At 51.3% G+C, this 69,521-nt stretch overlaps 3 protein-coding genes and 1 pseudogene across 4 annotated transcripts in view; 1 reads left to right on the top strand and 3 right to left on the bottom strand.

Moving 5' to 3' along the window:
- Positions 1 to 5,724: 5,724 nt before the first annotated feature.
- SLC27A3 (solute carrier family 27 member 3) lies at positions 5,725 to 10,079 on the bottom strand. Its single transcript, XM_049634998.1, has 10 exons — positions 9,402 to 10,079; positions 8,947 to 9,156; positions 8,480 to 8,638; positions 7,811 to 7,935; positions 7,418 to 7,612; positions 7,224 to 7,314; positions 6,898 to 7,096; positions 6,597 to 6,694; positions 6,341 to 6,471; positions 5,725 to 6,041 (listed from the first exon to the last, which is right to left on the bottom strand). The coding sequence occupies exons 1-10, from the start codon at positions 9,991 to 9,993 to the stop codon at positions 5,865 to 5,867; spliced, it is 1,977 nt and encodes a 658-aa protein (XP_049490955.1). The 5' UTR covers positions 9,994 to 10,079; the 3' UTR covers positions 5,725 to 5,864.
- Positions 10,080 to 11,079: 1,000 nt separating this feature from the next.
- On the bottom strand, positions 11,080 to 48,696 carry INTS3 (integrator complex subunit 3). The gene is given in 31 exon segments (XM_049634997.1): positions 11,080 to 11,934; positions 12,042 to 12,198; positions 12,364 to 12,436; positions 12,595 to 12,695; positions 12,912 to 13,079; positions 13,880 to 13,928; positions 14,249 to 14,362; positions 14,722 to 14,797; positions 15,610 to 15,678; positions 16,669 to 16,822; positions 18,490 to 18,609; positions 18,806 to 18,850; positions 19,673 to 19,776; positions 20,021 to 20,075; positions 20,819 to 20,948; positions 21,229 to 21,348; positions 22,035 to 22,141; positions 22,467 to 22,558; positions 22,941 to 23,020; positions 23,501 to 23,588; positions 24,528 to 24,719; positions 26,248 to 26,345; positions 27,874 to 28,003; positions 28,912 to 29,056; positions 31,423 to 31,489; positions 33,449 to 33,533; positions 33,728 to 33,841; positions 38,958 to 39,029; positions 39,031 to 39,042; positions 40,431 to 40,514; positions 48,549 to 48,696. Coding segments are annotated over 31 exon segments (3,123 nt in total). The 5' UTR covers positions 48,693 to 48,696; the 3' UTR covers positions 11,080 to 11,856.
- Positions 48,697 to 51,639: 2,943 nt separating this feature from the next.
- On the top strand, positions 51,640 to 52,048 carry LOC125926001 (small nuclear ribonucleoprotein G-like; annotated as a pseudogene).
- Positions 52,049 to 68,557: 16,509 nt separating this feature from the next.
- NPR1 (natriuretic peptide receptor 1) overlaps positions 68,558 to 69,521 on the bottom strand; it is an 11,976-nt gene continuing 11,012 nt past the window's right edge. For both annotated transcript variants that reach the window (XM_049635001.1, XM_049635000.1), the window contains exons 21-22: positions 69,259 to 69,350; positions 68,558 to 69,089 (exon numbers count right to left, since the gene is read on the bottom strand). In XM_049635001.1, coding sequence (XP_049490958.1) covers positions 69,027 to 69,089; positions 69,259 to 69,350 — 155 coding nt within the window. In that variant the 3' untranslated portion in view covers positions 68,558 to 69,026. The remainder of the gene's footprint in view (positions 69,090 to 69,258; positions 69,351 to 69,521) is intronic.

Consider the following 69,521-nt stretch of genomic DNA (forward strand, 5'->3'; position numbering starts at 1 on the left):
TTCAAGAGTGCGATGCTCAATCCACTGAGCCACCCCGGTGCCCCCCTTTCTCGTTTATTAACTGGAAATTCTTTGAAAGAAGACCTTTCCCTCACCAACTATGACAATTTGGTAACCCTGTGATACAATTCACACAGGGAAGATTTACGCAGGAAATAGAATTCACACAGGGACAGATGCCTAGTTAGTCGCCAATTTTCAGAGTAAGGAGTTGTATCCAGTGTGTTTCTCTCCCTTTATCCTCGCACCCAGTTGCCTGTCACTCTGAATATTTTGTATATTCAAGGTTTCAAGTGCATTCATGCATCTCTGTGACATTCAGATTGCCCTGTTTTAGGCAGTGGGAGCTCTGTGTTCTTTTGCTGTTGTCCTATGCTCCGACATCTTTGCTTTCCAGAACGAGATGCCCCAAAGCCTGTTCTGGGTATTTCCTGCTCCAGCCTGGAATCAACCTTTTCTCGAGGGAGCTGGGCACCAGATCTCATAGCTGTCAGATTGTCCATTGCTTCTAGGCTCTTTCAGTAATGTTACAAGATTTTTTCTTCACTTATTTTATACTCGCATGTTTCCTCTCTTGCTCTGGAAGCAGGGACTCCTAGTGTGTGTATTATTATACAATACGCCATAAAATAGTTCTAAAGAGTAACACCAAAGCTACTATGAACGAGTACACTACCACATGAAACGTAACCTAACTTTATTTGTCCTTAGGGAAAAATGAACTCTTGCAATATTATTTCTGTACAAAAAATAGATAAATTGTACTTCATCAAAGTTTAAAACCTTTGTGTTTTAAAGGACAGTATCAAGGAAGTGAAAAAACAATCCACAGAATGAGAGAAAATATTTGCAAACTATATATCTGACAGGGAACTTGAGTCCAAAACATATACCAAAACATATCACAACTTAACAATAAAAAGATAAATAGCTCAATTATAAAATAAGGAAAGATTTTGAATAGGCATTTCTTGGAAGAAAATACACAAATCGTACGTGTGTGAAAAGATGCTCGACGACACTGGCCATCGGGAAAGTGCAACCAAAGCCACAATAAGATACCGCATCACACTTATTAGGATTGTTACAGTCAAAAGACAAGTAATAAGTGTTATTGAGAAGGCAGAAAAATTGGAACGCTCGTACACTGCTGGTGGGAATGTAAAACGGTGCAGCTACTGTGGAAAAGTTTGGGGGTTCCTCACAAAGTTAAACATAGAGTTTCTATGAGACCCAGAAATACCATTCAAAATCCACACAGAAGAATTGAAAATGTAAGTGCGCTCAAAAACTTGTACACAAATGCTTATCGTAGTATCATTCAAATAGCTTAAAAGTGGAAGCTGTCTAATTCCATCGACTGATGAATGGATACACAAATTGTGTGTGTGTGTGTGTGTGTGTGTGTATTTTTTAAGTTTATTTATTTTGAGAGACAGAGAGAGCGAGAGAGCATGAGTGGGAGTGGGGGTGGGGGGAGAGAGAGAGAGAGAGAGAGAGAGAGAGAGAGAGAGAGAGAGAGAATCCCAAGTAGGTTCCACGCTGTCAGTGAGCATAGAGCCTGACTCGGGGCTCGATCTCATGAACCAACAGATCATAACCTGAGCTGAAATCAAGAGTCACTTAACTGAGCCACCCAGGTGCTCCTTTTTAAACTGGGAGGTTTTTTTTTTTTTCTTTCCAAGTTTTTATTGAAATTTCAGTTAGTTAACTGTACACTGTAATATTAGTTTCAGCTGTAGAATTTTTTTTCAGTCTATCAATCTATCTGTGACCTCTGCCCCTAACTCGGGGCTCAAGCTCACAATCCCGAGAACAAGAGTAGCATGCTTTATTGAATGAGCCAGTCAGGTGCCCCCCACCCAGGTGTAGGATTTAGTGATGCAGCACACATACAACACCTGGTGCTCATGAAAGTGCCCTTCTTAATACGCATCACCTATTATACATCCGACTGAATGTTAATTGGCCATAAAAAAGGATTAAGTACTGATACCTACCACAATGGCCACGAACCACAAAAACCTTATGCCATCAAAGTCACCGTACACAACAGGTCAAATATTGTATGATTCCATTTCAATGAACTATCCAGACTAGATAAATCTATAGGGACAGAATGCAGATTGGTGGTTGCGGACGGTTGAGGGGCAGGTAGCAATAGAAACCGCTGAATAGGTGAAGGCTTTCCCTTTGGGATGATGGAAGTGTTTTGGAAGCAGGGATAGTGGTGCACGACCCTGTGACTGTACTCAAGGCCACTGAATTGTTTACTTCAAAAGGGTTCATTGTATGTTATATGAGTTTTACCACAATAAATTATTAAATTATTTAAAAAGTGGTCATGAGGGACGCCTGCGTGGCTCAGGTGGTTAAGCGTCTGGCTTTGGCTCAGGTCATCGTTCCTCGGTTCCTGGGTTCGAGCCCCGTGTGGGGCTCACTGCGTCAGCGCGGACCCCCTTCGGATCCTCTGCCTCTCTCTGCCCCTCCCCGCTCCAGCTCTCTCTCTGTCTCTCTCTCTGTCTCTCTTAAAAATAAACATTTTTTTAACAAAGCAATAAAGTATCAATACATGTTACAGCATGGATGAAGCTTGAAAACTTGATGCTAAGGGAAAGAAGCCACATGAAAAAGCCGCATACTGTGTGAGTGCATTAATGTGAGTGTCCAGAAGAGGCCGATCCAGAGACACAGAAAGCAGTTTAGTGGCTGCCAGGGACTGGGGTGAGGGGAATGGAGAGAGGTTGCTAATGGGATTTCTTTTGGGGGTGATGAAAATTTTCTAAAGTATCTAAATTATCAGCTATGGCTGCTCAAATTTATGAATAGAGTAACCCCCCCCTGAACTTTACACTTGAAAAAGGTGAATTTAATGGTATATCCTAACTAAGCTTTTTATATCTTAACGAACTTAACTAAAATTTTTCCCTCATAGAGTGTTAACTGCTCGTTACCAGAGGGGAGAGGAGTAGGGGGATGGGGCAAACAGGTGATGGGGAGGAGGGAGTGCCTGTCTTGAGCACCGGCTGATGCCCGCAAGTGGTGAATCACCGTATTGTACACCTGAAACTAATATTACACTCACTGTATGTTAACTGGAATTAAAGCCAAAATTTTTTTTAAATGCGGCAGATAATAAAGACAATTTATATCTAAAACAAATTTCTCCCCGCTTCTGCCCCCTAGAGGCCGAAAATACAAACCGCAGGCACACTTTCAGCTTCACCGGGAGAGCAGGCCGCCCCTGGTGCGCAGGCGCCTCTCAGCGTCTAAAGGCGCCGAGCGACTCGCCCCGCCCACTCAGAAGCTTCCTCCCACGTGCCGGGCAAGCTCCGTTCGCGCATGCGCCGCGAGGCCGGAGGCTCCCGGGGAACCTGCGGGCCGGCGCCCGGAAATGGTCGCGTCAGCGGAGCTTCCGGCCACGGGGTGGTGGGAGGCGTCCGCGGGCCGGGAGCTCGGCGCCGACCTTCGCGCAGCGGCGCCCCGAAGCCAGCGCCGCTTGGTGGGCCTCCTGCCAGGTGGGCCCCGCGGCGGACGCTGGTGCCAGGGCCCAAGGAGTAGGTACCTTAAGCCGTGCGGGCCTCGCGGTCTGTCACGACGGCTCGCCTCGCCTCCGTGGACCCCGGGATCCCACGTAGTCTTCACACGTCATGAAATATTTAATCTCTTCAATCACATAAATGCAAAATCCACGCTGAGCCCGCTGGTTGTACAACCCCAGGGACCACGGTTTGCCGCCGCCTGGCCAGTGCTGGGCCTGCCTTCGTGGGGCCGCGCAGCCGGAACCCCGAGCGCCTGGGCGCACAGCGCAAGTAAAAACCATTTACTTTAATGTTTTTTTGTTTTTTTTTTTTTAAAGGAAAACCAAATTCTTTTAAGGTTTATTTTTAATTGTGCTAAGTGGGAAACTTAACTCTTTTGGATCTAAAGCATGGCTTTTTGCAGCTGTCAATTTCTGCTATCAGTGATCACCTTTGTACTGAGGCTGCGGCTTGAAGACGAAGACCAGCCCCGTTCACCTGCTCTGAGCCTGGGAACAGAACTCCCTCCTCTTGCTGTCTTTGCTAAAGTGCCTTGGCTCAAGGGCATGCACCTCCCAGATCCCACTGACATGTTACACTTGGTATTTGTGGGATTGCAGAATGAGGCGTGGGGACAGGACTTAGGCCAGGCAGCTACTGTTCGTTGGCAACGCGTGGCTCATACGTAATTTAAAATTTGCTAGTAGCCACATTTACAAAAGTAAAACAAGTGAATTTTTATATAGTTCCTTTACCCAATACATCAAAAAAAATACTATTTCAACGTATAAGTAATATAAAATATAATAAAAATGCGGTTTTTTTAGTGCTAAGTCTTTGAAACCTGGTGTGTATTTTACACCTACGGCACATCTCAGACTCGGGGCATTCAAGCACTCAGTAGACACCTGTGGCTAGTGGCCACCATATTGGACAATGCAGATTTAGGCCAAATGAAACGGATCGTGGGGGGCGGGAAATGTGTGGGGTTCATGGTGGGGGAGACAGCTGCTCAGCTCATCGTCCTGGAAGCGGGCTGGGTTAAGGATCTTAAAGGGAGCAGCTGCAGGACATGGCCCCTGTCAGCCAAGAGACACCTGCCGACTCCCCCCCCGCCCCAACTTGCACTCTTTCTGGGTTGAATTACAGGTGAGCTGAATGAGCTAAATCCCTCACTTATTGGTCAGTTTGAGAAGTCACCTACACCTGAGTGTGCACCTCAGTCTGTTGGTGATGCTGAACTGGGTTTGCTGGTGGAGGGTGGGGGCCAGGTGTATACTTTGGAACAGGAATTAGCTGAGGTTATTGGTGAGGCCCATCCCCTGACCTCTCATGTTGGGGAGAGGAGTTGGAACAGGAAAGATAATCCAAGGGAAAGCAGCAGAAACCTCGAGGACCACAGCTCAAAACAGGGGGCCTTATTTTCTATTTTTTTTTTTTTAAAGTAAACTCCACACACAGTGTGGGGCTTGAACTCACAGCCCCAAGATCAAGAGTTGTACGCTCCACCGACTGAGCGAGCCAGCCGGGGCCCTGACGGGTGGGACTTTAGTTCTAGGAGAAGCGTGAGTTCCATCATTGCAAGCTTTTAGATGATGAGCTTTTCTGATGCTTCATTTGGGGGCCTCTCTCCTTTCGTTTCCCCAATTGCTCTTGCTGCCACAGGCGCACGAGCGCTCTGAGCCCTGCTCCAAGGAAAGGCTTCCAAGGCTCCTCAGAACCCAGGGGGCCCCAACCTGGGCTGCTTCTTCTGGGAGCGTTCGATTAGGATTTAATAAAGTTAGAATCGTCCGAACTAGGGGGCCGAGTGGCCCCACCCTTTCCCCTCGCTAAGAGAAGTGTGTCTAGGGCATCCTTGTCCGCAAAATCAAACCTGTTTTCCCTGGTTGGCTCTGTTCAGCCCAGCCGCACCCGTGTCTGTGGAGACGCGGGGGGGCAGCGTTTCTATCTCTGCCCACCCCTGCTGCGCCACAGCCCCCAGGGAGTGAAGCTGGGAGGGGACACACAGCACAGGGAGACATCATCTGCCAGGGACTCCCCGAGGACAAGGATCACATGGGGTCACCTGAGAGGAAAAGGCCCAGGTCCAGACATGGAGCTCGGGCCTGTGTGAAGTCAGGGCAGAGACGTACGTGGCTCTGTGCCAGGGGAAAACGTCGGAGCGAAAAGCGGTTCCACCGACAGGGAAGACGGACGCCACAGATCAGAGATTGGCCCTGGCCCCATTTATTACAAAATAATGATTACAAATCTGGTATAAAAAAGACCCCGGGGGAACCCTGGCGCACCTGCCACACCCCCACCCCACAAAGCCGCTCCCTGACACCTTGGCGGGGAGGGCTCTCAGATGCGAAGGTCCCCAGCCAGGAGGGCACTGTACCGGGCAGGTGTGAGGGGCAGGTAGGCACCCCCAGCCCGGTCCAGAACGTAGAGGGGGTCAGACAGCGCGCTCGGGTTAAAACCCTCCTTTGTCATCCGAACCTTCTGCTGCTTGAAGGTTTCTGTGGTGGCCAGAGACTCCTGGAAGGGGTGTCAAAAGGGGTTGAAGGAAGGAAGGAAGGAAGGGGTACCTTGCCTGAATTCTGTCAAGGGGCAGGTCCCGGGAAAGGAGGCACGAGGTCAGGGTTTGGGATAGGGGGTCACAGAGAAGGAGCCAAGCCCGGAGGGGGGCGTGAATGACGGACAGAGTGCGCATCCAGGAAGGAGCTGTTCTTTCCCGCCAGGGACGGAGCTGCACAAGGACCCCCGCGTGGGGTTTGGAAGCCGTTGGCCGCCGCGGGTGCAGGAGCTGAGAGGTGGGAGCAGGAGGACTCGATTACCTGGAGCCTTAGGAATCGAGGCCAGGCGTAAGGCGGCAGGTTCTCAGAAACGTGGCTGTAGAGCTGCTCAAGGTCCAGGGAGTGGGGGGGACGCAGAACCAGGGCCGCCATCCCAGCCCTACCTTCGTGCCCTGGTGGTGTCGGGGGAAAGGGCAGCTGTTGTGGTGAGCCGCTCTGAGGCCTCGTGTTCCCTGTGCCCTGTGCCACCAGTCCAGGGTGGCAGGCCGGCTGCCCTCCACCTCCCGTGTCTTGGCACCTGGCACGGTAACTCCGTAGACGTTCACCTCCTGAACAAAATCCAGGGACTCCAAGGCCTCCGCCACTTCGGTCGTGGCCACGTTCTCCCCTTTCCACCTGCAAGAGGGCAGAGATTCGGGGCCTCGTGGGGGTGTGGGGAGGACGCAGTCAGGGCGCCAGACGGTCACAGGGAACAAGGTCTGAGAGGAGAGCTCGGGTGAGTGGCTGGGTTTGGGTGGGAGTTAGGGAGTTAGGTTTAGGGGTTTGGGTCACAGAGGTCAAATGTCCAGGATAGGAATCAGGGTGTCCTGGACAGATACCTGAAGGCGTCTCCAGTACGATCATGGAAGCGAAGAAAGCCTTGGTCATCGCAGACCAGCAGGTCCCCAGTGTTGAAGAAAACATCTCCAGGCCGGAAGACGTCCTTCAGCAGCTTCCCGCGGTCCAGCTCTGGTCCCCCAGCATAGCCGAGGAAGGGGGACTGTTGGCTCACCGGGGCCACCAGCAGCCCAGGCTCACCTGCAGAGCCGCTGGGGTCAGGGGGAGCTGTCCACCTCGCCCAGAGCTTCCTGGCCCCTCACCCCACTCTCCTCCCAGCCCTCTGCCGGCTGCACCCCACCCCCCCACCACCAACCTGAGCACCAACCTGGAGATGTGGCCACACAGTGCCCCTGGGTGTCCCGAACCGGCTCCCCTGTGGTGACATCATAGCGAATCAAAGAGAAGGGGAAGACATGCTGGGGGAAGGGAGACCCCGGCACTGGGTCATTTCAGTTGCGCGAGCCCCTCCCTGCCAGCCCCACCTTCCACGGGGTCTCCAGCTCCTCCCCCACCCCTTACCTTGTAAAGCCAGGAAGCACGCCCCACAGCACCTGGCTGGCCCGTGTAGTTGAAAGTGGCAACATTGCCCTCCGTTAGGCCATACGTCTCCAGCACCTGCAGCGGCCCGAAGCGCCGCACAAAACGCTCCCAGGTGTCCGGGCGCAGCCCGCTGCCCACCACCAGTCGGACCTTATGCCCCCGTTCCGCCTGGCTCTGAGATGAGGGGAGATGGGCAGAAGGTTCAACAGCAAGATGCCAGCTCCCAAAAGGGAAGCCCCGGCATCCCAGGCCCCTCACCCCACCCTGCCTGCCCTTCTCGTCCAGCCCCCAGGCAGGCGTCCCAATGTCTCCTGCCAGCTGCCCATCTCCCTGCCCGGTGGCGGCAGCTCTGCCCAGGATGTGCCCACGCACCGGGGGCTGGTTGACAAGGTATCGGCACAGCTCCCCGATGTACTGGAACACCGTCACCCCGTGCTGCTGGCAGTCGTCCCAGAACTGGCCGGCTGAGAACTTGGACTTGAGCACCACTGTGGCCCCTGCCAGAGGTGGGGAGAGAAGGGAGGAAGGAAGGTGAGACTGAGGGCTGTGGGGGGAGACCTGACCCCCTCCCTCCCGGACACCAGCCTTCACTGCAGTGTCCTTCCGGGAAGGCCCTGCTGGGACGGTCAACAGCAGCCCAAGGTGGCCCTCCTGCTTTCCCTCCGGTGCCCCAGAGAGGTTAATGCCCTTTCCCTGCTTCCTGTCCCCAAACAGTGCATCCTGTATGCCTAGGCCCCCAAGTCCCAACCTTCTTCTCCATTTGCTTCTCCCTGGGCTGACATGCTCGGCCCTTAACCCCCCTTCCCCCACGTGGAGTCTGGAGGCCTCCCTAGTTCCTCAGTGTCTAGGTTGTGCGGGTGATGCTTCTCCATTGTAGCAGGGGCTCTTGGAGAGGAGAGCTCTGCCTCCTCCCTCGTCTGGAAGTGTCCCCAGGTGAGCGTACCACAACAGGTACTTAAATAAACGTTTGCTAGGAAAAAAAAAAGTTTGCTGGACGACTGAAGTTTGGGGAGGGTCGAGGTGGGAGTGGGAGAGACTGACCAATGCCCAGGCAGCCCACGATGCCCAACAGGGAGCCAGACATGTGGTAGAGCGGGAGGGCAAGGTAGATCACATCCTCCTGGTGGGCACCGCACAGCTGGTAGAAACCCTGGCACTGCAAGATCTTCAGGTGGCTGATCCGTGCAGCCTTGGGGAGGCCTGTGGGTGATGGGGGAGATGGGTGGAACGGTCTGAGCTCCAGGCCCCGCCTCCCTCAGCCCCTGCTGGGTAAAGAGGCAAGGCTGAAGCTGATGCCAAGCTGTCGGGGAAATGGCGGGAAGTTCAGGGAGGTGGAGAAATGAGGAAGCGCGGTAGAAGCGAACGCAGTCGTGGTTGGGATCTTGGGATGGGCCCCGGGGAGCGGGGTGGAGGAGTGGCCTGGGAGTTGAGGCCACGGTTCCTGTTCCCAGTGTCTTGCCTTTCTCTGCCTTAGTTTCTGGCAGGGGAGTCTGGTGTCCCGTGCTCACCCGTGGTGCCGGAGGTGAAGATGTACAGGCACGTGTCCATTACGCTCTGGGGGGCAGATAGGTACCCGGGCACCGGCTCATCCGCTTCGGCTGAGGCCTCCGCCAGCACATCGCTGATTCCGGCCAGACGGGTTTCGGGGCCTGCAGCCCAAAGATGGAGCCCCATGGCTCTCAGGGCCGGCAGGTCAGGCTCCAGGGACTCCAGGAGCTCTGGATGGGGTGGGAAGGCAAAGCTCGGCGGCCCAGAATGCCTCCCCACCCCACAGCCCACTTGCGCCGCCCTCGCCCCTCCCCACCACCTCACTCCTCCGGGCGAAGGGTGCGCATCCTCCGTCACCGTTCTGGGAACCGAAGACGCAGCCCCGTCGCTTCGCAAAGCCGAAGCCTCATATCCCCAAGCACCCTTTCCAAGCCCCTGCGAGCCAGCTGGGCCCCTTCTGCAGTCCCGGCCTCACCTGGCGCCAGCACCAGCGCGCGCGCGCCGCAGCTGCGGAGGCAGTGCAGGAGGGGACCCCGGCGCAGGGCGGTGGGCACAAAGGCCGCGCGCAGGCCAGCCTTGGCCAGCCCGAACCAGAGCCACAGGAACTCCGGGCAGGCGGGGAGCAGCAGCGCCACGGTGGCCCCGGGGGCCAGAGGGGCCGCGGCGCCGGCCGCCCCGGCGGCCCGCTCGTTCCCCGCGCCGCCGCCCGGCCCCGCGTCCCAGCCCCGCGCGCGCAAGAAAGCGCGCGCAGCCCGGTTGCTCTGACGCTCGGCCTCCGCGTAGCTAAAGCGTCGCGCGCCGTGAATGAGGAAGACGTGCGCGGGGCGCTGCCGGGCCAGCTGCGCGAGGCGCCAGGCCAGGCTGCAGCCCCCCTCGGGGCCCCTCGGGTCGGCGGCGGCCGCGGCCAGGGCGCGCGCCCGGAGAGCCCGATTGCAGCGCAGGACGCGCACCGCGAAGGCCAAGTCCGCCGCTAGCCAGCGCAGCCGCGGCCAGATGTGCAGCGTCCGCAGCAGCAGCAGCAGCGGCGGCAGCAGCAGCAGCGGCGGCAGCAGCAGGAGCCCGGCCATGACGCCTTCGTCCACCGCTCGGCGCCGCCGCTCCCTCCCGAAAACTGGGGCCGCTCGCTTTGGCGCGGAGACCTCGCCTTCCCGGGAGCGCGCGTGCGCAGGCACACGCCCCTTTCCCACCCGCTCCCGCCCCCCCCCCCCCCGCACCACGGGCGCGGAGCCGAGGCCGGGAGGTGCGTGGGGGGCGGCCCCGCGCTCGCTCCCCGACGGCCGGGAACCCACACCCTCCCGGGGCCGGGTTTTCTCCCACAGAGCGTCCCGGCCCGAGGCCGCCCCAGCGTCTCCCCAGACACACCGAGGAACTCGGGCCTCCGGGCCTGACCCGAGCCCTCCCCCGGCGCCAGCAGCGGCGTCAGGGGATGGCTGGGGGCCCGGACGGCCCGCGCTCTGGAGGGGCGACGGCGGAGGCCCCTCCCTTCGGGCAAGGGCGCCAGTAACTGGGGCCAGTGAATGCTTTCCATCCAGGTTTTAATTGGGGAGGAGGAAACGGGAAGGATGGGGGGCGGGGGTGGAGAGGCCGGAGTAGTTAGCTTTGAGGGAGGGGAGACTGGATTGGTAACAGACCAGTTTGAAGGCGGGATCTGTCCTCCACCCAGACGTCATTCCTCCCTCCTCAGTCTGCCTCCCGGCCAGCCAAGGGGCTCTCTTCTGCGGGGACACACGGATGGGCAAGTGGCCAGACCGTGGAACAAAGAGGGTCCTTTCTCTCTGGGATGTGAGTGCTGTCACTAGGCGCACTTCGGTCCTTCAGAATCCGAGTTGGGGCACCCCTCACCCCCCAGCCGTCCTCCAGTACTTGGTGACCACATAGACCTACTCAACTGGACAAATACTTATGCCGAGGAGAGAGGCGCAGGGAGGGGCGGAGTTCAGCAGGTAGGGAGATGGTACCCCGACAGGTCAGGGCCCGGCTCACAGCCCACGTCAGCAGGGAGAACGGGCAGGTGGGCAGTGTAGAAGCCAGAATTCCTCTTGCTCCAGACAAAGGGGTGGGCAGGAAGGCAAGAGGGGACCTTGCGGGGCCACAAAGGAGAGGGACGCCCTGTAGGTGCGCAGGGTAAGTGGGGGCAGCTACTCCAGCACAAATGAGGTTCTGGCTTGTTTTATTGTCATTTAAAAACTTTTAAAACGCGATTATCTCTGCCAACAAAACAAAACAAAACAAAACAGACAGAGCCAAGGAAATAGGACCATTTGACAGTTCTGTGGACATGGCTCCCTCTAGGGAGTCCCAGGGCTCTGGCCCCACCTGGGGTGCCAACATCAGGTCAACACAAGCTTCTAGGCCGGTGGGGCCGCGGCCTCCCTCTCTGGTCCCTGCCTGAACTCTTGCGGCACCTGCCCCATGTTAAGAACAGGCAGGTGGACCATGTCACTGACGAAATGCCCACTGCACACAGGAGGACAGAGGGCAACTATGAAATGCGTGTTCAGGGCAAACCAGGGCCTGATGGGTAGCGTGGGAAGGGGCACCCACACACCTTTCTTCATTCCCATACCTGGCCTCTCTGGCCAGCAGCCCCATCTGCCATTTCTCTTCTCTTTGGGAGGCTGGGGAGGGGCAGGGGTGGAAGACCCGCACGGGCCAGGTTTCCCGCAGCCTCTGGCTTCAGCGGGATGTGAGTGGGTAGGAGCAGCAGTGTGATGGGACCGGAGGCCCCTGGAGAGGAAGGGGGCAGGGGCTGGGGCTGCACGGCGGCTTCTCAAGGCTGAGCCAGAGGAGGCAGCGCGTCCTTCCCACCAGGTGAACTTTGGGCTGGGGGACAGAGCGTCTCCCCACCATCTCCCCAGCCCTTATTAACCTCTGAATCACCAAGGGGAGGAGGGCAGTCTGACCAGGGGTGGGATGGGGGACACAGGGCCTCAGTCACTGTCAGACCCCACTGCAGAGGACCCTTTCCGTTTCCGCTTGGTGGGCTTCGGTTTTGCGTCTTCTTCCTCCTGAAAGAGATTTCAGGGGTGGGGGGTGTCGTTAGCCTGGGCAGCTGCTGGCCCCAACCGCACCTGCTCCCACTGTGGCTGCTGTGCACGGTGGCGGGGGTGCTCACGGAGGCACTGCTGGAGCCGGACTCTTCCTCGGCGTTGGGCGGCTGGGTGGCGTTCTTGCGGCTGCGGGGGCTGGACAGAGCTGCTTTCCTCCGGCTCTTGGGTGGCTTGGTGGACGAGTCCTCGTATTCCTCAGCCAGGGAGAAGAGATCGCTGAACCTGAGGGAAAGAAGGCGGCGCCCTCAAGCACACTCCTCCCAGCCTCTTTTCCTGCCCCCTGCCCGGGCCTGTTGCCCTTGCTGGTCACTGAATCTTCATCCCCAGCAGGCTTCCTCCCCTGGGCCTCCCACCGCCTCCCGAGGCCAGAAGTGCCAGGAGCCTTACTTCATCTTGTGGGCCTCATCACAGCTTGCCTGCACGTGCTGCAGGGCCTGCAGAATCGGGGTCTGGCTAAAAACTGGAGGGAAGAGGGAGAGCAGGGACGGAGGGGCAGTGAGAGGGCCGGAGCTCATTCGGCTCTCCGGCCCCCACCCCCACCCGTTCGAGGGCCTTCGAGGGCCGGCCCGAGCCAGGGCAGTGCCATGCACGATAGGCTCGGGGGTCTGTGGTGCATACAGTTCTGCTTGGTGTTGGTCAGGTTGAGACGAAGGTTGTCTAAGTGCTCCAGGATCTGCTCCAGGGTCAGCTGGGCCAGCTTGCTGCTGGAGCTCCTCAGGCTGCAGGAAGTGGCGCGGCCAGAGTCTGAGCTCGAGGGGAGTGGGACACCCTCTCCACCCCGCCACCCCGAGGCAGCCCCTAAGGGGCAGGCCGGAGCAGAACAGGGGCCAGCCACAGGGCGTCGGGCCAAGCGGGGAAGGGGCCGTCCTGGACCATGCAGCTCCAGGCCGCCAGGTGTCACCCCTAGCCAGGCGGACGGCAGGCCCAGGCCCTACCTCTGCCTCTTGCGTGGGAGGCTGTTGTTCTTGATGAGCAGGGACTTGATGTGCTCAGCCAGCAGCTCATCATGCTTCATGCACCAGTGCCGCAGGATGCTGGTGGTGAACTGGTCGTCCGGGTGGCACGGCCTACTCAGCACCATCTTCACCATCTCCTCGCTGGGCCTGGGTGCGCGAGAGGGGTGGGTGGGGGGTGCTCAGGAACCCCTGCTCTCTCCTGCCTACTTATTCCCCAAGCCTCAGCCCTCAAACCCCACCCGAGTCTGCAGCTTCCTGCTCCCACGCCCTCTCCCTCTTCTCTCTGGGCCCAGGAATGCTGGTTCCGTGCTTTGCCGAGCCAGGACACAGACGTGATTCTGCGGTTTCTGTGGTGGTAGCTGGCACGTGCTGGGGAAGCGGCTCACCGAGTCCCCCCCCACCTTGCCCAGAACAGTCAGGAAACGGGCCAGGGAAGCCAAAGGACAGAACGGTATTCAGCCCGACAAGGCGCTGGGGAGAGGCTGGCGAGCCACAGCCCCCAACCTGCCCACTTCCTGAAGGACATTCCGTACCACCTCTAATCTCTCAGGACAGAGCAGAGAAGGTGGAAGGTGGGCAAGAGATAGGAGGGAACGGACCCACAGCTGCTGGGAAAGCGCCAGCACTGGAGGGTGGAGGGGCCTCCTCCACGGGGCCTCAGGAGAGGGGGGGATGGGGAGCAGGAAACAGGGATGTCCGGTCCCCACCCCACCCCCTCCTCCCAGGGCAGCTCCTGGTGGGCAGGGGTGCAAAGTCGAGAGGAAGCCCGGATCCCAGGGGAGCTGCTTGGTTGTAAATCATTGTGGGGGAAGGGCAGAACAGCAGATGTCCACAACAGGAAGAAGTGTGGCCGGCTTCCTGAAGGAGCAGGACAGGAGCCCGTTTCAGGGGGGCTATCTTTTGGGACACTGTGACTGGGAGCTAGAGTCCCCGCAAGTAGAACTCACTTCTCTCTTCGGAGCTGAAGCAACAGGCAAGACAGGGCCTCTGGGTGCTCTGTGGGGTGGGGTGGGGGGCAGAGGCTGTTGAGAGGGCGGCAGAATTCCAGGGAGAATCCTAGCACGTCTCCCATCCCCCAATCCACAGCCACTCAAAGAAGCAAGGATGGTCTTCCAGGGTAGAACAACCCGTCCCTGCTCCCGAGCCCCTGGCTCCTGCCTGGCACGGCGTGGGCCGGCTTGCAGGACACCCCTGAAGAGCGGAGGTGACCGACAGGGAGCCTGGCCTTCAGCACTTCGCCTTCTGGAGGGGCAGCGGTGGGGCCCCAGCCTTGCCCCGTCCCTCCCCCAGTTCTCCCTGCCCGCGACCCTACTCACCTTTGTATTTGAGGTGCTGCAGGATGGGGATTATGGTCTCCAGGGGGATGTTGTGGGCCAGGAAGAGCTGCCAGGCACAGTACTGCTCAAAGGTCTCCCAGTCCAGGCTCTGGACTGCAGGGGACAGAGAAAGGAGTGCGTTCTCTCTCTCATTAGCACACACACACAGGGCTAATCCACAGACTACCAGCATCCCAAGGAGGGCTGGTACGCAGGTGAGGACAGTGACCCTGACGCTGCAGTTAAGTCTCCCTTTCCACACAAAGTGTTATTTTCAAAGACTTCATATCGCTTCTGTATTCCCACAGCCTAAGCAAGAAACAGATCCAGAGACACTGCCCAAGACCACACAGCAGGGCACAGTGATGGTCCACCCCATCCACAGCCCCAGAGTCAGCTCCGCTGTTACTAGGAAATACCCAGGGCTGCCACGCCTCTCTCCCCCAGGTGTCTGAAGGGGCCTGCTCACTTACTGAGAATATTGAGGACTGAGTCCTTTCGAAACATAACCAGGTTCCCCATCATCACATGGCAGACCAGCTCCTGGAGCTAAGGACGGGGAGGAAGAAGGCAAAACCCATTGGTTCTAAAAGAGGCCAGGAAGCTAGTACGGAGGGAGAAGCAGGAGGCCTCACACAGGGAAAAACCAGGGGAAATGAAAACCTAGTTTAAAGGGCTGGGGATGAATGATGGATGCTGGGGTATCTGAAGGATAAAGGGGCTGGTAAAGAGCAATAGGCCTGTTTGGAGGCAAAACATTAAAAAACAAACAAACACACAAACAAACAAACCATTAAAGTGGTTTCCACGCCCAGATAACAGAGGGAGAAGGGCAACTTGTCTCCCTGGCTCGAGTCTGGGCCCCGACCCATCCCAGCCTGTGCCTGGGGAGGAGGGAAGGGCTGGGAGGCAGAACTGTGGGACAGAGTGTAGCTAGGAGAAAGGCAAAGAAAGAAGGGCTCTTCTCTCCTGAATGGGGCAAGTGAGTGGCGACGAGAGGCAGAAATGGACCCAAGCTCAGTATGAGAACACATTAGCAAAGCTGCAGTCTCCCGGGGTCTGTGCACAATGGAAGGCCAACGGCCTGATTATTTGCACCCTGCGCCAAGGGGAAGGCCAGCTGAGAGCGAAGAAACAAACAAACAAACAAACAAAAAACACCACCTTCTCACTTTCCTTGTGGAACTGGAGTGTCCAGATAATACAGAGAATGAGCCCAGCCTGTCTCCCAGGGGGTCCCCTTCCCTGCTAGCCGCCCCCCCCCCCCCCCCCCCCCCCCCCCGGCCTGAAGTGCACACAGGTGCAAGCCAAGGCCTTGGCTCCCGTCAGCTGGCTTCCCACGATGAGAGCTTCTTGTGCACCTGCGCAGAGTCAATAACAGCCACGATCATGTTCAGCAGCTCGCCGCTCCGCAAGGTCTCATCTGGAAACTGGACAGAAAAAGACAGAAGCTGGGGCAGGAGTCCAGGGTGCCCCCGTTGGCTTGTACCTCATAATCCACCCCCTTTCTTCCCGCATGCTCAGGGGATGGCAGGGTTAAGCAGGATGGTGGGGTCCTAACACGAGTCCCTAAACAAAGATCCAACAGCTGTGAAGCCAGGACTCTAACCCTTTAAGAACTGAAATTTGTTCTCTTTGTGTCTGTGTGTGTGTGTGTCAGGAAAGGAATGGGGAACCGTCTAGAGATGAAACCAGAACCTGAAAGGAGTGGACGTGACGGTGAGTGCCGAGCTGCAGCGGTGACAAAATAAACGTTCCTGTCTGGCAATAAACACAAACCCGCTCTATGCTAGCCCTCAGGCACAGAAGGGAAGGTGCGGAGTGTGTTTGGGGTGTACGAGGGGCAAGAGGCTTCCCTTCTTGAGAGGGAGCAGAGGAGGAAACTGCCACGTGCTGGTCATGCCCCCTTCTTCCGCCCCTGCAACTTCTGGGGAGATCACAGTTCCTCCTGTTGCGCCCACACCCTGTTTCCTGATGTCCCTGCGCCTGGGAACTTCACCCAGAGGAGGAAGAGAGGGTGTCCCTCTCTTCCGATGTCCCAGTTCCTAGAGGAGACAGTGAGTGAACAAGGAAACGCAAGTCTCCACCACAAAGGCTGTGGTCCTTGGGAGCCACTGGAGAGAAACTGAGGGTGAGCCATCAGATGGCAGGAGGGCCTGTAGTGTGTGAGTGTGGTTGCGGCTGGGGGACCTGTGCTGGGTCCAGAGGGTGTGGCCGGAGCTGGGAAGCCAAGTGTACAGGCCCAGACCACATCTCACACCACAAAGCACAGAAGAGGAGACATTTTGTAACTTTTAACAGAGGGAGGCCCATCGAGCCAGCAGGGGTGGGTGAAGTAGGGTCAGGGTCGTATGCAATGAGGCACATGGTGTCGTGAGCCTGCCCTGCGCAGCCGCGCCCAGAGCCCAGCAGACACTGACCTCTGTGTAGATGGAGGGTGTGAGGTGGCACAGCAGCCGCACGTCGTCCTCCTGACAGGCCTTCATGTCCATCATCAGGCAGGTGTGCAGGTCGCCCAGCTGGGTGGCCTGGGCAAAGGACTCATACAGGTTCATCTTCCCAGCAGCGGCTTTGCTGCAAGACCAGTTGGGCCTGAGCCAGCAGCCCGTCCCCTCAGTCGCACCCCCCACCCCGCCCCGGAACCCCTCTGCTGCCCCTGATGCTCTGGGCAAGTCTGTCTCGTGGCCCTCTCCTGCCTTCCTCAGTGCTCCCGACAGGGCGCTGACCACACACAGTGAAGCTGCCAACTGGTGACCGTCGAACACAGGACAGGGCTCAGATGAGGCCAGAAAGCCGAGCGATGAAGGCAGGAACACAGGCAGGCCCCCACCTCACATCACATACGAGCAATTGAGAAGAGGTTACAGGCCTGAACATAAGAACTGAAAACCACAGTCTTGGAAGAAAACACAGGAGTAAATCTGCAAGATACCACAAGCCCAAGTGACAGAAAAAAAAAAATAAACATGACTCAACAACACGTAAAACTTCTGTGTCTCAAAGGGTGCCATCAAGGGAGTGAAAAAGACAACCTGCAGAATGAGAACATATTTGCAAACCAGATGTTTCATGAGGGACTCGTATCCATAGTATTAAAAAACAAAAACAAAAAAACCCCCCAAAAAACAAAAACTCTTTAAAAAATCAACAATAAACAGATGAATAACTCAATTAAAAAAATAGGAAAGGAAGCGACACCTGGGTGGCTCACTCAGTTAAGCATCCTACTTGGCTCAGGCTCACAGTTTGTGAGTTCAGGCCCCATATCGAGCTCTCTGCTCTCCACACACAGTCTGCTTAGGATCCTCTGTCTCTCTTCCTCTCTCTCTGCCCCTCCCCCACTCATGCTCGCTCGCTCTCTCTCTCTCTCTCTCAAAAATAAACATTAAAAAAAAATGGGAGAGGATCTGAAGAGACATTTCTCCGAAGAAAATATGCAAATGGCTAATAACAAGCACACAAAAAGATGCTCAGCATCATCAACCATCAGGAAAATGCAAATCAGAACCACAACAAGACATCACTTCACACCCATCAGGACGGCTGTGATCGAAAAGCCAGATAACAACAAGTATTGGGGTGCACGTGAAACACTGGAACTCGGTTGCTGTCAGGCAATTCCTCACAAATTTAAAATTAGGGGTGGCGTTTGACCCACAGTTCCACTCTTACACTCCGGGAAACTGAAAACACATGTCTAGGTAAAAACGTGTCCGTGAATGCTCAGAGCGTCTCTATTCACAACAGACAAAAAGGCAGAAACAAACCAACGTCCGCTGACAGGTGAATGGATAGACCGTGGTGTGTCTATGCAGAGGAACAGTATTTGGTCACAAACAGAAATGAAGTACCAATCCGTGCTACGAAGGGGATAACCCTCTAAAACGTTACACTAAGTGAAAAAAGCCAGTCACGAAAAATCACACGTTGTAGGATTCCATTTATAAGAAATACACAGAAAAAGTAAATCTATAAAGACAAAAAGCAGAGCAGTGATAAACAGGGGTGAGGCGAAAGGGACAATGGAAAGGTAACTGCTAAGTGGGACACACATTTGTCTTGGGGGTGACGAAAGTGTTCTAAAGTAACCAATAGCAATAGTAGGACTTTGCAAATATACTTAAACCCACGGAATGATGTACTTTAAAGCTGTTATCAGAGAACACCCAAACACACAGAAGGCCCCGGTGATGACGGCTGCGGCGGGGGAGTCAGCGCACCCAGGGGAGGCCCCTACCCACCTGGCCCTCAGGTAGTACAGCAGGTGGTAGCCAATCTTGGGCTGTTTCTGATACAGCTCGGAGAGGAGGTCCAGAAGCAGAGAGAAGCTGCTGTTGTCCTCCTGCATCTGGCACAGGTTCCTGGATGTGACAGACGGGAGGGAAGGACAGAACTTGACGTGGGCAGACTCTCCTGTGGAACTTCTGGAGAGGCGTGTCTGTGCCCCCTGCAAACCCCTTCCTTCTGGAAAGGGAGACCCATTACCCCAGGACAGAGGCATATGCCTGGTGAAGAGGGATGACAGCACGGCAGTGCCCCCGACGGCTGGGTCCTTACCTAAATATTAGGTAGAGAGGCTTTCCCACAGACTCCTCCAGGGACCTGCAGGAGGGGGGTGACATCTAAGGGTCCACGCGAGTGGAGAAGGTGGGCTGCAGGCAGATGTTATGGAGGCTAGATGCCAGCCCGCTCCTGTCCTGACCAAAGGTTAACTTCCTACTGCTACAGAGAAAACAGGTTCCTAACAAGCACCACAGTCTGCGTTGTGGCTGTCATTGAAAATGTGATTTCTGGGGCACCTGAGTGGCTCAGGCGATTAAACGTCCAACTCTGGCTCAGGTCGTGATCTCACAGTTTGTGGGTTCAAGCCCTGCATTGGGCTCACTGCTGTCCCCCTCTCTCTGCCCCTCCCTGGTTTGTGCTCTCTCTCAGATATAAATGAACATAAGAAAGAAAAAAAAAAAAAAAAAAAAAGAGATTCCTGCCCTTCAGGGAAGACCCAGGCAAGGGTCCAATCCCACCTAAAGCAGCAAGGGCTGGGGCCCCTGGGCTCAGTAGCAGCAGCAGGGCACCCAGGAAAAGGCGCTAGAGGCCACTGTCCCGTGCTCTGCATTCAGCAGGCAAAAAGAAATCCTTAAGTGAACGGGCACACGTTGAGACTACAAATAAGTGAAGAGAGGGACGTCTGGCTGACTTGGTCGGCAGAGCACATGATTCTTGGGCTTGGGGTTTTAAGTTTGAGCCCCACACAGGGGTGTAGAGATTACTTGAAAATAAAATTTAAAAACGAACAAACAAAACAAGTGAAGAGATGGTTTCTCTCAAGTCCACAGCAAGATGCCTCCTGGACTGGGGCTCCAAGAGCACACTTCTGGCTCCCAGAAGCCTGTGGGTGGTGGAGGGGTCAGGAGAGAGATGCCTTACTCCTCAGTGATCTCCTCAGGCAACACCTCCCCTCGGAAGTGGGCTTTGAAGAGTTCCTGCAGGCAGGAAGCAAGGACGGACAGCTGCTCCGAGTCAAAGTCTTCCTGGGTGGGGACAGAGGGGGAAGGTTCTCACCACCTGACCCAAGCCTTACTGCCCCACCACCCAGAGCCACTGCACTCATCTGCTGCTACCTCCAGGACCAACAGGCCCTTGCCCACCAGAGGGGACCCGTGTGGGAGACGGGAAGGAAAGAGTCAGATGCTCGGGTGGGGAGTTCTACTCTGGGCGGGCTGGGCTGCTTCCTCCCTGGCCGGGGGGGGGGGGGGGGGGGTCGGTTCTCCTCACCTCCAGAACCTGGTCCACGATTTCCTGCATGACCTCACACTGGGCCTCGGTGTCACTGCAGTGCGGGATGGAGAGGAAATCGCAGGGACATACATGACAGCAGAGGGCAGGACACACACCCAGCAAAGCACACTCACGCACAGACAAAACAAAGGAGGCCTGTGTGAATCCAGGCGTGGGTGGGGGCAGGCTTTAGGGCAAAATTTACTGCTGTCCAGGCAGAGGCCCTAAGAGAAGGGAAATGCCCACCATCCTGCTTTGGTGCTCAGAGGCTCTTGTCCCTGGAACCTGTGGAGTTGGGGTGCCTGGGGGGGTTCCCCAGAACCTGTGGTGTTGGGGCACCTGGGGGGGCTCCCTAGAACCTGTGGAGTTGGGGCACCAGCGGGGGCTCCCCAGAACCTGTGGAGTTGGGGTGCCTGGGGGGCTCAGTTGGCTAAGGATCCAACTTCGACTCAGGTCATGATCTCACAGTTTGTGGGTTCGAGCCCCGTGTCAGGCTCTGTGCTGACCGCTCGGAGCCTGGAGCCTGCTTCGGATTCTGTCTCCCTCTCCCTCTGCCCCTCCCCCACTTGCACTCTCTCTCCCAAAAATAAACATTAAAAAAATTAAAAAAAAACAAAAACAAAACCATGGAGCGAGAAACAGGTGCTGGGGAACGAGGAACCTCACAACCTAACAGCAGAAGGCACACCCCCGGAGCCCCCACTGCCCCCCACCCCACGCCCAGGCACCCCACTCAGTACCAGGGAGGAGGCTGGGGCTCGGCCTCCCGAGCCTGAGGACAGGACCTGCACCCACCTCCCCTTCTGGAGCTGGAGCACTTTGTCCCTTAAGGACTCATCCAGTTGGTCAAGATACGGGGTGATATCCACTGGCTCCTCCACGACAGTCTCCTTGATAGGATGGAAGCGGAACTCCCTCTTCTTTCCTGGAGGGAGGAATTCACGAAAGCAGTCATTTGCCCAGACACCAGCCACAGGGACAGCCCCACACGCCGGGCGTGCAGGGGCCCCGCAGCGTCGTTCCCTGCATGTGGGCACACCCAGGCTCAGGAGCAAACAAGGGCAGGGCTCCGTGCCCTGGAGTCCCGTCTAGTAACCCTGCTAACACAACTAACTTGGGGGCCGAGTCCACAGAGGCCAGGCCGCTCCTGCCACCTGGTCCCCTCGGGGCCGACACCACCCAAGCCCCTTCGCTGCCGCACGCACCTCTGCTGCTGAGGTCCTCCTCGTCGTCACTGAAGGCTGCCTCCGCGTTGTCGTAGCAACCCTCATCCTTGTCTGACATGTGGTTGTCCATCTCCACGGAAACCGGCTCCTCAAGTTTGACTTGGGAGGAAAGAAACAAGGCATCCCGTGACCTAACATGGCTGACACCCTGGAAAGGGGAGGCTGGGGAGCAGGTGGGCTTACAGGGAGTTCATGACCTGAGGGCATGACAGACCCTGGAAGGACACCCTCTTGTCCCCACGACCTTCCACGATGTGCAGGGGTTTCTGCCAGGAGCAAGAATGGCAAGGGAAGAGACTGCTGTGCTTTGCTCGTGTCGGCAAATAGGTGAGACCAGGGACAGTCCCAAGGGCTCTTTGCTTCAAAACCGAGTTGAGAAGCTCTGCTTGGCTTCAGCCTCACCCCCAAACACAAAAGGGTGTGTGCGTGTGTAACTGGGAGCAAGACCTGAGACCCAACATGACCCCTGTCCTCAGGGGCCGGGGCGCAGAGAGAGGGGAGGCAGACACACATCCCACCAAAGCCTTCCCTGTGGAGGGGGAGGGGAGGCTATTTAGGAAGAGAAGAAACAGGCGCTGAGGAGCAAGAGAGGTCGGCAAGAGTCAGGGAGGATGAGACAGACGGAGAGCCAGAGAAGACAACACATAAACACATCAAAAGAGAAAGTGGGGAAGGAGAACCTGAACCGGACAGTCACAGAGGTGGAGACCCGCACTGGGGAGACACCCTAGACGGCTGAGAGCCCTGGGCGTCTCTAACAGGTGACGGAAGGGAGGGTTCCATACCTTCCACAGGAGGGCTGGGTGAGCTGCAGAACTCAGGGAACTTCTCCCTCAGCATTGCCCGCAGCTCCTTATCCAACTTGGGGTTGTCGAACAGGGGAGCCAGATGCCTGGTGGGGGGGGTGGGGGACACGAATGAAGGTCCACATTGCAGCTCCTCACTTCTAATGCGGCGTGCACTTAGAGAGAGAGGTCTACGACCAACCAGTAAAGCTGGGCCATACTCAGAGCCTTGGGATATGATGGGAAGACAGAAATTTCTCTAAGAGTCAAGAGGACATATTCCTAGCAGTCTGAGGCGGAGTCGGTACGCTCTATAACAGTCAAGAGAAAAGGCTCAGCAGTGGTCTGACACTTTCTGAATGTGCCTGGCTTAGGGACACAAGAGAAAACAACCCTTCCTCCCACCTGCCTATGGGCACATGAAGTTCTTACGCCAAGACCCGTTTCTCCACAATGTGGTTGAGGGAGGAGAAGACACCCTGTCGCACGTGGCCCTCCAAAGGTGGATAGAAGTTGGGAATGATCTGGAAGGGAAGGGAGGGGAGAATGAGCACATGACTTGCCATCCAGAGTGTTCTGCTGAACCAGATCTAAAAAGCTGCTTCAGTTTTGATCAGAAGACACTGGGGAGTATGACTACAGAAAGGTCTGGAATGGTCCTGACCATTCCAAGCTGCTACAATGGTTAATTCTTACTAGACCTGGCCTCAGAGAGACCAGATTCTACCTTAAGTCATTATCCTTGAAGTCGAGAAAGCCCATGGAGACATGGAAAGATCCCACCGGAGATGGCGGGAATAGGGAAGGGGAGTGTTCACTGACTTGGGGGCAGGACCTATGATTACAGCTGCTCCCACAATGAAGGGCACTAGGAAAACCTGTAAGGTGAAGGGGACACACACTTACACGGCACATGAAGTCCAGGAGTGTGGCAGTAATGGCTGGGTGTGGCTTCATGGAGTGGTGCATGACCAGGATGGCTGGTTCTGGAGAAGGGAGAATTAAAGGGTCCCCACTTCAGGTAGTCTATCCTCAATTCCATGAAACAAGGCATCAAAATATAGGAATAGTTCCAGAGAGCTGTATCCCTACCCCCTATTCCCATTGAGCAGACCCAAAAGCAGACAACCCCAAACAGCTCCTAGCCCTCATCTCCCTTGTCCAGCATCCGGCTTAGAAGAGGGAGGTGGTGGGAGAGGAAAAGCAGGGTGCGGCACAGCTCTCTGCCTAGGCCACTCCACCGGAGCCCCAAGCATAAGGCTCTAGGGCAAAAGAGAGGGAGTGAGTGCTTGGCCTCACAAAAGCAATCTTCCTTCTACATCAAGGGCGCACTGGTGAGGAACAATCGAACTGCTCCCAGATAAGCTGTCTCCCCCGACGCTGCCCTGAGGTTTATGACCACCGTCACCGAGACTAGGCAGTGGCCTGGGAGATGGGGGTGGTGTTGCCTGCTCCCAGTCACATACCTATGTTCATAATGCTATCCTTGTCTGGGCTAAAGAACAGCCAGTCGTAAAACAAAGCCAGCTTGGCATTGGAGGCAGCGACATTTGACTGGAAGAGAGAGGTGAGAAAGAAGGGCTGGTTTCATCAAACAGCTCCCTTTCCTGCACAAGCGCAAGGCAGCCTCCAGGGTTCACATGGCTGTGCATCTAAGAAATAAATTCAGTTCCTAGTGAGACAGACAGAAGCCTCCAGGGGTGAGGGGCACCCAAGTCTGCATACGAATGAGACTGGCCATGGTCTCACCGACCAAGGGGCCAGGGATTGGCCTGGGTTCCCGTTCGTTTGTCCAGAAGAACACATCCCTGCTCCTAGAAAAGGAGGACGGGGCCTAGCTGACACAGCACTCAGACCAGGGCCTAGGCTCCCCCTCCTGGGCTCCTGGGGCACATTCCCGGCTGAAGGACCCCTAGGAACAGCCTGTGATTGTGTCTGAATCAGCACATTCCGAGGACCCAGTCAACAGGGGGAGGAGAACTCTGTTGGAAGAGGTCAGAAGGTAGAAGCCAGAGAGCAGACAGTTTGGAGCTTCCCTAGCTAAGGAACAGATAGGAACATGCTGAGAAAGAAATGGCTCCCCTGGTTTGCACAAGTATCCAAAGCTGATGCCAAAAGCCTAGGAAGTGAAGGTCTGAGACAAGCCTTGAATCTGAGGAAGGAGCCATTCAGAGGAGTAACCACACATGGTTCTTGGAGCTAAAAGTAAAGATAGGGAGGCCTCAGAAATCTGGGCTTGGGGACCAGCAGTAAAGACAGAGAACCTATCCAACCACAAACCCAGATGGGAAATACTGAGTGTAGTCAACTTCCAGAGGGACAAACCTAAGCAGGACAAAGGCTGACACTCAGCGGGAAGAAGTGAAGGAAGGGGTACTGCTGGGTAAGGGTCAGGAGGCCAAGAGTCAGGAAGAAGCAAGGAAATATGGGAAACTCAAGGGACGAGGACCCTTCACCACCCAAGAGCCTCCACCCTACAGCCCAGCCCCTCACCGTGCACGTTGTCAGGAGCCAGCCGATGATGGCCCATCGGGGCAAGATATCTGAACTCAGCACTTCGTTAGAAGGGTGGACAACCCCACAGATGTAGCGGATGAGGTCACAGCGCAGAGACTGACTGTCTGGGGTTGACAGGTACTGGCGCTGGAACCAATCCTGGTAGCGCTTCTGTTGCCCGAACCGCACCTGGAGGAAGGGGGCGCTGGAGGAACTTGGAAGGAAGGGCGGGGTCTCGGGCGGAGGAACGGGAGGACCGGGAGGACCGCTCAACACTGGGCGTGACCTACACCTCCATCTTGTGCTTCAACTCATTCGCTAACTCACATTTTCTTCTCAGGAGAGACCTTCCTTCCCAAAGGAAGACTTGCTGATTTAAATCTTCCTCGACTGAAAAAAGTTGCCAAGAACCTTCCTCACTCACATCTCGTGCCAGGGCTGCCTTCGTTCCTGCCACCAACCTAATGTCCCAATTGCCCCCAACTGTGACTGCAGCTGGATTTCGGTTCCTTCCTCCTGTTCCAGTCACTGAGGCTCCAGTTGTAAGCACTTTTCTTATCTTTTCTTATTTTCGCGAGCCCCTTGTGGCCAGCAAGGAGTGTTCCTCGAGAACAAGGACTGAGCCTGACAGAAAGCTGACCAAAAGCTTTCTGATGTCGAGTGACTAAAGGGTCACTATCCCAGGTACACAGACCCTCCAAAGCTTCTTGCAGCAATTCCTTCCCCCAGTCAGACTCTAACGTGGTTACAAATAGCAACACTGAGTAAGAGCCGAAATCTGGTTTTCCTCTTCTATTCCCCAAATTCAACCAAAGCAGAGAGCAGAAAGGCTAAAAAGAAAGATACGTCTAGACCAACACTGTCCAATAGAATTTTCTGCAATGATGATGGCTACTGAACCACAACTGAGGTACGGAATCTTTTATTTTACCTAGCTTTAACTAATTTACTTATTAAATTATTTTTGGCATTTATTTTTAGTAATCCCTACGCTCAACGCTCAACGTGGGGCTTGAATTCAAGACCCTACCTTGAGATCAAGAGTCACATGCTCTACCAACTAAGCCAGCCAGGTGGCCCTAGCTTTAACAAATTTAAACCGCAACCTGAAGGTGGCTACTACATGGGATAGCACAGATCTGCGCGGTTCTCCTGGATGACTCAGGAAACCAAAAGTAGACTAGGCCAGAAGGCTCCCCAACTCCAGACTGGCTGTAGAGGAGCTGCTGCCTGGAAACTCTGTTAAACAAACATAGATTCCTCAATCAGATTATGTGGGAGACTGGGATCCTGGGACGTGTATATTTAACATGCTGCTCACCCGATCCTGCTAGAACTCAGCCATGTTTGGAAACCACCAGGCCAAAGCTCTTCCTGAGAATTCACATGTGGCCATAGGAATGGTGGGTTTTCCAGAATGAACACCTCTCTGTACGCTTTTACACACATTTCACATTTGTGAATTACATAATTTGGGTACAATTTTTGGTTTAGCGATGGTTTTAGATAGACTGAAAGCTTCACAAGAGCTCCAACTATACCTATTTTACTGAACACTGTATCCCCAGCTCATAGCACCTGCCCAATGCCAGGTAGATCGGGTACCCACTTGGCCACCACTCTGCCAGCCAGCACTCAACGGTAATGCATCTGCAGGCTGGAGGAAGAAGCCCAGCTAACCTGCAGCTTCTGCTCCTGCTGCAAAAGATTAGCTTACCCGGGAGGTCATGAAGAGGAGCTTAGTCTCCATATCTGGGGTTAGACGACATGCCAGGAATTTTCGGGATGTTCTGGACTGAAGAAGCTGCAGGATACCTGGACCAAGTATGTAAGGGAAGAGAAAAGAGAGAAGCCTGAGGACCTTCCAGAAGGAGTAGAAGGCAGGTGGGGAAGCTGGGCCAGGTACTTATGGCCAGTGGTCCTGCTCATGGGGAAACTCTAAGACCAGACCAAGAGAGGTCAAGCACAGATACAAGCGGGGGCTCTAATCAGCATCTGCATGTTCTGCTCCAACCAACCACCATCCCCAGGACCCAGATATATTACTTCTTTTCTGTTCCTGGCCGTTCAGAGCCCCCTACTCACAATATCCAGTTGGCACCGTGTGGGAAAGTTAGGGGAAAACATGGGAAACCCTAGCCTCTCTTTCTGCTCCTTATGGTCCCATCCCTGGGTCCTGGGATTAATGTGGTTGTGGTATAGGCACGGGCTCTGGAGTCAGACAGACCTGGATCCAAATCCTGCCTCTGACACTCACTAGCTGTGTGGCCCTGGGCAAATTACTTAATCTCCTTGAGCCTCATTTTCTTTATCTGTAAATATGGAAAGTAAAATATCCATCTTACAGGGTTGTCCTGAGGATTAAATGAATCAACACACGTGTCTAGCACACGTAAGCACTCAAAACAACTCAACACATGTCCGATATAAGAGCAATACAATATAAAGGAGGACCAGGACCTTCCCCTTCTTTCCTGACTCTCCAGGGCTCAGACAACTGTTTCCATGTGCACATGCGTGCGTGCTGGAGGTGGGGAGGGACCCTGAAAAGGGAAAACAGCTTTCAAAAGGACCTTGTCAGGGAGAGGCACACAAGACTCCCTCTCATGAACAGAATTTTGGCTAGGCTGGATCCTTGGAATTCAGAGGCAAGACTGATCCCAGGGAGAAGCACTCTCTAACAGGGCTAATCCCAGCCCCTCTGCTGACTCAGTCTCACGAGCTGACCTCTGACTCCCCTGCTGGACCCAGTGAGCCTGGAAACTGGCCATCAGCTCACCTCCCAAGCCAAAGAGCTGTAGGGGGAGGGGGAGGAGGAGGAGGAGGATCACGGCTCTGCCTCAGTTTTTTCTTGGGACCAATGGCAGCAGCAGTCTGCTAGGCAGGGGCTGTCTGGGAACCCTAAGAATTGCTCTGGACCGGGGGCGCCTGGGTGGCTCAGTCAGTTGAGCGTCCGACTTGGGCTCAGGTCACGATCTCGCAGTCCGTGAGTTCGAGCCCCGCGTGGGGCTCTGGGCTGATGGCTCAGAGCCTGGAGCCTGCTTCCGATTCTGTGTCTCCCTCTCTCTCTGCCCCTCCCCCGTTCATGCTCTTGTCTCTCTCTGTCTCAAAAATAAATAAATGTTAAAAAAAAATTAAAAAAAAAAAAAAAAAAAAAAAGAATTGCTCTGGACCTCTGCCACCCCCACATCCAGCTGTACTTGGCAAAGCCTGCCCTGTCCCAAGCTCCCTATTTCTGGCTGCCAAAGCCTCTCCTACCCTCCAGCCTCTGCCCTCTTGATTCACTCAGCACATACTCCGAACTCCCACCTCTCAAGGGCAGGATGCCCTGGCCCTTCCTTACCTGTGAACTGAGGACTTAAGGCCTGAGGGTTATGGATAATATCTTTCCAAAGCAGTTCAAATTCTGGTATCCTGGCAACATTCTGAAGTAGTCGTACGAGGTCCCGGCCAATCATCAAACATTCCATGAACTTGATGAGGGGAGGGGGGACAGGAGAGAGAATGAAAACACGGATAATTTACCTGCTGCAGGGAGGACCAAGGAGCAGCTCGTTCTAGGGAAGGAAGGAAAGAGGGCCGAAGGGACCAGAGGATTTCTTCTGGCACCAAAGGACTGGCTCCCAGCTGCTTGGGGGAGAGAGCTGGAAGCCGGGGATGGACATAAGGAGGATAGGTTACTGGTAACTACTGAAGCCCTGCTGACTTCCACATGAATCTACTCCTCTCTCCTCCCAGGATGGTTTTGACCCAGATCGAGAGACTACAATTCCAAAAGGACAGGACAGGCAAGCTAAGCCCCAAACACCTTTCCCCAAACTCCCCTTGTCCAACAGAACAATCTATGGTAATGGAAATGATCTCCATCTCTGTGCTGTCCAAAAGGGTCACCATCAGCCACAGGTGGCTAATGAGCACTTGAAATGTGTGTAGATAATTCAACTAAGGAACTCAATTTTAAATTTAATTTTGATTAACTTTAAGTTGCCACATATGGGGAGTGGCTACTGCATTCGAGATCAGAGCTCTGGGACCTCTCTTGGGAGATCTCGGAGTGGACAGTTCATAATCCCGCTTGACCACGGCCATCACCCAGGTGTGGGGGGGTTGCACAATAATGGGCAGCCAGGGTCTGTGGTATACAACAGTGTCCATGAAGAGGGCCTGGAAATCCCTCCTCCAGGGACAGCAGTTCCTGGAGCCAGAGCTGCTCCACGCAGATTCCCACCTTCTCCCTTGCTCTGTTTCGGAATGATGGAAAAACACCAGGCCTTGAACCATCCCCATCTCCCCAAAATGACATCTCTAGCCTAGGTCAGCTCACAAAACTTACACAGGTGTCCCATCCTAGGGTTCACCTGCCCACAGTCTTAGCCCTCACCCGTTCGCGAAGCAGCGACATGCAAAAGTCCACCTCCTTCTGCCGCAGGGCCTGGAGCTGGGCAGTTCCGTGGTGGTCGACGATGAGGCGGAGGTACGTGTAAACAGCCATGGCGATGAGGATGCTGCTCTTCAACACCCATTCCCTGCAGAAGGGGGGTGGGTGGGGGTGGTGGAGGAAACACCTGGCATCTGCGCTCTGTCCAGACTTGTTCCTCCTCCCAGTTCACGCCCACACTTGGTTCTGGGGCCTCAGAAATGTCCAATGATTGACACTGGGAGGAGGATCTTTGATTTCTTGACTATTTGCTCGTGACCCATCTTGGACTACCAACTGGCTCAGGTAGGGACGAGCTCCTACCACTCTACCAGGCGCCCGATGGAGATAAGCGCTGACTGAAAGCAATCTCTCTTTTTCACATAACTATCGAGCTTCCAATCAAATACTTGCTCACTGATGCACTCGTTCAAACATTTACTGAGCACCTGTCATGTATGTGCCGAGCACCACGCGAGGTACTGGGGACAGAGATTAAACTACAGCTTCTATCCAGCCCAGAGAATGGGGAAAGAGGTTCTAGAGGTGTCCCAAAGCCAGCAGTTCTTACAGAGTGGAACGAGGACCTCCAGAAGCTAAGACACCTTGAGAACGCTGGCGGTTTTAGGGTGCACTGTGTCAGCCCTGCCACTGTGCCTGCCATGAGCGGCCCTCCATGCCATACAGGGTTCCCTGGCTCTCTGGCCATTGCTCCCACTCCCAATGAGGTACCTGCCCTAAATCATAATCTGAAAAGAACATGATTTTGGATGGCAAAGCCTATTTCCTCAGGAGTTTTTAAATTTCCCTGGGGGAAGGGGGTAATGTGCTCCCTGCTGCTTTCAAAAGGGTAGAAAGACAGTGGGGAGAGGACAAAAACTCCAATGCTGTCTCAAAGTGCCAAAACTGGGAGCTATCTCTCTCAAGCAAGTACTTATAAGGCCTTTGGCACCCCTGCTGGAAGCCAGGGAACCAGAGAAACAAGTTTAATTAAGCCAACCAGGCAACATCCTGATTCCGGAAAAGTGCTCAAGACACCTAATTAAAAGACTCTGGTCTTTTCCTTTCAGAGAGTGAACGCAGAATCCAAGGACAATGGGGAGGCCCTCCCCCATGTGCTACCTGTTAATTCCATGGCCCTAGAAACACTTGGGGAGGAGGGAGAAGGGGAGATGTGGAAGAAGACTTTGTTTTGTTTTGTTTTGTTTCTGAGAGAGCAAGTGAGCCAGTGCGCATGTGAGTGGGGGAGGGGCAGAGGGAGGAGAGAATCCCAAGCAGGCTCTGCGCTCTCAGCACAGAGCCTGACACTGGGCTCGATCTCAGGACTGTGAGATCATGACTGAGCTGAAATCAAGAGTTGGACACTTGAAACCGACTGGGCCACCCAGGCATCCCAAGAAGATGGTTTTAAACATCTAGGGACTCACTTGCACCAAAAGATTTGAGTTTTTGTGGGGTAGGAGCAAAGGTAGGGCAGTTACGTGACACCTGTACACGGAGACCGCTCCCAACTGCCCAAATGAGGAAAATGCAGCTTTACAGTACCAGAACAGAAACAAAATGAGAACGATCATTTAGGAAGACTGTCAGCAAAGGTGATGAATGTAACTGAGTCCTGGGATGGGTAATAAAGAGAAAAAGAAAGTGAGACCACTGGACCCAGGACACCAGACAGGCACAGACACCCTGCAAGAAAGTGCTAGGATCTCCCAGGCTGTGCATCGGTACCAATGGAAGTGCCCGAGCCGGAGCCGCAGAGGAGAGCCCAGCCCAGGGCACTAGGTGGCGCTGCACGGCACCTGACCCAGCTCTCCGCTGGGGCAGTGCCCAGAACAAGTGTGAATAAGGGAGGAAGTCTGTTCTTCTGAACCACAGGAAATATGGACATTTGACTACTGTGGTGGCCTCACACAAAACAGACTCAGAAGTCAAGCAACAGAAGACCAAGAGGAGGCCTTGCCCCCAACAAGTTCAAATACGGAACAGCCCTTATAAAATTTCTGGTCCTTTGATGGGAAAAAGAAAGAACTGGCCAGAAGCCCAGCGTGTCCCCCTTACGTCCTCTACCACCGCAGCCCCCCAGCCCTGTGTGCAAACTTGAGCAGAATTCCTGGGCCCGTTACCTCCTCACTCCCATCTCAAGACAGCAGGGGTTGTTGGGTGGAGAGCCTCAGAAGGGAGAAAAGGGGTACCTGCCAGGCCCGAGTGGTTGGCTGGCCCCACTCTGCTGAGCTCATTCTCCCATGTCTCCCCCCAAAGATAAACATTCCAAGGAGGTCTGGATCAAAAATAAACCCTTATCAGATGAAGCTAGTTTTTCCTGGGCTCTGAGATGTTTTGGCAAAGACCTCTTCCCCACCCCTTAATCCCCTGGGCCATACCATACCCTTGATTCCTCCATTTGCCCTCCCTCCCCCTCTCTAACCCTAGGTGTTCTCAGGCCGCCCACACCTGTACCATCATGGCAGACTCTACCTCTGCTCTGTCAGGATATCCAGGACACTCTCTGCCAACCAGATATTTTTTGCAGTAACATCTCCACCTGATTTCAAAGGGGGAGAAAACAACGAGAATGGCTTTCATTAGCAAGTCCACTAATCCAACACAGTTCTTCACCCATCCTGTTTCTCCATCCCTAACTGCTATCCCATCATGGAGGTTCTGAGTGTTGGAACACCTGCTTTCTGTTCAGTCATGCTTTGAAGTTTCCCCTTTGCTTCCACAGAGAAAGGAAGGGAAGGTTCTAGAATTTTCCAGAAACCAGAGCTGCTATTTTTCTATAACCTGGGGGTTGGAGTGGGACTACTCTGACCCTGGAAAGGGAATGTCTAGGACAGAGACATGAAGAGCCCCTGGTTGGAAGAAAGGGTGACATCTCAAACAGGGCCTGAGATACAGGCAGCCAGTGACAGTGGCCATCCAGCATCAGGGTGTCCCAAACCAAGTCAGGCACATCACAGGCCAAGGGTTTCTTGTTTCAGGCACAAGACAGGCCACGGTCTTCTGTGCTTGCTATGGAACTTTCTGGGGCAAAATTACATGTGGCGATGCCAGACCAAAGTCCGAGGATGAGAAGCGGAGACTTAGGAAGACCAAACCAGGAAAGGAAACACCAGGAGGTAAAGGAGCCAGCACACCATCATGCTTGCTCCTTCCTAATTTAAAAAGTCAGTGTTGGGCCCCGACTTCGGCTCGGGTCGTGATCTCATGGCTCATGGGTTCAAACCCTGCGTCGGGTTCTGTGCTGACAGCTTGGAGCCTGGAGCCTGTTTCGGATTGTGTCTCCCTCTCTCTCTGCTCCTCCTCTATTTGTGCGCATGTGTGCGCGCTCTCTCTCGAAATCAGTAAATACACTTTTAAAAAAATTTACAGAAAATTTGCAAGAAAAGTACTTTTTTTCTTGAACTATTTAGAAGTAAATTACAGACATAATTTTCCATACTTTAAATTTTTTTTTTTTTTTTGTAATTAAGTACAATTCACATACTGTAAAATTCACCCATTTAAAAGTATACAAGGGGTGCCTGGGTGGCTCAGTCAGTTGAGTGTCTGACTTCAGCTCGGGTCGTGATCTCTCAGTTTGTGGGTTCGAGTCCTGCGTCAGGCTCTGTGCTGAGAGCTCAGAGCCTGGAGCCTGCTTCAGATTCTGCGTCTCCCTCTGTCTCTGCCCTTCCCTGGCTCATGCTCTCTCTCTGGACCCTCCCTTGCTTGTGCTCTGTCTCTCTCAAAAATAAACATTAAAAAAAAAAGAAAAAAAAAGTCAGTGTCCACATAGTCACATATCACACAGGGTAAGGTTTATGCACATCAAAACAGGAGCACCAGGGTTACAGACAATCTTAAAGAGGAAGCAAGGAACCAATGGGAATGAGGAGATAGCAAAGCAGGGTCCTTTTTAAACAAACACATGTGATTTGGGGAGAAGAGGCAGCATGGACAAGCCTCTTGGATATTCAGTGACTCGGACTGATGTCACTGCTGCCAATGAGATAATAAAACCTAAATGTCAGGGTCTCTCCAGTGACATAGTTCTTTCCTCAAACCGGTCCCATCAGATGTCATAAATATTTGGAAGCAAGAGTTTGGAATGTGGAGGTGGAACCAAGGAAGATACCTGGGTTTCTGAAAGCATACAATGTCACGGGAACAAATCATCTGCCCTCCCCTCTCTTCCCATTCCTTCCAGATCCTTCCTGATCCAACATGCCTTGAAACCCCAGAGTAAGGACTGGCCAAATCAGGCCAACTATTCTACATCATGCCCTGAGTTTGGCAGGAAGGAAAACAAGGCAAGGCAAGACGTATTGCTTCAAGAGACCCCCCCGCCCTGTGATTTTTCCATTGCTTTCTGCATAATTGTGTGGCCGGAAGAGGCCTGTCTCAGGAGAAAACAGTCCAGGCAACCTAGGAACTGAAACCCCAAGGCCCTTCACTGTCCTCTACAGCCTGCACCTAGCCTCTGGGCTCCTCTCTCTCCTTTCCACCCTTGCCATCAACTCACCAGCAATCTGCTTCATGAACGTCATGCACACACCGTCAGCTCCCAGAACCGCACTCTTCACTAGTTCCCGCACCAACCACACCAACTAAAAGGGAGAGGAGAAGACGGATGAAGAGAAGGGCCTGCAAATTTGAGGAAAGGGTGAATCCAACCACGTTACAGTTTAGGTGTACGAAGGCAGGGCATGTTATCCCCGATTCCTCTGTCCCTTCTCTTTAAGAGGGGATCCAAACTCTAGCATGTCTTTGAGCTGGATCTCTCTTTCCTTCCCGGCCTTACCTGAGTACGGCAGGTATCCTGCAGCTTCAGGTACTTCTCCATAAGTATCTGGTTGATCTTGTTCAGGACAATATTCATGCCGTCGCGACTCACCAGAGCCAAGTCCCGGTAACACTGTGAGAAGCAAGGTCGTGAGCAGCCGGCAGGCTGAGGACAGGCTCCCCCCCCCCACCTTAAATACCACTCATGGGATTCAAGTGGCCCCTGTGGATGCTGCCCTTCCACAGGGCTCCTCCACCCCAACCCCACCCTGGCCCTGTCACACACGGTGGGAAAAGGAATGCAACTACTCTCCGAGAAGGCAGAAAAGCCTCCTAGGAAAGGCTCCTTGACCCCCCATGTCTCTTCTTAGAAACTGTCACCCTGTTCCATGCCACAAGCTGAGCAAAACCAGGTGGAGGCCGTCTGCTTTTCATCTGCCAGTGAAAGGTCACTGCAGGATGGGTTTGGTTGAACAGACCAGAAAGGATCTCAAAGAGGTTTTTAGACCTGTATTGACTCAGCCAGATGAAGCAAAGGGCTAGGAGCATTAGGGTAAAGGATCCAGGGACCAAGGCCCCAGAAAGAAAGGGCAGGACCAAACTGAACTTCTTTAATTAAACATCATTCTTCTTTTCTCTGGACTGCCCTTTGCTCTGCCAAGACTGAAAAAGGAGGGGTCCTTAGGTGCACCCAGCCCTGGGAGAGGTGAGGCAGAGTACGCCAATCTTTGAATGCTCCTGCTCCCCTTCCTGAGAGCGTTCTCACCTCTCTCTAGAGAGAGCAGACTCCCAGAGGAAGGCCTCAGGAGGCCTCACTACCCACTGAGCTCCAGGCTGTCAGGGTCTCAGCACAAAGGGCACCTTGGAAACATACCTCCTACCTCGGAAAGCCAGTGGCATCAACAACGATAGCAAATATGCTAAGCTAACGTGCACTGACACTGTGCTCCGTATTACACATATGGTTGCATTTGAATCCCGTAACAACCCTCTGAAATAGGTGCTACCAGCTCTGTTCTTACAGATGAAGAAAGAAACAGGTACAAGGGAGTAAAGTAACTTGCCCCAGGTCACTGAAGAGACAGAAGAAGAGCCAGAATCCAAGTCCAGGCAGTCCCGCTCTAGATTCCATGCTTGTCACACCTCTCTGCCAGTGCTAGAAATAGCTGCGAGAAGAGGCTACTGGGGAGGGAGGTGAGGACCTAAGGTGGCTGTGAGACAACCACATCCCTAAGCTCTTTCACCCTCAGTGTCCGGAAGGGAAGTGCTCCTCCTGCGCTCCGGCCTTGATATAGGAGGGACTCCTGAGCCCTTAGCTACTGTTACTTCCTCCGGCCTCTACGGCCCGTAAGTCAAACGACTGATCTGATAAAAACACCAACGCTTCAAGATCCCTCCTGTGCCACAACTTTTCATACCCTTTTCATTCCCAAAGGAGAATTTAATTATCCTCTGACTCCATCTGAGATCAAAAAGTACAAGCAAAAGGGAGGGCGCCAGGGTGGCTCAGCCGGTTAAGCGTCCGACTCTTGATTTTGGTTCAGGTCATGAGCTCGTGGTTCTTGGGATGGAGCCCCATTTTGGGCTCTGCATCTCCTTCAGTCTCTGCCCCTGCCCCATGCACATGCGTGTGCATGCACGTACGTACTCTCTCTCAAAAATAAACGCTAGCAGTAAAAAAACAAGAAGTACAAGCAAGCAAGGGAATAATTAATTAATGGATAAGGGAACCCAGTGAGCTACTGTCAATGTGGTGGTTGGTAAACGGTGCTTCTGCCCTGGAGCCTCCCTGCCCTGGAGGTGTGACTTACAGGCTGGGCACAGAGGAGGAGGGAGACAAAGGCAGAGGAAGATCCATGTCAGGACAGACAGAGACCAGAGTCACCAGAGAGGAGCCCTGTCTGTTCCATAAAGAGCAGAAGTGCAGAAGAGACCCGGGACAGGGAAGGAGGACAAGTTTCTCAGGAGACACAGGGACAGATGAAGACAGAAGATCCTGTCTGCCTGATCCCATGTGCCATGTGGGGCCTTACCAACCACACTGTTGCTAACACATGCAGCTGAGCAGCAGGGCACCCCTTCCGGATGCTGTCAGTTGCCTCACCAACCCCTGTGCCAGTTTTCTGACTGGCTTGGAAGAGAAGTAGATGGGGGAAAAAAACCCAAAACAAAACTCAGTGGGGACCAGAGAAGAGAAGCAGAGAGTCTCAGAAGAAAGGAAAGGTGACAGGATGGCACGGAGGCAGCACTTGTGCCCCAGACCCTCCAGGCTGGGCCCAGGCAGCCTCCAACCCACCTTCTTAACCGAGAACTACCAAGGCCTGGGTCCTTGACTCTGAGGAAGAGAAACTGCCACACCCTCCCCTATCACCTTCACCTCCTAACTGCTAGTGCCTGCCTACTCAGCCTCCTACACCCCCCAACCCCTGAGCCAGGCCTGCTCCCAGCTGTTCCGTTCAGACATCAAATAGGAAACAGATACACTCAAAAACTATAAACATAAGGGCTGCCGAGAGGGCAGATGAAAGCTAAGGTACAAGTGGAACAAAACCCACCCCATACATACTCCACTCTGCACCCAAAGCCAGCCTGCTCTGTCCTTAACCGAGAGTTCTTGTTTACCTGCTCAACCCGCCCTTGCTGCGCCCACTAAGAAGTCCCAGAGGGCTGGCCCTCACGTCTGCACCGGCCTGCCACCTGCCAGCAATGACTGAGGCTCTTCATTCAGCTCCTGCTTTCCCAGAGCAGATTTCTAATGTGCTCAAGACTCAGTGTCTACTACCAACCTCTCCACCACCCCTGCCTCCCATCTCTCGGCCTGTGAAGATCCAGGAGCCAAATCTCCACCCTATCCTGAGGTTTCTGGTCCAGAGACAGAATTAACCGCAAGCAAACCCTTAGAAAACACACCCCTTCTTTTACGCTGATGCCTAAAACAATGCATCAGAGTCCGTCCTCACCAGTAACTCCGACTTGAAACTTCCTCAGGACAGAAGGATTTCACAAGATAATCACCCTTTTAGGGAAAAGGACCAAAGCACCTCAGAAACATGCCACACATTCTTCCCATGCTCTGACCTGGTTCAAGGTCTCTCAATGAGTCACTACCTGCTAGCTCCTCATTTCCCTAAAACCATGTCTTCTGACCCCCCCGATTCCACCTACTCTGTCTGAAGAGCCTTGACCCAGTGGCCTGTCAGCCTAGGATGTTCCAAAGAGGGGATTTACTTGGAAACGGCTAGCACGTGAACACCATCCTGGTGCAGCTGTCAAACAGCTTGAGACCCAAGGCAGGAAGGATCTGGGCCACCCTCATGAGGCTGTCCCAGGGCAGAAAGAAGACAAAGTGCTCTAGCCCTTTGCCATGTCTAGACAGCCAAATTCATGACATAATGAGCATTTATGATGCAGAGGCCTATGGCCTTTCACTGTCAGGCTAGGCAAAGAGCTGAAAATACCACGCACACCCTGCCCCCTTCACTGAGGTTTACTCATTTACCCTAGCTGATTCCAATCCCACCTGAAACCAACAAAAAAAACCCAGCAGACTGGACAAATTTGCACTGAGGTGACTGCACAAGGCTTTAACTGTATTTATAAAAGCCCACATAAGAGAAAACAAAACCTTAACCCCAACCGCTTCACCCCCGTCTCTGCCAACAATTTCTTTAAAATTGAGCAGCTAGACCGGGTCACGTTACTGTTTATAACCACTAAATTGGAGACATCCATTTGTCTTCAAGGGTCTGGATGATAAATCCAGTATGAAAATGAAATGCCAATTTAATTCAACAAGGTTCCAGCTCAGAAGTGGCCTGGGACGCCAAGGACCTGTGAGTACACACTGTTCTTCCACGTTACACACACCCTGGATTGACTCCAGGTGGCATCGGTGGAGTACGGACACATCAGGGTGCCGGGCTCACAGGTCCTTCCCCTGAGGTTAATTCAAGCCGCTACGCCAGAGGGCTGTGGGCACCCTGTCCTTGTCCCTGATGAGGATTTTCTTTGGTACTCCTTGAACAAATGACAATGTCTCTGTCCTCTAATTACCTTATAGGTAACCTGGGAGTGGTTTGGAAAGAAGGGACAGAGCCACCAACCTCATATGGCTTTTGAGAAGATTAAATGAGATCCCGTCTGGATAGAGCCCAACAGAGCGCCGGGCACAGAGCATGTGTTTCCCCATGTTCAAGGAAAGGCCAGTAAGAACACTGAGTGTCCCCACTCCAAGCTCCTCTTCTCTTAGTATCATAGAGTCACTGCTAGACACCAGACATACCCTTCTAAACCACGGTCCCAAGACTCAAAGGACACAGAACTGCTGCAAAGGGGAATTCTGTAGAGGCAAAAGACAGAATTTTGTCGCTTTTTTAATTAAAAAAAAAAAAAATTGTTTTTAACATTTATTCACTTTTCAGAGTGAGAGACAGAGCGCAAGCAAGGGAGGGGCAGAGAGAGAGGGAGACACAGAATCCGAAGCAGGCTCTAGGCTCCGAACTGTCAGCACAAAACCTGACACGGGGCTTGAACCCATGGATTGTGAGATCATGACCTGAGCCGAAGTTGGACGCCCAACCAACTGAGCCACCCAGGCGCCCCTTGCTACTTTTTTAAATGAAAGAATGGAATCCGAAGAGATCACCCTGCCTAATCCCTGACCCCAAAGAAGGATCCCACTTAATCCATTTCACCTAAAGGAGACTCTTCTGTGAAGACCCCAGACTAGTTTTCACACAGTACTCGTAAGGAAGTCTGGCCCCAGTGGGCTCCAGGGTTCTCTTGGCCACTATGCTATTGTTGCACCAATTGTCAGCATCAAGCTGTTAGATCCTACTGATGGCAGTGTTAAGCCTTTCTGTTCACTTTCCAGTGACAGACCCTGCAAAGTACTGGGTAAAAACTCTCAATGGACCTGACTGCACTTGCTCGCTTCTCTTCTCTGGACTAAGTCCCGACTCTCATAACCTTGACCATCACTCTACAACATACAACTCTTCAAATGCTTTTCCATTGTCACAAATGCCTTTTCTTGCCCTTTAGCTTGAAAATCAAGACATAGAGAAAGGATCGGAGTCAGAGAATGACTAATTCACTGAGAGTAAAACAGGAGCTGTATGCATATCTGGAGAACAAGGTGATCCAGCTCTGGCCAAGAGGACTGGCACTATGTCAGCTAACCGTAAGTTCCACCATATCCCCAGATTCTACCTGAGGAGAGTTTGTGAGTTCAGAGCAGGGAGTCTTACCTTCTGAGCTTGGGCGGGTTCGGTGAGGACAAGGGTGAAGAGGCCCAGGCAGATTTCCTCATGCTGGGGGGGGGCCTTTGCACACCTGGGACATGAGGAAGGAAAATAACTAGTTGTCACTCACAGGAGAAAAGTTCTTGAATACAGTTTCTCCCAGAAAACTTGGATAATCTGTAAAGGAGAATCATCAACTCTTCTACCTGATGATTTCCTTCTCCTAAAAGTGATAAAGCATGTGTTTCAGGAGAGAGGTGGAAGGAAAGGACAGACCCTTATTGCCTTCTCCGAGGCTTAATACAGGCCAGCATTTAAAATGGGAAAAAGGGGCACCTGGCTGGCTCAGTCAATGGAGTATACAGCTCTTGATCTTGGAATTGCGGGTTCAAGCTCCACACTGGGTGCAGAGATTACTTAAAAATAAAATCTTGCAGGGGCGCCTGGGTGGCTCAGTCAGTTGAGCGTCCAACTTGGGCTCGGGTCATGGTCTCGTGGTCTGTTGAGTTTGAGCCCCGCATCAGGCTGTGCTGACAGCTCAGAGCCTGGAGCGTGCTTTAGATTCTGTGTCTCCCTCTCTCTCTGCCCCTTTCCTGCTCATGTTCTGTCTCTCTCTGTCTCAAAAATAAATATAACCATTAAAAAAAATTAAAATAAATAAATAAATAATAAAATAAAAATTTTCAGGGTGCCTGGGTGGCTCAGTTGGCTGAGCATCCAGTTTCAGCTTAGGTCATGATTTCACAGTTCATAAGTTTGAGCCCCACGTCAGGCTCTGTGCTGACAGCTCAAAGTCTGGAGCCAGCTTTGAATCCTATGTCTCCTTCTCTCTTTGCCCCTCCCCTGCTCACATTTTGTCTCTCTCTCTCTCTCTCAAAAATAAACAAACATTAAAAAAATTTTTTTTAATAAAGTAAAATAAAAATTTTCAAAAAATAATAAATAAAATGGGAAAAAAAATCCTACTGTACCACCTTTACCAGACCTTAACAGCCTTCAGTAGGAAAGGAGGAAGCTGCAAAGTCATTCATGGAGTAATAGGCCTTGGGCAGGTCACTGAACCTCTGGTATTTTTAAGGAGAAGCCATAACAAAAATATTTTGCTATAAATAAAAAGGAAATACTAAGCATTCACTATGTGCCAGGAATTACTCTAAGACCTTTACATGTACTATTTAAAATCCTTTCAACCTCACAGATTAGGAAATGTAAAGGATCAAATATGAGAGAATAATTTGCAAAGACAAAAAAGTCACTACAGAAGTAGGAGTTATTTTTAAAAGCTATTTAAAGACACCTAAGTTCCAAGAGACAGATTCCCACAGTAAGACAGAGAAGAGAGAGGAGCTGGGAAGCCTGGTTCAGGGAGCTGAGACATTCAGTTCTGTCCCTCATGCCCAGCCACAAAGTGCTGTATCTTCTGGATCATGTCTCACAGCTCCCGGAGCAATGGAAGTGGGGCGGGGGGCATATACTTACGTGGGCGTTGAGGGCATCGTTGGCCTCCCTCTCTGAGACACCAGCAGTCATCGATGTCACAATGCTCATACATCTTTCTAACCTCTGCGAAGGGGTGAGAAAAAGTTCAGAGTGTGTCATACCACCACCTGCAAAGTATTTCTGGCCCCAAAAAGTTTTCAAGAAACTTAAACCTCATCATACCTCTAGCTCTAACTACCAGTTTACAAGTAAAGTCACACGGGGGTATAATCAGCAAACCAGAGTGTGGAAACCATGACCGGCAATCTGGTTCTTTAACATAGAAACTGCAAGGAAAAAAAAGCAGGGAGGGAGAAACCCATGTACTAAAAGAGATTTAAGACCATAGCCCATTGAAAGGCACCTGGCTGGCTCAGTCAGCTCAGCATGCGACTCTTGATTCTCAGGGTCATGAGTTCAAGCTCCACCTTGGGTATAGAGCTTACTTAAAAAACAGGGGCGCCTGGGTGGCTCAGTTGAGCATCCAACTTCAACTCAGGTCATAATCTTGCAGTTCGTGGGTTCAAGCCCTGCATCGGGTTCTGCGCTGACACCAGGGAGCCTGCTGGGATCTTCTGTCTCCCTCTCCCTCTGCCCCTCTCCTGCTCTCTCTCTCTCTCAAAAATAAATATTAAGAAAAAATTATAGGGATGCCTGAGTGGCTCAGTCAGTGGAGGGTCCGACTCTTGATTTCAGCTTAGGTATTGATCTTGCAGTCTTAAGATGGGGTCCCACATCAGGCTCCACACAGAGCATGGAGCCTGCTTGAGATCTTTCTCCCTCCCTCCCTCCCTCCTTCTCTCTCTCTCTCTCCCTCCCTCCCTCTGCCCCTCTCCCCTGCTTACATTCCCGCTCTCTTAAAAAAAAAAAAAAAATCCTAGCCCATTGAATAAAATAAGAATCCACTGATATGCACATAACAACTAGATGAAAAGGGAAAGCTCTTTGACAGTGCAATGCTAGCTGATAAATGCATTAGGAATGACTGAGTCAGGCAAATATCATCAAGGGGTGCTAAAACCAGAGGTGAAATTATGCAAGACGCTATTTACTTGGGTTCAAAAATACTTAATTACAAAGGGAAAAGAGTAACTACAGGAAATTCTAGAGGATATACCACCTTAACAAAGTGATCAAAGTCAACATCCCCAGTAAGGAGACAAACTGACGACACCACATGCCTCAACAGGGTGCACTGAAAAGGCTAGAACAGCACTTGTACAGTTTTCTGTCCCAAAATGCATTATCTCAATCTAATCATGAAGAAATTTCAGACAACCCAATTTGAGAGATATTCTACAAAATAACTGATCTGTCAAAAGCGTTCAAGGTTGTGAAAGACAAAGACAGACTAAGAATCTGCCTCAGATTAAAGAATTAAAGACAGAGTGCACCTAAATGCCACTTGTGGTCCTGGACTGCTATAATGGACATTGTTGGGACAACTGGGAATACCGCAGTATGTTCTATGACAGTAACAGATCTATGCTAAATGTTCTGATCTTGACGACAGAGCAGTGGTTATGTAGCTGAAGATCTCTGTTCTTAGGAAATACAGAATGAAGTGTTTAGACCCTGAGTGGTGTCGTGGCTGCAACTTACCGTCAAAAGGTTAAACAATAATATGTATACAGACAAATGTTAATAATCGTTGAATAATTTGGATGAAAAGTATATGGGAATTCTATGTATTATAACATTTCTCTAAGCTTTAAATTTTAAAATAAAAAAACTTAAAAATTAAAGAAATGGGCACCTGAGTGGTTCAGTTGGTTAAGTGACCAACTCTTGATTTCAGCTCAGGTCAAGCTCACGGTTCATGGGTTTGAGTCCCACGTCAAGCTCTGCACTGACAGTGTGGAACCTGCTTGGGATTCTCTCTCTCTTTCTCTCTCTCTCTCTGCCCCTCCCCTACTCATGCTGTCTCTGTTTCTCTCAAAATAAATAAACTTAAAAAAATTTAAAATAAATACCCTTAAAAATTAAAATAATTTAAAAAATAAAGCGTATCAATCAAATGCAACATGTGGTCCTTGTCTGAGTACTGACTTGAACATACCAATTATAAAAAGGAGTTATGAGACAACCAATTTGAACAATTAATATTTTATTGTTAAAAAAATTACTATTAATATTTTTAGGTATGACACTGAGGCTATACTTAAAAAAAAACAACACAAAAACCCAAACTTTCCCTCACAGACATATGAAGTATCTACAGATGAAATTATTTATCTTGGATTTGTGTCAAAATAATCCAGAGATTGGGGGGGGAGATAAAACAAGATTACCAGGGACTGATAAGTATGGAAGCAGTGATGGCTCCAGGGGAATTCTACTGTTCTGCTTTTTAAGGTTTGAAATGTCCCCCCAAAAAGTTAAAAACAAATTTTATTTTTACTATTATTATTTTTAATCTTTTTAACATTTATTTAATTTTGAGAGAGAGACAGACGACCATGAGCCGGAGAGAGGCAGAGAGACAGAGGGAGACACAGAATCCGAAGCAGGCTCCGGGCTCCGAGCCGTCAGCACAGAGCTTGATGTGGGGCTCAGACTCACGGACCGCGAGATCGTGACCTGAGCCGAAGTCGGACATTTAACCGACTGAGCCACCCGGGCGCCCCAAAACAAATTTTAAAAAATGAGTGTGAGGAAAGAAAAGGACTAATGGAGAAAAGGCCAAGCTCGTGCCCGAGGCTCTGGTCAAACAAAGGTGGGGACAGCTGCATCAAAGTCCACCCAAGAGCTACTCTAGTTTCAGAGGCCAACTCTAACATGGCACGCGCTCAACATTCTAAGACCTTAGTCACTACTTCCTGTTCTGAAGAAGCATTTAATACTAAATACTGAGAAGATATTGATAAACGTATCTCATATTAAATCAGTGAGCCTCTCCATTATCACCACCTAACTTACTTCCTGAGTCTTTTAAAACTGGATCTTGGGGCACCTGGGTGGCTCAGTCGGTTAAGCGTCCGACTTCAGCTCTGGTCATGATCTCAGGGTTCATGAGTTTGAGCCCCGCATCCAGCCCTGTGCTGACAGCTCAGAGCCTGGATCCTGCTTCAGATTCTGTCTCTGGCTCTCTCAGCCCCTCCCCTACACACGCCGTGTTGTCTCTCTCAAATTTAAATAAACATTTAAAAAATAAAAAAAATTAAAAAACAAAACAAAAACAAAAACCTTTATCTTGAGGACTAACCCAAAAACTATTTAAGGAAAACCAATTCCCAATGATGGTGATGCTGGCAAAATGGACAAGGGCAGGCAATTTACTTCCCCTGATCCTAGAAGTCATTACAAAGTGTCTTGCTGACAAGTGGCTGCGTGGCAAGCACTGTGAGGAACCATGAATAAGGACAACGGAAAGGGGTGTAGGAACGAAAGGTAATCATGTGTCTCCCTCGACAACCATCCTAAGTTTGCCTACATGCATCCCTGACTAAGAGCACACAGGTTGGCACAGAGAACTGTGTTAAGGCAAGGAGCTCCCACAGCCACAACACTTCAACCTAAATCAGGCCTAAAGTCCTTCATATCTGAAGGTAGGACAACTTCACTGCCCATCAGGTCTGACCGGCCTCCAAATTAGGTCAGATCAGCAGGCTCAGCCTTAGCAGACAGCACCTGTGTACTTGTGAAAAGGAGCCGTGAGATCACATGAAAACTGAGCTGTGAGATCCATTATTTCTCAGTCCAGCTCCCGCATGATAAGGAGAAGGAAGGAGAAACAGGTGAATTTTCCCTTTTTAAAATATATCCCTCTGTAAGATAGTTACCAATGGCTGGAGAATCCGTTCCGCCAGCTGCTAAACCCTGCTTACCCAGCCCAGGTGAACGGGCAGCACAGCACCCTAAGGCTCCAGATATTACTTCCTGCTCAAAGGAAGAAGATTCTGCTGAATCATCAGCGATGCAAGAGAAGTCAAACGGCAGCTAACTAACAGGTAAACTAACAAGCACGGTATAGAAGAACCCCCTCACTACCCGCCTGCCTTAAGCCAATCTTGGGTGAGTTCCTTAGCCTCTCTAAACCCTGGTTTTCGATCTGAAAAATAGAAAAAGCCCTGTATCACAAGGTTGTTCTGAGGATCACACAAGACAAGCATGCAGCCTCAGTTAAATTATCACCTGTTCCATTTGTGAAAAAGCTCAGCAACTACACAACCCCATCTATGAAGACCAGACCACGCCCCGATCTCCTGCTACTTCTTCTAATGGCATGTGTTTAAAGACTCCTGAAAACTGAGCCCTCCTACTACAGGACACGGATAAGTCCCTAACAAGGCTGTACAGGTTCCTCTCCTAACCACTCTCTGTAAACTTGTGCCTTCCAGTAAAGGGTAGGGGAGGTGGGAGGAGGCCTGACTGACGGGCCCAGCACCAAGACCCTCACGCAAAGCTGGATACACAGCCCTAGGGGCTTGGCTATGTTTCCGGCTATGATGTAACCACAGAGACCTTGGACAGAACCAGGTTTCTCTAGGCCCCTCCTTGATGTTCTAAGCTCCACTCAGAGGCTTGAGTCAGTTCTATGGGTCACTGCCCAGTCAAAAACAAAAGTGGCCTCTTGGAACACGGAGGCCCAGTTAAGGATGTAGGAAGTGGGAGAGTCCAGAATTTGGATGCATGGATAAAAGCAATGAGGAAAGAAATGCGGGCCCCAGTCCTTTCCAGGCACAGAAATATAAAAGATCCTGCTCTTCCCAAACTACAGAAATTACTTTTTGCAACAGAGATGGGAGAATGAACTACAAATCATTGGGAGTGACAGAAGGACCACACCCCCTCAAAGAGGGCCACAGAAGTCAAATGCCTACTGCCAAGTAGCAATACCCTGTCCTCTACAATCCCCCAGAGGCCCCTGGTAAAGACGGAATCATACATGCAGTTTCCAACAATTGCTGGCAGAGTGGCTCTGTTCAGAGTAAGCCCTCCGTGACAGCACCTCAGACTGCTGAGTAAGTAGTTACCATCTCTAGGAGCATCTGAAATGATTTTTCTAGTACTAAGACGACCTGACCATGTTCTCCATGACAGCAGCAATAGATGGAGTGGGGGCGGAGTGGGGGGAGGCCTTCCAAGCTGCCAGTACACCTGAAGCTTGAGACTGGAGTCAGAGAGATCCCTCTAACCTCCCAGTTTCCCTTCCCTCAGAAAGGTGAACATATAGTCTGGTCAAAACGTATATATTAAATACTGCTCTCTTACGGGAAGTCTGTGGCCCTGAAAGACGAGATTCCACTGCCTTTAGGAAAAGAAGATATGGTCCAACCTACCAAATCCCCGAGGGCCCACATTAGGAAAGTTACTGAGTAAGCTGCGTTCCAAGTATTCTACAGCCAAGAGTCACTTGTGAGTGACATGAGGGTCTTAGGAGAAAACACGAGAGATGACTCAAAGCCAGTTCCCTGGAGTTTTCACAGACAGGGTCATGAACTGTTCCTCGGAGCCCACCTGGCGGGGATGCACCTCCACCTACCCCTAACCCTAAGGCCTGTCTGTGGCTAGGAGGGGGTGCTGGCTTGTGACCTATAGCCCTGCTCCCAGCCTGACCTCAAAGCGGACAAGGTCCTTCCTGGTGAGGGATGCCCAGGAACCTCATGTTCTACACGCCTCCCATTTTTGGCACTATCTTTATCTCATTCCCCAAACTGAAATGGGATGGGCAAGAATTTCCCCTTCAAAGAGAGGGACAGAGCCGAAGAGAAGAAAGGAGCCAACAGTGTCCCCGGGGAGGAGTCGCGGCTCTTGCCTGGGATGCGCTTCGGCAGTGTCTCATACTCCAGGACACTGGAGGCCGTTCCTCATCACATCCAGCTGTAAGGACCCCAGCCTCTTCCCTGCCTTCACCAGGTTTTTGCGGGGATCTGTCATTTTTGTTTTTCACCTATGGGTGCGCTATCTCCACCTTTAGAGGATAAGCTCTTCCAGGCAGATTTGGGCCTCCCTCATCCTGTCTTATTCCTATCTGACTTGGCACACGGGAGGCATGCATAGGTAGGAAACTACCTCTGTGTTCCTGGGCGACAGGTGGGCCTGTGATGGAAAACAACCACACTGAACAGAGACCTGTCAATCAACACCAGGTCTTGATAACTTCTGTGTGCAGAAGAGACCCATGGGGAGACCCAGAGGAAAAAGCCAGGAAGTCTTGTCCTCAGAGACACTCTTGTCCAGTGAGAACCACACACGTGGGTTAAAAACAGTGGCAAGGCTTGCTGGAAAATTCAAATGCAAAGGGCAAAGGCCAAGAAGGAAAGGGGGGAGCCAAGGCGTGCTGGGAAACATCTACAGCACAAAGGATAGGAGGAAAAGAAGAAAGACCCTCCCTCCCCCTTCTCTCTGGAAACAGCTGAAAGTTCACTCTGTCCAAAACAGCACAAATAAATGAATAAATACTTCCTCTCTTTTATGGTCCCCTCCTGCCACATCACTGAGTCTAGCAGCAAACACACCACTGTTCAGAACAGGATGCCATACTACCCTGTAGTACAAACTAGCAGAGGCAGGATGAGCCCTCTCGCAATCAGGATGGGGAATAAACAGATTTTCATCCAGCCCTTGAGGTCTTTTCCCCTCCACCCAAACTGGTGGAGGGATCAAAGGCAGTCAACTATTTTCCTTCTACAATTCTAGAGCCGCAGTGCCACAACAGACATCTCAAAAAATACTTTGACAATGACAGTGGCTCCTTCTAAAGAAGTGGATAATTCAAAGCGCCAGACAATCCTAAAGTCATTTTGGTTTTGAGAATACATTATTTTTAGAAGCATTGTTCACGTTCCTAATTATATCTACCTTAGCTCAGAAAAGCAACAGCAGAAAAGCTGGATTTATCTAAAAGCACTCAGAATTATGGGGGAGAAGCATGATGGGAAACCAGCCTGCGTGCAGACACTGGCTAGGTGGGTAACCCCCAGAGTTCTACCCAGCCACCTTCTGTGTGTATGTTCTCCCATTTTGTACCTAAACCAACATGTTTTTCAAATCGAAACTATGAATTCCACGTAACTGCCTGCCCACCCTCTAGTATCTGATAAAGGGCAGTGAGGCAATGACAAACTTAGAAGCAGGGAAATGGCCAGGGAAGAGCCAGACCCTGCTCATGCACTCATCCTATCCCAGGACAACCACTGGGTTCAATGTATTAGGTCTTACAAACAAAACAGTTCGGCAATCATGTCTCAGTTCTGGGTCTCACACTCCTAAGCAGGTCTCTACCCAAGTAGCAGTGCAAAGGGATACACGATTAACCCTGGGTTGTCAGGACAAGGCAAGAGGAACAAGGGAGATGGGGGGAGTAGCTGGTAGTCTAGAATCCCCATTCAGGTCCACAGCATCACCTCAGCGTACCCCCTTTCTCAGCACCCTTGTGTGGTTCCTATCTAGTCCTGTTCTGTATGTATGTATGTATGTATGTTTTTTAAGATTTTATTTTTAAGTCCTCTCTACACCCAATGTGGGGCTCCAACTCACAACCCTGAGATCGAGAGTCTCATCCTCCACTGTCTGAGCCAGCCAGGCGCCCCAATCTGGTTCTGAAGGACAGTCCCCTAAGTCCCATTCACCCCCTCACTGCCCTGCTGCAGTTGACGGTATCCAACTAAACGTTACTCACTAGTCCCTAGGTCTTCGCTCATTCTAAATGCCCAGTTAACATCACCGTCAACCGACTGTGTCTACCGGAAGCATTACCTAACAGGCTCCAAAGCCTGCTGCAAACTCCTATCAGCCCCCCAGACACCTACACACACACACACACACTTCTCAACCCAATATATGACCTAAATCCAAAGCAGGGTAAACATTAAGACTAGCTGTGGTCTGTGCGTGGAAAGGAATGTCAAAAATAAACTCGGTAGATCAGGACGGTGTTTCCCTCCCTCATCAACACCCCCCCCCCCATTTTCATCCTAGTGACTGCTGTTGCTATGACTACCTGTTCAGGAAGTTGGCCCACGCTCCTTCCTTCAGGAGCAGGAAGTCTGGAGCAGTGTTTGTGCTGCCTCAGAAAAGCCCTGAAGGCCTCCTCCCCGACCCCCCGACCCGCATCCGCTCCAGAACCCCTCCTCAACCCAATTTCTTAACTCCCTTCCCCACCCCCACACCTACCTCCTCTAACTCATCCTTGGCATCCAAACTGGTTGAAAGTAGCAGCCTCCCCCCTCCTGGGGCTCCTGCTCCCGCTCCTCCTCCACCTCCCGCTGCTCCCGAAGCAGCAGCTGCTGCTGCCCCCTTTCCCTTCGGTATCTCCATGGCTGCTGCCAGGAGACGGGAGGAGGCCAGGGGGTGGACGGGTGGGAAGTCCTAGAGACGAGGAACTCTGGGTTGCCAGGACCTGGGGGCAAGAGGGGGGAGTGGGGCAGGGGAGGGAAGGGTCCCTGTCCCGTCCACCCCGCCCTCCTCTGCCAAAGGCCGCTCCCGTGGAGGAGGCGAAGGCGGACGGCCCTCTAGATCCTGTCTCTGCAGTGGCAGTGCTGGGGAAAGGCCGCCAGCTCCTGAGTATGCCGGGGTAGGGGTCTGCACCTACGGAAAGGGAGGGGAGGCTTCCGCCCCTGAAGTGGAAGGGGAGCCCTTTCTGACTTCCGACCCTAAGAGAAACAGGGCAAACCCTCAGTTCCTGCCTCAGGAGGTGGGGGAAAGCGGACTCCTGCCCCTGAAGTAGGGGTAGGAAACCTTCCTGGCTGGTGCCCCAAGGGTTGGGGAGCGAGGCTTCTTGGGATCCGGCCCCCAGGGGTGAGGGTGAGGCAGTGCGCGCTATAGGTGGACACGGAGGACCAGCTTCACCCCACACCACACACAGGCGGCCATGGTGGAAGGGCGGGGGGCGGGGAGGCTGAGGGCGGCGGCGGCGGCGGCGGCGGCGCGGCGGCGGGGAGGGATCGCGGAGGCCGGAAGTGAGGGGCAGCGGTCCAGGCCTCGGCCAATCGCGGCTTCCGCGGTGGCCCAGGGTCTCACAGGAGCCGGTCGACGACGGCCGGTCCGGCTGCCAATGGCAACGAGACCGGCATGATGGACAGCCAGAGCGGCCAATCGCATTCCACGTTTCGCTCGTGGAGGGGGCGGGGGGCGGACGAGACGACTTCCCGGAGGTGGGTGGGCGAGCGAGGCGAGGCGAGCAGGAAGGGAAGCTGCGCCTGCGCGCGCTGGCGGGCGTGCCCTGACGCGCTTGCGCGGAGCCAGCCTCCTTCTGGAGCGTAGGTGGGTGCGGGGGCCTGGCCGCCGTTCCCGCGGAGTCTGCGAAACCCGAGGTCTGGGCGCGAGCAGACGGAGCGGGGCGCTCACCCCGTAAGCAGTGTCAGAGCAAACGTTGTCAGCGGGAGCGGGGCCAGCTCCCACGGCTGAGTTGGCATCGCACAAGCCGCAGGCGTCTGCGCTCACGAGTGCCGTCGTCCCCCAGAGACTGCAGGAAAAGCGCGGGTTCGGCATTAGTCGTCCAGCACTGGCTCCGCAAACGTGGCTGACGGACGGGATCGGCTTCGTGTCCGTCCTGAAGTCGTGCGTGGTCTGGATCCCCGGGGGCGCACCTGTGCTTCCTGGTTCCGTCCTGCGTCCCAGCAGCCTTTCCCGTTTCCCCAAGAGCGCTTTAGGGGTGCCTTCCCGATCCACACGGGAAAACCCATACTCTGCTGGTCATGCTCTCTGTGCAGTGTACACAGGGTTATCTTTGAGAGGAGATTACTTTTTAAAAAGTCTTTATTTTGAGAGCATCGTTCTGGGGCTCGGCATCATGACCCTGAGGTGATGACCTGTGATGAGATCAAGAGTCTAAGGCTTAACTGAGTGAGCCACCCAGGTGCCCCAACTTTTTAAACTGAAAAGCATGGTGCACATGTTACCGATGTGGGAGATAGGCAGAAGGAAATGGCAGAATTAAATTTCCTCATAGCCTGAGGCTCAGTGACCACTACTTGAGGCAGGCAAAGTAAAGTTTCTCCAGGAACTCCCTACAGTCTTAATTTTAATGCTTTGCTAGAGGGAAAACAACCTTAGCTTGACAATAGCTAGGCCTCCAGTGTCCTGGGAGTCTTTAGCATATGGAAGTCTCTTTGGAAACTTCCCATTTGACTTCACCTCCCCCAAATCAGCAGTATATAAGCAGTCACTCCTTACAACCCCAGTGCAGCTCTTCCTGCCCACGTGTCCTGTTCCTGTGTGCTTCAATAAAATTACCTTTTCGCACCAAAGATGTCTTTAATTCTTTCTTGGCATTTGACTCCGTACCCCACCATCACCCCAAAACTTCATCAGTTATCACTGCAGGGGATCCTATTTATTTCCATACTTGTTAGGGCTTAACATTTTAACTCTAAATACACTTGGCATTGAAATGATGTGGGTCATCCCTTCAGTTGGCTCTCGTGGATTCCTTTACTGTATTCATTAACTGTAAGACCTCGGGCAAGTTATTTTGACTTTCTGTAAATTATCCTACCTGTAAAATATAGAAGAAGCAGACTGGCTTATCTCTGAATACTCTTCCAGCTCAGGAAATCTAGTTCTATTTGCCTATGCTTTGGATTCCTTCTAGGTGCAAAGCACTGCATTAGCCACTGAAGAAGTCATTATAATAATGTTACTATGGGCCACTGTGTTACGGAACCAGGCTGGAACTCTGGTGGAAAAACCAGGCAGCACTCGGAGATCTTGGTGGATTGGAGATTTAGTTAACACCGGTGGGCTCAGAGGAGACCGTTTCTCGAAAGATCTGAGCCCTGAATGAAGGGGGAAGGGTAATTTACAGTTGTCACCTTCCACATCTGTGGTGGGTTTTCGCACTCAGCAAACAGGGCAAGAAGAACCGGGAAGAGGGGTCTCTAAGCCAGAGACCAGAGCCTGTTTTAGTTGGCCATCTTATGGTGTAAAACTTTATTCATTTTCCCAACAACTGAAAACGTGGAGATTTATTAGGCGAAGAAAGAAAAGTTAGTTTTAAAACACTACGTTCATGGGGTGCCTGGGTAGCTCGGTTAAGTGACCGACTTTGGCTCAGGACATGATCTCACCAAGTAAATGTAGTGCTTCTTTAAAAGCACCTTACCAAATAAATAAATAAATAAATAAATAAAAATAAAAGCACCTTACATAGGGATGCCTGGCTGGCTTGGTCAGAAGAGTGTGAGACTCTTGATCTCTGGGTTTTGAGTTCCAGCCATATATGTTGGGTGTAGAGATTACTTAAAATCAGAATCTTTAAAAAATAAAAAAAATTAAAATACCTTCCTTAAAAAGTATTTTGGAATCTTTGAGCTCACCGAGTAGTCACCATGAGCAAAGCTCACCCTCTGGAGTTGAAAACATTTATAGGCCATAAATTATTGAAATTAGTTGGTGGCAGCATGTCCAAGGAATATTGTAGGGGTTTGATCTCTTTGTGAATCTTGTGAGAGATGAATGTGTGGACATGCCAACTAGGGGGCAACAGAACAATACTGGAATGGTGGTAATTTGAGGACATAGTATCATCGTGTTAGAAGCCTTGGAACAAGTATAAACAGTGGGTGTTCACCAGAAGAAATGAACTGCTTCCACAAGTCCCCTCTCTCCATAGAACCTGTTTCACTACAATATAAAAATCAGTCATGTGCATTTTCATATTGAACTTTTTTGTTAAATAAACTTTTGTAATAGTCAAAAATACATATTTTGGGGCGCCTGGCTGGCTCAGTTGGTGGAATATACAATTCTTGATCTCAGGGTCCTAAACTCAAGCCCACGTTGGATGGAGAGATGACTTAAAATCTAGGGCGCCTGGGTGGCTCAGTTGGTTGAGTGTCTGACTCTTCATTTTGGCTCAGGTCATGGTTGATGAGGGACCATAGGCAAGCTGAGGGCCAAGCACAGCTAGCACACCTACCCCCTCCCCTCCCCACTCCCCCACGGTGGGATATGTGTGATGTTCCTCAGGCACTCCCAGCTGCCCCAGAACAAAGGAAAGGAAAGGGAACAAGTGGCTAACTGATAGAGATCACAGTCACACAGACGTGTCTCCATCAGTTTACAAATGTCTTAGTAAATTACAGGAAAAAGGCAATCCCATCAATGGCCTAAAGTCCAGGAACTCCCTACTGTCTTCATGTTAATGCTTTCCTAGAGGGAAAAACAACCTTAGTTTGACAATAGCAAGGCCTCCAGTATTCTGTGAGCCTTTAGCACATGAACATCCCTTTGGAAACCTCCCTTTTGACTTTATCCCTCCCTCTCCCCCAACTCCATAAAATGGTCACCCCACACACTTAGAGTGCCGTTCTTTCTGCCCACGGGTCCTGTTCCCGTGCTTTAATAAAATCACTTTTTTGCATCAGAGACGTCTTCAACAATTCTTTCTTGGCCGTCAGATCCAAACCCTACAAACCATTCCACATCACCCCCAAACCTTATCAATGATCTTTACGGCTCCTGAGTTCAGTTTGTGAGTTCGAGCCCCACAACAGGCTCTGTGCTGCTGGAGTTTTAAAGTGTTTTTTTTTTTTTTTTTAACTTAAACAAAAAGTCACATGCTCTACTGACCGAGCCAGCCGGGGCCCCTTTGCTTTTTTTTTTTTTTTTTTTTTTTAGTGTTTTATTTTATATTTGAGAGAGAGCAGGGGAGGAGCCGAGAGCAGGAGACAGAATCCCAAGCAGGCTCCAGGCTCTGAGCTGTCAGCACAGAGCCCAACATGGTGCTCAAACCCCAGAAACGTGAGATCATGACCTGAGCCTAGGCCGGTGGCTTAATTGATTGAGCCACCCAGGTGTCCCTGCTTTTTGCTTTTAAAAATTAATATATTAATTTTTATTAATATAATTAAAAAAAACCCTGACTGGGTAGCTCAGTTGGTTAAGCGTCCGACTTCGTCTCAGGTCATGATCTCATGGTTTGTGAGTTTGAGCCTCTCATCAGGCTCTGTGCTGACAGCTCAGAGACTGGAGCCTGCTTCAGATTCTGTCTCCCTCTCTCTCTCTGCCCCTTCCCCACTCGCACTCTATCTCTCTCTCAAAAATAAACATTAAAAAAAGTTTTTTAAAAAATTAATATATTCTGGGGCGCCTGGGTGGCGCAGTCGGTTAAGCGTCCGACTTCAGCCAGGTCGCGATCTTGCGGTCCGTGAGTTCGAGCCCCGCGTCGGGCTCTGGGCTGATGGCTCAGAGCCTGGAGCCTGCTTCTGATTCTGTGCCTCCCTCTCTCTCTGACCCTCCCCCGTTCATGCTATGTCTCTCTCTGTCCCAAAAATAAATAAAAAACGTTGAGAAAAAAAAATTAAAAAAAAAATTAATATATTCTGGACAATTTTTCCAAATAAAAACATGGAGATCGACTTCATTCTATTTAATGGCATCATAAAGATCTTCTCATCTGTAAAGAACTCTTAGTTCTTCCCTGATCTTGTCCCCACCTAGTTGATTTCCAGAACAAAGGACTTTCCACCTGTCAAAATCCACTCTGCCTAGAAGGCAATTGATGCTACAAATACTCTATTTTTTTTTTGGTTTTTGTTTTTTGGGGGGGGGGGGGGAGCGGGTTGAGGGGGGCTAAACTTACCATTAATAAGAATCAAATAATTAAGCCTTAGATCCATAAAAACGATAAAAGACTCATAAGGCTGCAGAAAGTTCCTCCTTCGGTGAAGAAACAACCCCCTGTCCCGTGATCCTGAGCATGTTTGGGGTTGTGTCAATGGAGGAATTTCCCTACCTCAGGCAGGATGAAGACTTAAAGAAAGGACTAGAGTGAGGGTGCCTGGCTGGCTAAGTCAGAGGAGCATGAGACTCTTGATCTGTGGGTTGTGAGTTTGAGCCCTATGTTGGGTGTAGGGATTACTTAAAAAAAGGGAGGAGGGACTAGGGTGAAGACAGGAAGGCATGCTTGTGAAATCACAGAAATCATAAAACTGAGACTACTGACTAATGGACTAGATTAACAACAGGTTGCATTGAAAAAGTTCTTGCTGAGATAAAGGGATAAACTAAATATGATGAGGTTTTGGAATGGTGGTGGGGTTCCGAGCCCACGGCCAAGAAAGATTTCATTAACGCGGCGGGGGTGGGCGGTGCGGTAGGCAGGAAGAGCAGCTCTGGGGGTATAAAGAATGGCTGGTTATATACCATGGACTTGGAGGAGGTAAAGTCAAAAGGGAGGTTTCCAAAGGGATGTTCGTGTGCTAAAGGCTCACAGAATACTACAGGCCTTGCTATTGTCAAACTAAGGTTGCTTTTCCCCCTAGCAAAGCATTAACATGAAGACAGCAGGGGGTTCCTGGAGAAACACTCTGCTTGCCTCAAGTATCTGTCAATGCACTGCAGGTTATAAGGAAATTCAATTTCACCTGCCATTTCCTTCTGCCTTTGTTCTCCCCATCACTATGGAGGGAGGGTGATGTTGGGGCTCCTGGAAACTGAGTCTGTAGGTTTCTGGAGATTAGGTTATTGATAAGATTACCATTTTCTTGTAATTTACTAAGATATTTGTAAACTGGTGGAGACTATCAGTTTAACCATTTGTTTTCTGTTCTTTCCTTTGTCCTCAGGCAGCCAGGAGAGCCTGAGGAATGTCACACATGTCCCACAGAGGGTGTTGAGGGGGAGGGGTGGTAATGCTAGCTTGTGCTTGGCCCTCAGCTTGCCTTATGGTCCCTCACCATATATAACAATAAGATATTTAATAATGATAAATGTGCTTATTTTTATGTCTAGGCATTATCTAGAAAGTATTTAAAGCAAACAGGGATGGGGTGCCTGGCTGGCTCAGCCCTTAGAATATGCAACTCTTGATCTTGGGTCCTTGAGTTTGAACCCCACATTGGGGAAAGAGTTTACTTAAAAAAAAAAAAAGCTGGGGTGCCAGGGGGGGCTCAGTTGGTTGAGTGTTGGACTCTTGATTTCCATTCAGGTCATGATCCCAGGGCTTAGAATTCAGCCCTGTGTTGACTCTGTGCTGAGCATGGAGCCTGCTTAAGATTCTCTCTCTTGGGGCGCCTGGGTGGCTCAGTCGGTTAAGCGTCCGACTTCGGCTCAGGTCACGATCTCACTGTCCGTGGGTTCGAGCCCCGCGTCGGGCTCTGTGCTGACTGCTCAGAACCTGGAACCTGTTTCAGATTCTGTGTCTCCCTCTCTCTCTGACCCTCCCCCGTTCATGCTCTGTCTCTCTCTCAAAAATAAATAAATGTTAAAAAAAAAAAAAAAAGATTCTCTCTCTCTCCCCCTCTGCTCCTCTTCCTCACTGTTTCTCTAAAATAATAATAATAATAATAATAATAAGCAAACAGGGATAAATATGAATTCCTGAAATTAAATTTTTAAAAACTTTAAATTTTATTTACTTATTTTGAGAGAGAGAGAGTGAGGGAGGGACAGAGAAGAAGAGAGAGAATCCCAAGCAGGCTCCGCACTGTCAGTGCAGAGCCCAATTCAGTTCTCGATCTCACAAACCATGAGACCATGACCCAAGCCAAAACCAAGAGTCGGACGCTTAACCAACTGAGCCACCCAGGCACCCCCTGAAATTAATTTTTAAAAATTTGTGAAGTTGATGGGCAATGATTTCTTTTTTTTTAAACATTTATTCATTTTTGAGAGACAGAGACAGACCATGAGTAGGGGAGGGGCAGAGAGAGAGGGAGACACAGAATCCAAAGCAGGCTCTAGGCTCTGTGCTGTCAGCAGAGCCCTACGCGGGGCTCGAAGTCACGAACCGGGAGATCATGACCTGAGCCAAAATCGGACGCTTAACCGACTGAGCCACCCAGGTGCCCCTATGGGCAATGATTTCTTAAATAGACACAAAATCATAATGGAATGATAGAATTGACTTCATTAAAATTAAGAAGTATCCATTAAAAGACCATTGAGAGTAAAAAACAAGCCACGGACTAGGAGAAAATATTCGTAATGCGTATATCTGACAAAGGACAATGCATATGTCAGAAAATAAATGTGTATCTAGGTTAGATATAGATACGTAAAAGAACTCATTTGAAAAAATGGACAAAGGACTTGAAGTGGCATTTCACAGAAGATGACATCCACATAGTTAATAAACATGAAAAGGTTGCCAACATTATCAATTATTAGGGTAATTAAAACTACAATGAGATAGTGGAAATTCTAGAGCAATTAGAAAAGAAAGTGAAATAAAAGGCATCCAAATTCGAAAAGAAGTAACATTAACTTTATTCATAGGTGACATGATCCTATATACAGAAAACCCCAAAGAATCTATAAGAAAACTCCTAGAGCTAGTAAGCTAATTCAACAAAGTTGTAGGGTACAAGATCAACACAAAACCCTGCTATGTTTCTGTACACCAGCAATGAACAATATGAAAAGGAGACTAGGAAGGCAATTCTGGAATTTCTGGGTTGGTGCACATGTGGAGATTTGGGAGAGTGGCCGGTCTGAAAAGCTGCATGCCCTTTCCCCATGCCTAGCCCTATGTAACTCTTCCATCTGACTGTTCCTAAGTTACACCCTTTTAGAATCAACCAGCGCTCTCAGTTTGTGGGTTCGAGTCCTGTGTCAGGCTCTGTGCTGACAGCTCAGAGCCTAGAGCCTGCTTCGGATTCTGTGTCTCCCTCTCTCTCTACTCTTCCCCCACTCATGCTCTGTTTCTCTCTCTTTCAAAAATGAATAAACATTAAAAAAAAAAAGTAGCTGTGGAATTAGAATGAGAAAAAAAGATGATTCCATTTATAATATCATCTAAAAGAATAAAACATCTAGGAATAAATGTAAATGAGGTGAAAGACCTATACACTGAAAACTACAACTTACTGCTGAATGAAATTAAAGAGGACCTGAACAAAGGAAAGACATCCATGTTCATGGACAGGAAGACTTACTATAGTTAAGATTCCAGTAAAATGAAAAGTGAGCAGTCCACAGATTTAATGCAGTCCCAGTCGAAATTCCAACACCCTTGGGCACCTGGCTGGCTCAGTGGGAAGAGCCTGGGAGCCTTGATCCCAGGGTGATGAGTTCTAGCCCCATGTTGGGGGTAGATGTTACTAAAAATAAACAAATAGTCCCAGGCTTCCCCCCAGCAGACAACAGCACCTCTGTCTCACTTTTTCTTATTTTCCCCCTTCCTTTGTTTCCTTCCCCCCCCCCCCACTACTTCCCCTTGGAGGTGATTCCCTGGGAAGGGGCAGTGCCTCTCACCCCCACCTCCCAGTCACCCCCGGAAGCCTCATATCAGGGGCCTCATGGAACTAATTTGCTGACTCACCCATCCAGCATACCCCTGCATCCAGCTGGATTGCCGGGCACACACCTTCCCAGCCTGGATCCCCCTCTGCTCCCTCTTCAGTCAGTCCAGTCCCCTTTCTGCACACACCCCCACCATGTGCTGAAGACAGTGGGGTGCTAAAGGCCCTGGACTACCCCAGGTCACCACTGTGAGGCCAACAGCTGGGCAGCGGGGGTGGGGAGCGGAGGGAGGAAGAGGGAGGAGGGGAGGGCGGAGGAGGTAACCCCATCAAACTGGGAGGTAGGCAGATCCAAAGGATATCGGGAAGTTTGCAGGGCCATTAGAAAGCCACAGATTGTCAAAAGAAAGAAAGAAAGAAAACCGGAAATTGTCACTCCTGCTGGAAAAGGCAACATCTAGGGAAGTCCAGGTGTAGAAAGTGAGTGTGCCAAAGAAAATGCCTGCAATTCAGAACGATTCTTTTCTTTATTTTTTAAAGTTTTTTAAATTTATTTTGAGAGAGAGAGAGAGAGAGAGCAGGGGAGGGCAGAGAGAGAGGGAGAGAGAGAGAAAATCCCAAGCAGGCTCCAAGCCACCAGTGCAGAGCCTGACGCAGAGCTGGAACCCACAAACCGGTGAGATCATGACCTGAGTGGAAATCGAGAGTCAGAAGCTCACCCGACTGAGCCCCCAGGTGCCCGGACGCTTGGCCGTCCTTAACACCAAGTCCTTCACTATATGACCCGCGACCAGCTTCCACAATTGTGCTTGCTCTGGCCATGGTTACTTTGCAAATGGGAAAGCTTTTTCCTGACTGACTTCCTCTTACAGCTGAACTGCTTCGGAAAGCACAGATGGGTGGCTCCCAGTTGACCCACTGATTTAAGTCTAGCATGCCCTGGAGCACACCCTGGTGACCTGGGTCAAAGGAGTGTTTGGGGTACATCCCCCTCTGTCCCAGGCTCGGGTTTAGGTTTCCCCAAGGACAACAGCAAACCGGAAGTGCCAGCCAGAGGACCAGCAGCCTCTACCATCAGCTCCCAGCTGTCAGGGGCACAAGCATACCTCTGCTAAATGTACAGTAGAGGAAATGGAAGGGGGTGACTTTTTTTTTTTTTTAAGAGTGCAGGAGAGCAGGGCACCTGGGTGGCTCAGTCAGTTGAGTGTCCAGCTTCGGCTCAGTTCATGATCTCACAGTTGAGTTCAAGCCCCACATCGGGCTTGCTGTTGTCAGCCCAGAGCCCACTTTGGCTCCTCTGTCCGCCCTGCCCTTCCCCCACTTGCATGCGAGCTCTCTCTCTTTCTCAAAAATAAATAAACATTTAAAAAAAAGATGAAGTCAGGGGCGCCTGGGTGGCTCAGTTGGTTAAGCGACCGACTTCAGCTCAGGTCATGATCTCAGTTGGTGAGTTCGAGTCCCACGTCGGGCTCTGTGCTGACCGCTCAGAGCCTGGAGTCTGCTTCGGATTCTGTGTTTCCCACTCTCTCTACCCCTCCCCTGCTCACGCCCTGTGTCTCTCTATCTCTCAATAATAAATAAACGTTAAAAAAATTTTTTAAAAAAGACGAAGTCAGACGCTCAACTCACCGAGCCACCCAGGCGCCCCAATAAATTAACATTTCAAAAAAAATTTTTTTAAAAAGGAAGACTTTCAGGAAACTTAAATGCACATACTAAGTGAAAGAAGCCATCTGAAAAGGCTACATAGTGTGTGATTCCAACTTTATGACACTCTGGAAGAGGCAAACATGGAGAGAATATCAGTGATCGCTAGGGGCTGGGAAACAGGGTGGAGGTAGGAACAGGCAGAACACAGGATTTTTAGAGCAGTAACGACTGTATGATGTCATGATGATAGAGACATGTCGTTTTATGTTTGTCCAAGCCCACGGAAGGTACAACGGCAAGAGGGAACCACCATGTGAACGACGGACCCTGTGTGGTTGCGGTGTGTCACTTCGGGTTTGTCAGCTGTAATGAATGTACCGCTCTGGGGAGGCCGTTCCTAATGGGGGAGGCCGTGCAAGTGTGGGGGCAGAGGGCGTGTGGGAATCTCTGCGCCTTCCCCTTCCTCTCAATTTTGCTGGGAACCTTCAATTGCTCTAAAAAAAAAAGTTGTCTTTTTTTTTTAAAGTTTATTTATTTATTCTGGGAGAGAGAGAAAGAGAGAGAGCGTGAGTAGGAGAGGGGCAGAGAGAGACGGAGAGAGAGAATCGTAAGCAGGCCCGATGCTGACAGCACAGAGCTGGACGTGGGGCTTGATCTCACAATCGTGAGATCATGATCTGAGCTCAAATCAAGAGTTGGACACTCAACTGACTGAACCACCCAGGCGCCCTATTCTTTAAACAATGTTTTAAGACTTTTTTTTTTAAATGTTTATTTATTTTTGAGACCGAGAGAGACAGAGCACGAATGGGGGAGGGGCAGAGAGAAAGGGAGACACAGAATCCGAAGCAGGCTCCAGGCTCTGAGCCGTCCGCACAGAGCCCGACGCGGGGCTCGAACCCACGGACCGCGAGATCGTGACCTGAGCCGAAGTCGGACGCTTAACCGACGGAGCCACCCAGGCGCCCCATGACTTTTTTTTTTTTAGGGGCACCTGGGTGGTCCAGTCAGTTAAGCATCCGACTCTTGATTTTGACTCAGATCACAATCCTAGAGTTGAGAGATTGAGGCCCAGGTTGGGTTGAGCTTGGAGCTTCCTTGGAATTCTCTCTCTCCCTCTCCTTCTGTCCGCCCCCTGAAAGTGAACATGTGCTCTTTCTCTTGCTCTCAAAATAAATAAATAAACTTCAATAAATGATTTTAAAAGGACAAATGAAACTGAACTGTGACACTTTTCATCTGTCAGGTTGGCAAAAATCCCGAAGTTTGAAAAGACTTGTCAAAGTTCTAGGGAATTAGTGACACTCATGCGTTCCTGGTGGGTGTGCACGATGGTAGGCCTCATGTGGGGGCAAGTGGGCGACATACCGAAACGACAAACACGTGTACCCTTTGACTCAGCAACCCCACTTGCAGGAGTCTATCATTAGGTATACCACATAGGACGTGACATAGATCTGAAATTACACATCAGGTGGGAGATTAAACACCACAGCATTGTACGCAATAGCAAAAGGTTGAAAACACGTAAGTGTCCACCAAGTCAGTTAACAGGTTATGATATACCCATACAATTAATACCGTACGGTTACAAAAAGAATGCAGAGGCTCTTTCCAAACTAATCTATTATGAAGTGAGCTAAAAGGTGCTACCTTTTGTGTAAGAAAGGGGAAGATGTAGGGGTGCCTGAATGCCCAGTCAGTAGAGCATACGACTCTTGATCTCAGGGCTGTGGGTTTGAGCCACATATTGGGTATAGAGATTACTTAAAAATAAAATCTTATTTTTTTTTAAAGTGGGCTCTGCGTGGAGCCCCATGTGGGGTTGAACTCATGACCCTCAGATCAAGATCTGAGCCGAGATCAAGAGTCTCATGCTTAAGTGACAGCCACCTAGGTGCCCCTACTTTATTTTTATTATTATTTTCGCTACCCTAGAGAAAGAGACATTTATTCTGCTCTGTAAGCACCTAAACTGGTTGATTTTAGGGGAGGAGGCAGAGAGGGAGAGAGGAAGAGAGAGAATCCCAAACAGGCTCTGCACTATGAGTGCAGAGCCCAACGTGGGGCTTCATCTCAGTAACCACGAGATCATGACCTGAGCTGAAATCAGGAGTCAGGCGCTTAGCTGACTGAGCCACCCAGATGCCTCTAACTTAAAAAGTTTTTAAGTCATCTCTACACCCGAGGTGGGACTCAAACTTAAAACTCTGAGATCAAGAGTCACATGCTTTACCGACCGAGCCAGCCAGGCGCCCCAAGACCGCCCTTTTTCCACTCTGACCCCTCTGCAAACTTCCCTTTCTGTCGTCTAGTACTGGAGTGGCCACAGGAATTTTGGTGATCTAGCTAGGGTGAGGTTTAGTTGCAAGTACATTTCATTTGAGGTCAGTGGGATATATTTATGCAGCTCATGGCTGCTTTCCTATGCAGTGACTGGTAACCATCCCCGTGCAGGAATAGCTTACAGGAATACTCTCATATCGGCTATGCAGACACACCCAGCATTATGACAGGCACTGGGTCAGAGACTGTGGGAACATATCTGAAATTCTGAGCCCTAGAAGCATGTAGTTGGTAGAGGAGAAATGAGGTTTGAAACATACAGAGCCTGAAACTAGTCTATGGAAAATCCTTCCAATCATCAGGTTTGTGGTGTTGCAAACGGAGGGCTTGACTTTCAGTGATGCCTCGTCAACACAGAAGTCCTCTCCCGTCAGGATATACTCAGTTATGTGACACATGGAATCATGGAAGTCTTTTTGATGAAAATTGTGCAAAATATAATTTGCCAATCAGAATTCCTAGTGTAGGGCATAGACCTGTGGCAGTGCTACAAAGAGCACGTTTGTGTTTGAACTTCCATGCATCCCACTTATTGGTAACAAAAAGAATAAATTTCCCTTGTTTGCTACAGGAAAGACAATTATTTTTCTATTCCTTCCAAAGAAAACATTACAAAATCATTGTCATATGAAAAAGTAATCAAAGAATATGCGGTAAGTAGAAAGTAATACAGACAGTTAATTCATAAAGATATTGTTACTCTTCTAGGCTTTGATAGATTCGGATCTTTGTCAGCTTTTTGACTGACATTTGTAATTTGTTGTCATTTATTTTCACATTCTAATTATTTATTTCATACTTAATTTTGTATTTTTTTTTAATTTTTTTAATGTTTTTATTTATTTTTGAGACAGAGAGAGACAGAGCATGAGCAGGGGAGGGGAAGAGAGAGAGGGAGGCACAGAATCGGAAGCAGGCTCCAGGCTCTGAGCTGTCAGCCCAGAGCCCGACATGGGGCTCGAACTCACAGACTGCGAGATCATGACCTGAGCTGAAGTCGAACACTCAACCGACTGAGCCACCCAGGTGCCCCAATTTTGTATCTTTTTAAGTAATCTCTGCCCCCAACGTGGGATAACGCACATCAAACTCATGACCCCCAGATCAAGAATTGCACACTCCTGACTGAGCCAGCCAGACGCCCCCGTGTTCTCTTCCTTAAGGCCAGCCCATCAAACTAGAAGCCTCAGGCCCCTCAAGACCTGGGTCCACCCTAGCTGGAAGCCAGCTGGAGAGGGATGTTGAGGAGATAGTAACTCTGTCCAGTGGTGTTTTTATTTCTTATTTTTATTTTTAGAGAGAATGTGAGTGTGTAATGGGGGGGCAGAGGGAGTGCACATGTGAGAGAAAGAGAGAGAGAGAGAGAGAGAGAGAGAGAGAGAGAGATTCCAAAGCAGGCTCCACACTCATCTCGAAGCATGACTTGGGACTCGATCCCATGACCCTGGGATCATGACCTGAGCCAAAATCAAGAGTTGGACATTCATAGGCACCTGGATGGCCCAGTTGGTTACACGTCTGACTTTAGCTCAGGTCATAATCTCACAGTTCTTGGGTTTGAGCCCTGCATTGGGCTCTGTGCTGACTGCTTGGAGCCTGGGGCCTGCTTCTGATTCTGTGTCTCCCTCTCTCTCTCTGCCCCTCCCCTGCTCGCACTCTGTCTCTGTCTCTGTCTCTCTCTCCGAAAATAAAGAAACATTAAAAAAAAAAAAAAAAAGTTGGACATTCAACCGACTGAGCCACCCAGGCACCCCTATTCAGTGGTGTTAAGCAGAAATGCTGTGCTCTGTGTGACAGAACCCTCTTCCCTATGTCCTATATGAAACTTTTAGTAAAATGCGTATTTTTCACTTTAAAATTTGACACAAAACAGGGTGAGAGCGATTTGGGCTAACAGCAGCAATGTGTGAAAGACTGCGGGTGGGGTTGGGGAGGGGCTGTGTGTATGGCCACAGCTTCCAGGACAGCCCATGTAGTGGCCGATGCAGGGTGGTGACAGTTGCCTGCTTTCTGCCCTCCTCAGACTGCACCTGAATGATTCTGCTCCAGATGGGGACACAGGTTGTCAGAGGGACGTTGACAAACTAGAGTAAACCCACAGAAGCTCATCCAGAATACTAGAGTTTGGAGTCAGATCGTGGAGAAATCTCTAAAGACAATGAGTGGTTATGTTGCTGAGACTCCAGTGTGGGGGTGGGGGGTGGGGGCCACCCTATTGGTGGAAGAGGTAGGTTGGAGGGGCAGTGCTAGGACCAGCGGAAGAGGCGAGAGGCAAACAGCCTATTCTATAAATGTAAGAAAGTTTATATTAAATACCTCTATCAAACAACCTAATATGCACATTGGAATGATATTCATCAAAACAATGACTATTTCAGTGGCAGAATGTTAGGTGATTTTTTCAATTTATTTTGAGAGAGAGAGTGCGCACGCACGAGTGACTGAAGGAGGGGCTGAAGAGGGAGAGGATCTGAAGCAGGCTCTACGCCACCAATGCAGAGCCCAAGGCAGGGCTCAAACTCACAAACCTTGAGATCATGATCTGAGCCGAGATCAAGAGACTAACATTTAACCAACTGAGCCTCCCAGGTGCCTCTTAAGTGATTTTAATTTCTTCTCTGTACTTCTTTGTGTAAGTGTGTCCCATTTCTAGTAAATAATACAATCATTAGTCTTTTCTTTACTTAAGTCTCTATTAGATATATGTGGTCTCCAAAGTCCCAGTTCAGCTACTGGAATACTGCCACCCTTGCTTCTTCTCTGTACTGCCACACAGGTGGATTTTGTTCATCCTGAGCCTCACAATTTATATAAAAACTCAGCTCCAAGCTTAGTAAAACAAAGGATTTCCCAATCCAACAAGATGTATCCTCCTGAGATGGCAGTTGAAGGGGCAAGTCCCTTTATCCATTAAAAAAAAAAAAAAAAGTTTCCTTCAAAAGAAATTTTGATAATTGAAATATCCATCTTCTTATTCGTACAGTTGTGCAAAAATAGAACGGTCTTAGTTCCAAGTCCTTGAAAGTTTTCTGATAGAACATCAAAGAAAACCCAGATATTTTAAGAAGGATGTTGGCCCAGGATAGGCAGTTGGACTACACGACCTCTACTTTTTCTTCTAACTCTCACATTTGTAGATCTCACTAGTACCTCTCATCGAGGGGTCTAATCATGTCCTGCATCTCACTTCCAAATGTTCTCTGGACATCAAGAACTCCTTACATCCTAGCAGTATGGTTCGCATAATGGAGACTCTTCATAACACTCGCAAACACTTAACTAGTTTCTATCACCAGCCAGTAGGTGTTCTAAGCATGTAATGGGAGGAAGTAACTCGTAATCCTCAAAGCAACCCCCATGAGGCAGGTCTTATGATCATTCCCATTTTGAGGGTTTTGCCTGAGGTTCCATGGATTATGAGGGGCAGAGCTGGGATTTGAACCCAGGCCAGCTGCCTCTAGAGGGAGCCTCTTAACTAACATCACACTGCCGCTCACTTGATAGAGGTTTGAAGTTGTTCCAGTTCTGAATCCGGAGATCTTTGTGGTCTTTTGGCTTGGTTCTGGCCTGCTGGGACTTTGGCTGACTGAGACAAGAAAGCTGACCTGATCATAGGACATAGCAGCCAAGGAGTGCTGGTATACACTGGGTATACCAGTAGTTCAATACCTGGGTAGTTCAATGGAGTAAGCAGCGGACTTCAGCTCAGGTCATGATCTCTAGGTTCCTGAGTTCCAGCCGCGCGTGGGGCTCTGTGCTGACAGCCTGGAGCCTGGTTCGGATTCTGTGTCTCCTCTCTCTGCCCCTCCCCCACTTGTGCTCTGTCTCTCTCTCTCTCAAAAATAAACATTAAACATTTTTTTTACAAAAGAAAGCCAAAAGCAGGGGCGCCTGGGTGGCTCAATGGAGTAGTGGCCTACTTCAGCTCAGGTGGTGATCTCAGGGTTCATGAGATCAAACCCTGAGTTGGGCTCTGTGCTGACAGCGCAGAGCCTGCTTGGGAGCCTCTGTCCCTCTCTTTCTGCCCCTCCCCCCTCTCATAAATAAATAAATGAACATTAAAAACCCCCCACAAAACCTTAAAAAAAAAGTCAAAGGCAGAGAGTAATAGTGGGATAGTTGGATAGTTGCATCAAATCCAGAAGGGGTGCCACAGTGATTGACAGGTGTACATAACTCTGGAATCTGCTGTGGGAAGGTTTTGTTTTGTTTTGTTTTGAGGGAGAGCGAGAGCACGCATGCGCTTGCGTGTGCACGAGTGCTTGCACGAGCAGGGGGCAGGGGAGAGAGAGGGAGAGAGAGAGAGAGAGACAGACAGAGACAGAGACAGAGACAGAGAGACAGCCTCCACGCTCAGCACAGAGCTTGACCCAGGGCTCGATCTCAAGAACCAGGGATCTTGACCTGAGCCAAAATCAGGAGTCCCACGATCAACCGATTGAACCACCCAGGCGCCCTGGAAAGGTCCTTAAAGGGCAACCAGCCCACCGACAATCGGTGCAATGTGTGTGATAGGGAACTGGATAGTGGGGCTTCTTCCTATCTGGACCATCTCACTAAACCTTGGGTTTGTACTACAAGTCAAGCAGGTTTCTGCCTCCCATCTGCCCTCTTCCTGTAGCCTCATTCTCCTCGCAAGCATCCTGGCTTCTGCCTTGTGCAACACCAAATTCATCAGTATCCCAACCCTTCATCTTGGTGGCAAACACCTCGCCTGGAATCTTAATTTGGTTCCAACTCAAATAAGATTAAACCTCCGTGCAAGGAATTAGGTACTTTTTTTTTTTTACCTTTAATTATTTATTGTTATAATCTTACAACTCTTGAAATTTAATTAAGAAATGACTTAAAAATAAAAAAGACTTTCAGGTTGCAAACTGACCTCCGCTGCTAATTAGATTCCATAAATCGTCCTGAAAGGTATAAATCATTAAACATAATTATATTATTACCGGAAGTACTGCTATGACAAATGCATTACCCAAGCTCTCTGACACAGAAGAGAGGGAGTGCAGAGGAGAAGTGTCTTCTGCGGTACTGCTCGGGCAGCGGTTCCCTCCAGCCCCACAGCTGGACCTCGGCCGGGGCCCTCCTACCCCACCCCTTCCCAGGAGTCACGTGGCCGGTGAGCGCATGCCTGTGCGAGCCCTTGTCATCCGCCAGGCGCCGCTGAGCGCCAACGATGACTGTTGTTTTCTCCCTTATCGTACTCCAGGGAAAGCCTGCAGCCCCGCACCCCTCCAGACGGCTCCGCAGGACAGCCCGGGAAACCGCCCCTCCTGTGGGCGGAGGTCCCCGATCCCCGAGGACCCCTCCCCTCAGCAATGGCTTTCCCAGGTCTTCCGGAGGCAGGGCCTTCCCCCAGAAGGAAGTCTCCTCGGTCGCAGGGAAAGTTCCCGAGCTGCAGGAGTCCCCGGCGGCCTGGGCCTGTCCCCGCGTCCCTCCCACCCCACCCTCCCGCTCTCCCGCCGCAGCCCCCTCCCCTCGAGCTCCCGCGCGGTGGAGCCAGGCTGCCCCGGAAGGATCTGACCGGCCACTTCCTGCAATTGTGTCTCTGGACGGAGTCCTCGGGCGTCCAGCGCTCCCAGTCTCCCCCCCCCCGAGCCCGGGTCTCTCACGTCCCCGCCCCCGTTCCCCCCCCGCGGCCGTCCCCCCCCCCCCCCCCCGGCCGCCCAGCGCCCCGGCGGGGGGGGGGGGTTGGGGGGGCAGCCGGGCCGGGGGGGGGGGGGTGTTCCCGGGGGAGGGGGGGGGGGGGGGGGGGGGGGCTGGGGCTGAGCTCGCGCTCGCTGAGAACCCGATCCGCTGCGCCTCAAGCGGCGGGCCCGGGGCGCAGAACCGCGAGGGAAGTCACCGCACCAGGCGAGGTGGGGGCACGGCGCTGGTTCCTTCCTCACCCCGGACCGCCGCTGCCCTGAACACAGCCCGCCCGCCCTCCAGGTCCCGCGGGGCGTGGACTCCGGGAAGAGGCTCTGGGAGCTCGGAGGAGGGGCCTGTCTGCGCCTGATGGATGGCACTGAAGCAATGTCTGGCACTTTCCTTCCTCGCGGGGGAGGCGAAGCTTCGGCCACCTCTCCCCCGCGTTCGTTCGCATTCCTGCCCGCCTGCTCAGGAAGGGCTTGGGGTGGGCGGCTGGAGCAGGGCCAGCTGAGGCTCGCTTTGCACACTACCATTCACATTTGTCCACACTGGCATGGGAGTGGAGGGGCAGGTGGACAGTCCCCAAATCTCAACTGAGGTAAGAGAGGATGCATCCTTCCTTCCTGGCTCCCAAGCCTCTCCTTGGAGTCCCCGCACTCACTGTGTTTCTACTGTATGCCCAACACTGGGTCATATAGCCGTTCCCAGTCTGCTGTGGTCCACAGGACCCTTTCAGGGGATGGATGAGTTCGAAACAATCTGCATAATCAGGCTAATACACGATTTGCCTCCGTGACTTGACAGGTATATTGATAGTAGGAAGGCCACGAGGGTTAACTTGCTGGTGTCTTTGCACAAACCAAGGCGGTGGCTCTGAGTCACTGTTCTTCATCACCATACATTGGCAGTAAAAAAATAAAAATTAAAAACCCAGTTTCTCTTAAGAATGTCCTCGATAAGACACTAAAATATATAAACATATGATTGGTTTATTATTTAAATGAGTTAATAAGGACTTGTTTCAATTTCTAATATGCTATATATGGATAGATTTAATCCACATAAACAAAAGCTCTTTGGGGCCCTCAATAATTCTTAAGGGTGTAAACAGGTCCTTAGACCAAGAGCGTCAGCACTGCTGGGTAATTCACAGGCTGTCACGTAGATCCTGGCTGAGGAAACTGAAGCTGATTTCAGACACTGCACTCCCCAGCTCAGGAAGCATCTTATGTGGAACAGAGGGCAGGGAGCACGGCTGTGTTTTCTGGCCACCCGCTGTCCTTCCAGAGACATTCACTGGAATAAAGATGTTCATGGTCTCTGCTCACAGGAGAAACAAGACATACAGGGCTGCCCCTCCCCTGTGCTCAGTGCTGGGGGGAGTATGGGGGGGGTGTTTGTGGCCCATGTGGGTTGGGCCTAGATGTGGACTCCCCTCACCGCCTAGATTCACCTGTAGTCCCCTTTCCTGTTACCTCTAAAGTGGCTCTTCCCCCTCCCCATAGAAGTCACAGTGTCTCAAAGTGGAGTCCACACCCTAGCCTGGCTTGAGTCCGGGTGGAGAGTGGGTACACTCGTCTGCGTGTGCCACTGGATATGACTGTGTGCTTTGGTCCAGTCCCATGAACTCCGAGTCCTCCCCAACACCAGTCCTCCACCAGAGGTCACATCTGGTGTCTCCACTGGGGTTAGCACGTTTGGGTTGTTCAAACTACTTCTCCGATCCCTTTGGCAGCGGTGGGGCTGCTGTGAGTGAGGCCAGGACCTGGAACCTCTCTGTTGCCTCTGGTGCAGGGAAGGGGGTGTAGAAGGCCAAGGTGGGGGGGGGGGCAGGTCAGCCTCGAGTGCTACCGCCCCGCTCCCCTAGGAGCCAGTAGGTCCGCACTTTGCCTTTGCCCTGGAGGGAGAGAGAAGAGGAGGCTGGTGTAGGAAGCAGCGCACTGACCCACTTCCCCAAATCAGAGGAAGGCTTCGGGATGGGAGTGGGCTTGGCTGCTTGAGAAGGGGTCTGGGGAGGCACCCTCTGGTCCACAAGGGATGGTGAGGGTAGGGGCTTTCCCCTCTACCTTCATTTCTACGTCCCCTCGAAGCTCCAGCTCGAAACCACCAAACTCTTCCAGGACGGCCTTGGTCTCAGAAGACAAGTGGATCTTCAGGGCTGGGAAGGACAAGGGAGGGCGGGGGGTGGAAGCAATGGGAGCGGGGAGACTGGGAACTGCAGGACTCCTTTCTTTCTCAGGAAGCCTCCTCCTTCAGAGTCCCACCCCTCCACGTGGAGTCTGGCCATTCTGGCCTCTCCCTCAGAATTTGACGGCTGCGTTGTCCAACA

This window comes from Panthera uncia, chromosome F1 (genome assembly GCF_023721935.1).
Source record: "Panthera uncia isolate 11264 chromosome F1, Puncia_PCG_1.0, whole genome shotgun sequence".
Taxonomy (NCBI): Eukaryota; Metazoa; Chordata; class Mammalia; order Carnivora; family Felidae; genus Panthera; species Panthera uncia.

Coding starts and splice junctions, on each gene's coding strand:
- SLC27A3 (XM_049634998.1), bottom strand. CDS start 9,993: ATGGCCGGGCTCCTGCTGCTGCCGCCGCTGCTGCTGCTGCCGCCGCTG. Junction 9,157..9,401: donor CGCGCTGGTGCTGGCGCCAG/GTGAGGCCGGGA, acceptor CACCCCATCCAG/AGCTCCTGGAGTCCCTGGAG. Junction 6,042..6,340: donor CTCGATTCCTAAGGCTCCAG/GTAATCGAGTCC, acceptor CACCCCTTCCAG/GAGTCTCTGGCCACCACAGA.